The following is a 72,089-nucleotide window of genomic DNA, read 5'->3' on the forward strand; positions in this document are numbered from 1 at the left end:
GTCAGTCAACAGTTTTCTATTTTACTACTTTAGCTGGGACCATCATGTGATAGTCTTCAACCAGCAAGACAATCAGTCGTGAATGTTCTTGTCACCCACCATCTTTGGCTAGTTTTGTAGGTTTTCAATAAGACTAGGGTGAGGAAAGACCTAAGTAAGTTATGGAGAGCAAGAAAGCCCTTATGCAAATTAGTTTAGAAATTAGACCATCTGATTGGTTGATGCAATACTCATTAGGGATGGCCATCGGCCATCGATGTTTATAAAACATCTATAGGTTATGGTCGATGTTCAATAGTTTTGACATCGATGGGGGAGAACCAGATGGTTTCACACCATCAATGTCAAGCTCAAACTACTAGTTTTGTTTTGCTATTTCCTGGGACACTGAGCATAGCTCCACCCACGACACCAGTGAAGCCCCGCCCCCATATCCTGATTGGCCCACAGGCTAGTCCATCAAATACAATGGATGGCCACCGATATGTAACAACATCAATGGCAAGTCAACAGTTTTCTATTTTAATACTTTTGATGGGACCATCATACAACAGTCTTCAACCAACAAACCAATTGGTCAAGAACATTCTTGTTATCAACCATCTTTGGCTGGTTTTGTAGGTTTTCAATTAGACTATGGTGAGGAACGACCTAAATAAGTTATGGAGAGCAAATAAATTCCTTATGCAAATTAGTTTGGAAATTAGACCATGTGATTGGTTGATGCAATTCTCATTAGGGATGACTATCGATGTTTATAAAACATCGATAGATTATGGTCGATGTTCATAGTTTTTACATCGATGGGGGAGAACCAGATGGTTTCCCACCATCAATGTCAAGCTAAAACGAAAAGATTTGTTGTGCTATCTCCTGGGACATGGAATATAGCTCCACCCCCTGAAACATGTGAAGCCCCGCCCCCGTGTTCTGATTGGCCCACGGTCCAGTCAGTCAAATACAATGGATGACCACCTATAGGTAACAACATCGATGGCAAAGGCAACAATGGCCATCACTAACACTCATTCAAAACAATCCATTCCGATTGGTTTATGCACTGTCAGTCAACAGTTTTCTATTTTACTACTTTAGCTGGGACCATCATGTGATAGTCTTCAACCAGCAAGACAATCAGTCATGAATGTTCTTGTCACCCACCATCTTTGGCTAGTTTTGTAGGTTTTCAATAAGACTAGGGTGAGGAAAGACCTAAGTAAGTTATGGAGAGCAAAGAAAGCCCTTATGCAAATTAGTTTAGAAATTAGACCATCTGATTGGTTGATGCAATACTCATTAGGGATGGCCATCGGCCATCGATGTTTATAAAACATCTATAGGTTATGGTCGATGTTCAATAGTTTTGACATCGATGGGGGAGAACCAGATGGTTTCACACCATCAATGTCAAGCTCAAACTACTAGTTTTGTTTTGCTATTTCCTGGGACACTGAGCATAGCTCTACCCACGACACCAGTGAAGCCCCGCCCCATATTCTGATTGGCCCACAGGCCAGTCCATCAAATACAATAGATGACCACCGATATGTAACAACATCAATGGCAAGTCAACAGTTTTCTATTTTACTACTTTTGATGGGACCATCATACAACAGTCTTCAACCAACAAAGCAATTGGTCAAGAACATTCTTGTTATCAACCATCTTTGGCTGGTTTTGTAGGTTTTCAATTAGACTATGGTGAGGAAGGACCGAAATAAGTTATGGAGAGCAAATAAATTCCTTATGCAAATAAGTTTGGAAATTAGACCATGTGATTGGTTGATGCAATTCTCATTAGGGATGGCCATCGATGTTTATAAAACATCGATAGATTACGGTCGATGTTCATAGTTTTTACATCGATGGGGGAGAACCAGATGGTTTCCCACCATCAATGTCAAGCTAAAACGAAAAGATTTGTTGTGCTATCTCCTGGGACATGGAATATAGCTCCACCCCCTGAAACATGTGAAGCCCCGCCCCCGTGTTCTGATTGGCCCACGGTCCAGTCAGTCAAATACAATGGATGACCACCTATAGGTAACAACATCGATGGCAAAGGCAACAATGGCCATCACTAACACTCATTCAAAACAATCCATTCCGATTGGTTTATGCACTGTCAGTCAACAGTTTTCTATTTTACTACTTTAGCTGGGACCATCATGTGATAGTCTTCAACCAGCAAGACAATCAGTCGTGAATGTTCTTGTCACCCACCATCTTTGGCTAGTTTTGTAGGTTTTCAATAAGACTAGGGTGAGGAAAGACCTAAGTAAGTTATGGAGAGCAAAGAAAGCCCTTATGCAAATTAGTTTAGAAATTAGACCATCTGATTGGTTGATGCAATACTCATTAGGGATGGCCATCGGCCATCGATGTTTATAAAACATCTATAGGTTATGGTCGATGTTCAATAGTTTTGACATCGATGGGGGAGAACCAGATGGTTTCACACCATCAATGTCAAGCTCAAACTACTAGTTTTGTTTTGCTATTTCCTGGGACACTGAGCATAGCTCCACCCACGACACCAGTGAAGCCCCGCCCCAATATCTTGATTGGCCCACAGGCTAGTCCATCAAATACAATGGATGGCCACCGATATGTAACAACATCAATGGCAAGTCAACAGTTTTCTATTTTAATACTTTTGATGGGACCATCATACAACAGTCTTCAACCAACAAACCAATTGGTCAAGAACATTCTTGTTATCAACCATCTTTGGCTGGTTTTGTAGGTTTTCAATTAGACTTTGGTGAGGAACGACCTAAATAAGTTATGGAGAGCAAATAAATTCCTTATGCAAATTAGTTTGGAAATTAGACCATGTGATTGGTTGATGCAATTCTCATTAGGGATGACTATCGATGTTTATAAAACATCGATAGATTATGGTCGATGTTCATAGTTTTTACATCGATGGGGGAGAACCAGATGGTTTCCCACCATCAATGTCAAGCTAAAACGAAAAGATTTGTTGTGCTATCTCCTGGGACATGGAATATAGCTCCACCCCCTGAAACATGTGAAGCCCCGCCCCCGTGTTCTGATTGGCCCACGGTCCAGTCAGTCAAATACAATGGATGACCACCTATAGGTAACAACATCGATGGCAAAGGCAACAATGGCCATCACTAACACTCATTCAAAACAATCCATTCCGATTGGTTTATGCACTGTCAGTCAACAGTTTTCTATTTTACTACTTTAGCTGGGACCATCATGTGATAGTCTTCAACCAGCAAGACAATCAGTCGTGAATGTTCTTGTCACCCACCATCTTTGGCTAGTTTTGTAGGTTTTCAATAAGACTAGGGTGAGGAAAGACCTAAGTAAGTTATGGAGAGCAAAGAAAGCCCTTATGCAAATTAGTTTAGAAATTAGACCATCTGATTGGTTGATGCAATACTCATTAGGGATGGCCATCGGCCATCGATGTTTATAAAACATCTATAGGTTATGGTCGATGTTCAATAGTTTTGACATCGATGGGGGAGAACCAGATGGTTTCACACCATCAATGTCAAGCTCAAACTACTAGTTTTGTTTTGCTATTTCCTGGGACACTGAGCATAGCTCCACCCACGACACCAGTGAAGCCCCGCCCCCATATTCTGATTGGCCCACAGGCCAGTCCATCAAATACAATAGATGACCACCGATATGTAACAACATCAATGGCAAGTCAACAGTTTTCTATTTTACTACTTTTGATGGGACCATCATACAACAGTCTTCAACCAACAAACCAATTGGTCAAGAACATTCTTGTTATCAACCATCTTTGGCTGGTTTTGTAGGTTTTCAATTAGACTATGGTGAGGAAGGACCGAAATAAGTTATGGAGAGCAAATAAATTCCTTATGCAAATAAGTTTGGAAATTAGACCATGTGATTGGTTGATGCAATTCTCATTAGGGATGGCCATCGATGTTTATAAAACATCGATAGATTACGGTCGATGTTCATAGTTTTTACATCGATGGGGGAGAACCAGATGGTTTCCCACCATCAATGTCAAGCTAAAACGAAAAGATTTGTTGTGCTATCTCCTGGGACATGGAATATAGCTCCACCCCCTGAAACATGTGAAGCCCCGCCCCCGTGTTCTGATTGGCCCACGGTCCAGTCAGTCAAATACAATGGATGACCACCTATAGGTAACAACATCGATGGCAAAGGCAACAATGGCCATCACTAACACTCATTCAAAACAATCCATTCCGATTGGTTTATGCACTGTCAGTCAACAGTTTTCTATTTTACTACTATAGCTGGGACCATCATGTGATAGTCTTCAACCAGCAAGACAAACAGTCGTGAATGTTCTTGTCACCCACCATCTTTGGCTAGTTTTGTAGGTTTTCAATAAGACTAGGGTGAGGAAAGACCTAAGTAAGTTATGGAGAGCAAAGAAAGCCCTTATGCAAATTAGTTTAGAAATTAGACCATCTGATTGGTTGATGCAATACTCATTAGGGATGGCCATCGGCCATCGATGTTTATAAAACATCTATAGGTTATGGTCGATGTTCAATAGTTTTGACATCGATGGGGGAGAACCAGATGGTTTCACACCATCAATGTCAAGCTCAAACTACTAGTTTTGTTTTGCTATTTCATGGGACACTGAGCATAGCTCCACCCACGACACCAGTGAAGCCCCGCCCCCATATTCTGATTGGCCCACAGGCCAGTCCATCAAATACAATAGATGACCACCGATATGTAACAACATCAATGGCAAGTCAACAGTTTTCTATTTTACTACTTTTGATGGGACCATCATACAACAGTCTTCAACCAACAAACCAATTGGTCAAGAACATTCTTGTTATCAACCATCTTTGGCTGGTTTTGTAGGTTTTCAATTAGACTATGGTGAGGAAGGACCGAAATAAGTTATGGAGAGCAAATAAATTCCTTATGCAAATAAGTTTGGAAATTAGACCATGTGATTGGTTGATGCAATTCTCATTAGGGATGGCCATCGATGTTTATAAAACATCGATAGATTTCGGTCGATGTTCATAGTTTTTACATCGATGGGGGAGAACCAGATGGTTTCCCACCATCAATGTCAAGCTAAAACGAAAAGATTTGTTGTGCTATCTCCTGGGACATGGAATATAGCTCCACCCCCTGAAACATGTGAAGCCCCGCCCCCGTGTTCTGATTGGCCCACGGTCCAGTCAGTCAAATACAATGGATGACCACCTATAGGTAACAACATCGATGGCAAAGGCAACAATGGCCATCACTAACACTCATTCAAAACAATCCATTCCGATTGGTTTATGCACTGTCAGTCAACAGTTTTCTATTTTACTACTTTAGCTGGGACCATCATGTGATAGTCTTCAACCAGCAAGACAATCAGTCGTGAATGTTCTTGTCACCCACCATCTTTGGCTAGTTTTGTAGGTTTTCAATAAGACTAGGGTGAGGAAAGACCTAAGTAAGTTATGGAGAGCAAAGAAAGCCCTTATGCAAATTAGTTTAGAAATTAGACCATCTGATTGGTTGATGCAATACTCATTAGGGATGGCCATCGGCCATCGATGTTTATAAAACATCTATAGGTTATGGTCGATGTTCAATAGTTTTGACATCGATAGGGGAGAACCAGATGGTTTCACACCATCAATGTCAAGCTCAAACTACCAGTTTTGTTTTGCTATTTCCTGGGACACTGAGCATAGCTCCACCCACGACACCAGTGAAGCCCTGCCCCCATATTCTGATTGGCCCACAGGCCAGTCCATCAAATACAATAGATGACCACCGATATGTAACAACATCAATGGCAAGTCAACAGTTTTCTATTTTACTACTTTTGATGGGACCATCATACAACAGTCTTCAACCAACAAACCAATTGGTCAAGAACATTCTTGTTATCAACCATCTTTGGCTGGTTTTGTAGGTTTTCAATTAGACTATGGTGAGGAAGGACCGAAATAAGTTATGGAGAGCAAATAAATTCCTTATGCAAATTAGTTTGGAAATTAGACCATGTGATTGGTTGATGCAATTCTCATTAGGGATGGCCATCGATGTTTATAAAACATCGATATATTATGGTCGATGTTCATAGTTTTTACATCGATGGGGGAGAACCAGATGGTTTCCCACCATCAATGTCAAGCTAAAACGAAAAGATTTGTTGTGCTATCTCCTGGGACATGGAATATAGCTCCACCCCCTGAAACATGTGAAGCCCCGCCCCCGTGTTCTGATTGGCCCACGGTCCAGTCAGTCAAATACAATGGATGACCACCTATAGGTAACAACATCGATGGCAAAGGCAACAATGGCCATCACTAACACTCATTCAAAACAATCCATTCCGATTGGTTTATGCACTGTCAGTCAACAGTTTTCTATTTTACTACTTTAGCTGGGACCATCATGTGATAGTCTTCAACCAGCAAGACAATCAGTCGTGAATGTTCTTGTCACCCACCATCTTTGGCTAGTTTTGTAGGTTTTCAATAAGACTAGGGTGAGGAAAGACCTAAGTAAGTTATGGAGAGCAAAGAAAGCCCTTATGCAAATTAGTTTAGAAATTAGACCATCTGATTGGTTGATGCAATACTCATTAGGGATGGCCATCGGCCATCGATGTTTATAAAACATCTATAGGTTATGGTCGATGTTCAATAGTTTTGACATTGATGGGGGAGAACCAGATGGTTTCACACCATCAATGTCAAGCTCAAACTACTAGTTTTGTTTTGCTATTTCCTGGGACACTGAGCATAGCTCCACCCACGACACCAGTGAAGCCCCGCCCCCATATTCTGATTGGCCCACAGGCCAGTCCATCAAATACAATAGATGACCACCGATATGTAACAACATCAATGGCAAGTCAACAGTTTTCTATTTTACTACTTTTGATGGGACCATCATACAACAGTCTTCAACCAACAAACCAATTGGTCAAGAACATTCTTGTTATCAACCATCTTTGGCTGGTTTTGTAGGTTTTCAATTAGACTATGGTGAGGAAGGACCGAAATAAGTTATGGAGAGCAAATAAATTCCTTATGCAAATAAGTTTGGAAATTAGACCATGTGATTGGTTGATGCAATTCTCATTAGGGATGGCCATCGATGTTTATAAAACATCGATAGATTACGGTCGATGTTCATAGTTTTTACATCGATGGGGGAGAACCAGATGGTTTCCCACCATCAATGTCAAGCTAAAACGAAAAGATTTGTTGTGCTATCTCCTGGGACATGGAATATAGCTCCACCCCCTGAAACATGTGAAGCCCCGCCCCCGTGTTCTGATTGGCCCACGGTCCAGTCAGTCAAATACAATGGATGACCACCTATAGGTAACAACATCGATGGCAAAGGCAACAATGGCCATCACTAACACTCATTCAAAACAATCCATTCCGATTGGTTTATGCACTGTCAGTCAACAGTTTTCTATTTTACTACTTTAGCTGGGACCATCATGTGATAGTCTTCAACCAGCAAGACAATCAGTCGTGAATGTTCTTGTCACCCACCATCTTTGGCTAGTTTTGTAGGTTTTCAATAAGACTAGGGTGAGGAAAGACCTAAGTAAGTTATGGAGAGCAAAGAAAGCCCTTATGCAAATTAGTTTAGAAATTAGACCATCTGATTGGTTGATGCAATACTCATTAGGGATGGCCATCGGCCATCGATGTTTATAAAACATCTATAGGTTATGGTCGATGTTCAATAGTTTTGACATTGATGGGGGAGAACCAGATGGTTTCACACCATCAATGTCAAGCTCAAACTACTAGTTTTGTTTTGCTATTTCCTGGGACACTGAGCATAGCTCCACCCACGACACCAGTGAAGCCCCGCCCCCATATTCTGATTGGCCCACAGGCCAGTCCATCAAATACAATAGATGACCACCGATATGTAACAACATCAATGGCAAGTCAACAGTTTTCTATTTTACTACTTTTGATGGGACCATCATACAACAGTCTTCAACCAACAAACCAATTGGTCAAGAACATTCTTGTTATCAACCATCTTTGGCTGGTTTTGTAGGTTTTCAATTAGACTATGGTGAGGAAGGACCGAAATAAGTTATGGAGAGCAAATAAATTCCTTATGCAAATAAGTTTGGAAATTAGACCATGTGATTGGTTGATGCAATTCTCATTAGGGATGGCCATCGATGTTTATAAAACATCGATAGATTACGGTCGATGTTCATAGTTTTTACATCGATGGGGGAGAACCAGATGGTTTCCCACCATCAATGTCAAGCTAAAACGAAAAGATTTGTTGTGCTATCTCCTGGGACATGGAATATAGCTCCACCCCCTGAAACATGTGAAGCCCCGCCCCCGTGTTCTGATTGGCCCACGGTCCAGTCAGTCAAATACAATGGATGACCACCTATAGGTAACAACATCGATGGCAAAGGCAACAATGGCCATCACTAACACTCATTCAAAACAATCCATTCCGATTGGTTTATGCACTGTCAGTCAACAGTTTTCTATTTTACTACTTTAGCTGGGACCATCATGTGATAGTCTTCAACCAGCAAGACAATCAGTCGTGAATGTTCTTGTCACCCACCATCTTTGGCTAGTTTTGTAGGTTTTCAATAAGACTAGGGTGAGGAAAGACCTAAGTAAGTTATGGAGAGCAAAGAAAGCCCTTATGCAAATTAGTTTAGAAATTAGACCATCTGATTGGTTGATGCAATACTCATTAGGGATGGCCATCGGCCATCGATGTTTATAAAACATCTATAGGTTATGGTCGATGTTCAATAGTTTTGACATCGATGGGGGAGAACCAGATGGTTTCACACCATCAATTTCAAGCTCAAACTACTAGTTTTGTTTTGCTATTTCATGGGACACTGAGCATAGCTCCACCCACGACACCAGTGAAGCCCCGCCCCCATATTCTGATTGGCCCACAGGCCAGTCCATCAAATACAATGGATGGCCACCGATATGTAACAACATCAATGGCAAGTCAACAGTTTTCTATTTTAATACTTTTGATGGGACCATCATACAACAGTCTTCAACCAACAAACCAATTGGTCAAGAACATTCTTGTTATCAACCATCTTTGGCTGGTTTTGTAGGTTTTCAATTAGACTATGGTGAGGAACTACCTAAATAAGTTATGGAGAGCAAACAAATTCCTTATGCAAATTAGTTTGGAAATTAGACCATGTGATTGGTTGATGCAATTCTCATTAGGGATGACTATCGATGTTTATAAAACATCGATAGATTATGGTCGATGTTCATAGTTTTTACATCGATGGGGGAGAACCAGATGGTTTCCCACCATCAATGTCAAGCTAAAACGAAAAGATTTGTTGTGCTATCTCCTGGGACATGGAATATAGCCCCACCCCCTGAAACATGTGAAGCCCCGCCCCCGTGTTCTGATTGGCCCACGGTCCAGTCAGTCAAATACAATGGATGACCACCTATAGGTAACAACATCGATGGCAAAGGCAACAATGGCCATCACTAACACTCATTCAAAACAATCCATTCCGATTGGTTTATGCACTGTCAGTCAACAGTTTTCTATTTTACTACTTTAGCTGGGACCATCATGTGATAGTCTTCAACCAGCAAGACAATCAGTCGTGAATGTTCTTGTCACCCACTATCTTTGGCTAATTTTGTAGGTTTTCAATAAGACTAGGGTGAGGAAAGACCTAAGTAAGTTATGGAGAGCAAAGAAAGCCCTTATGCAAATTAGTTTAGAAATTAGACCATCTGATTGGTTGATGCAATACTCATTAGGGATGGCCATCGGCCATCGATGTTTATAAAACATCTATAGGTTATGGTCGATGTTCAATAGTTTTGACATCGATGGGGGAGAACCAGATGGTTTCACACCATCAATGTCAAGCTCAAACTACTAGTTTTGTTTTGCTATTTCCTGGGACACTGAGCATAGCTCCACCCACGACACCAGTGAAGCCCCGCCCCCATATTCTGATTGGCCCACAGGCCAGTCCATCAAATACAATAGATGACCACCGATATGTAACAACATCAATGGCAAGTCAACAGTTTTCTATTTTACTACTTTTGATGGGACCATCATACAACAGTCTTCAACCAACAAACCAATTGGTCAAGAACATTCTTGTTATCAACCATCTTTGGCTGGTTTTGTAGGTTTTCAATTAGACTATGGTGAGGATGGACCGAAATAAGTTATGGAGAGCAAATAAATTCCTTATGCAAATAAGTTTGGAAATTAGACCATGTGATTGGTTGATGCAATTCTCATTAGGGATGACCATCGATGTTTATAAAACATCGATAGATTATGGTCGATGTTCATAGTTTTTACATCGATGGGGGAGAACCAGATGGTTTCCCACCATCAATGTCAAGCTAAAACGAAAAGATTTGTTGTGCTATCTCCTGGGACATGGAATATAGCTCCACCCCCTGAAACATGTGAAGCCCCGCCCCCGTGTTCTGATTGGCCCACGGTCCAGTCAGTCAAATACAATGGATGACCACCTATAGGTAACAACATCGATGGCAAAGGCAACAATGGCCATCACTAACACTCATTCAAAACAATCCATTCCGATTGGTTTATGCACTGTCAGTCAAAAGTTTTCTATTTTACTACTTTAGCTGGGACCATCATGTGATAGTCTTCAACCAGCAAGACAATCAGTCGTGAATGTTCTTGTCACCCACCATCTTTGGCTAGTTTTGTAGGTTTTCAATAAGACTAGGGTGAGGAAAGACCTAAGTAAGTTATGGAGAGCAAAGAAAGCCCTTATGCAAATTAGTTTAGAAATTAGACCATCTGATTGGTTGATGCAATACTCATTAGGGATGGCCATCGGCCATCGATGTTTATAAAACATCTATAGGTTATGGTCGATGTTCAATAGTTTTGACATCGATGGGGGAGAACCAGATGGTTTCACACCATCAATGTCAAGCTCAAACTACTAGTTTTGTTTTGCTATTTCCTGGGACACTGAGCATAGCTCCACCCACGACACCAGTGAAGCCCCGCCCCCATATTCTGATTGGCCCACAGGCCAGTCCATCAAATACAATAGATGACCACCGATATGTAACAACATCAATGGCAAGTCAACAGTTTTCTATTTTACTACTTTTGATGGGACCATCATACAACAGTCTTCAACCAACAAACCAATTGGTCAAGAACATTCTTGTTATCAACCATCTATGGCTGGCTTTGTAGGTTTTCAATTAGACTATGGTGAGGAACGACCAAAATAAGTTATGGAGAGCAAATAAATTCCTTATGCAAATTAGTTTGGAAATTAGACCATGTGATTGGTTGATGCAATTCTCATTAGGGATGACCATTGATGTTTATAAAACATCGATAGATTATGGTCGATGTTCATAGTTTTTACATCGATGGGGGAGAACCAGATGGTTTCCCACCATCAATGTCAAGCTAAAACGAAAAGATTTGTTGTGCTATCTCCTGGGACATGGAATATAGCTCCACCCCCTGAAACATGTGAAGCCCCGCCCCCGTGTTCTGATTGGCCCACGGTCCAGTCAGTCAAATACAATGGATGACCACCTATAGGTAACAACATCGATGGCAAAGGCAACAATGGCCATCACTAACACTCATTCAAAACAATCCATTCCGATTGGTTTATGCACTGTCAGTCAACAGTTTTCTATTTTACTACTTTAGCTGGGACCATCATATGATAGTCTTCAACCAGCAAAACAATCAGTCGTGAATGTTCTTGTCACCCACCATCTTTGGCTAGTTTTGTAGGTTTTCAATAAGACTAGGGTGAGGAAAGACCTAAGTAAGTTATGGAGAGCAAAGAAAGCCCTTATGCAAATTAGTTTAGAAATTAGACCATCTGATTGGTTGATGCAATACTCATTAGGGATGGCCATCGGCCATCGATGTTTATAAAACATCTATAGGTTATGGTCGATGTTCAATAGTTTTGACATCGATGGGGGAGAACCAGATGGTTTCACACCATCAATGTCAAGCTCAAACTACTAGTTTTGTTTTGCTATTTCCTGGGACACTGAACATAGCTCCACCCACGACACCAGTGAAGCCCCGCCCCCATATTCTGATTGGCCCACAGGCCAGTCCATCAAATACAATAGATGACCACCGATATGTAACAATATCAATGGCAAGTCAACAGTTTTCTATTTTACTACTTTTGATGGGACCATCATACAACAGTCTTCAACCAACAAACCAATTGGTCAAGAACATTCTTGTTATCAACCATCTTTGGCTGGTTTTGTAGGTTTTCAATTAGACTATGGTGAGGAAGGACCGAAATAAGTTATGGAGAGCAAATAAATTCCTTATGCAAATAAGTTTGGAAATTAGACCATGTGATTGGTTGATGCAATTCTCATTAGGGATGGCCATCGATGTTTATAAAACATCGATAGATTATGGTCGATGTTCATAGTTTTTACATCGATGGGGGAGAACCAGATGGTTTCCCACCATCAATGTCAAGCTAAAACGAAAAGATTTGTTGTGCTATCTCCTGGGACATGGAATATAGCTCCACCCCCTGAAACATGTGAAGCCCCGCCCCCGTGTTCTGATTGGCCCACGGTCCAGTCAGTCAAATACAATGGATGACCACCTATAGGTAACAACATCGATGGCAAAGGCAACAATGGCCATCACTAACACTCATTCAAAACAATCCATTCCGATTGGTTTATGCACTGTCAGTCAACAGTTTTCTATTTTACTACTTTAGCTGGGACCATCATGTGATAGTCTTCAACCAGCAAGACAATCAGTCGTGAATGTTCTTGTCACCCACCATCTTTGGCTAGTTTTGTAGGTTTTCAATAAGACTAGGGTGAGGAAAGACCTAAGTAAGTTATGGAGAGCAAAGAAAGCCCTTATGCAAATTAGTTTAGAAATTAGACCATCTGATTGGTTGATGCAATACTCATTAGGGATGGCCATCGGCCATCGATGTGTATAAAACATCTATAGGTTATGGTCGATGTTCAATAGTTTTGACATCGATGGGGGAGAACCAGATGGTTTCACACCATCAATGTCAAGCTCAAACTACTAGTTTTGTTTTGCTATTTCCTGGGACACTGAGCATAGCTCCACCCACGACACAAGTGAAGTCCCGCCCCCATATTCTGATTGGCCCACAGGCCAGTCCATCAAATACAATGGATGACCACCGATATGTAACAACATCAATGGCAAGTCAACAGTTTTCTATTTTAATACATTTGATGGGACCATCATACAACAGTCTTCAACCAACAAACCAATTGGTCAAGAACATTCTTGTTATCAACCATCTATGGCTGGCTTTGTAGGTTTTCAATTAGACTATGGTGAGGAACGACCTAAATAAGTTATGGAGAGCAAATAAATTCCTTATGCAAATTAGTTTGGAAATTAGACCATGTGATTGGTTGATGCAATTCTCATTAGGGATGACCATTGATGTTTATAAAACATCGATAGATTATGGTCGATGTTCATAGTTTTTACATCGATGGGGGAGAACCAGATGGTTTCCCACCATCAATGTCAAGCTAAAACGAAAAGATTTGTTGTGCTATCTCCTGGGACATGGAATATAGCTCCACCCCCTGAAACATGTGAAGCCCCGCCCCCGTGTTCTGATTGGCCCACGGTCCAGTCAGTCAAATACAATGGATGACCACCTATAGGTAACAACATCGATGGCAAAGGCAACAATGGCCATCACTAACACTCATTCAAAACAATCCATTCCGATTGGTTTATGCACTGTCAGTCAACAGTTTTCTATTTTACTACTTTAGCTGGGACCATCATGTGATAGTCTTCAACCAGCAAGACAATCAGTCGTGAATGTTCTTGTCACCCACCATCTTTGGCTAGTTTTGTAGGTTTTCAATAAGACTAGGGTGAGGAAAGACCTAAGTAAGTTATGGAGAGCAAAGAAAGCCCTTATGCAAATTAGTTTAGAAATTAGACCATCTGATTGGTTGATGCAATACTCATTAGGGATGGCCATCGGCCATCGATGTTTATAAAACATCTATAGGTTATGGTCGATGTTCAATAGTTTTGACATCGATGGGGGAGAACCAGATGGTTTCACACCATCAATGTCAAGCTCAAACTACTAGTTTTGTTTTGCTATTTCCTGGGACACTGAACATAGCTCCACCCACGACACCAGTGAAGCCCCGCCCCCATATTCTGATTGGCCCACAGGCCAGTCCATCAAATACAATAGATGACCACCGATATGTAACAACATCAATGGCAAGTCAACAGTTTTCTATTTTACTACTTTTGATGGGACCATCATACAACAGTCTTCAACCAACAAACCAATTGGTCAAGAACATTCTTGTTATCAACCATCTTTGGCTGGTTTTGTAGGTTTTCAATTAGACTATGGTGAGGAAGGACCGAAATAAGTTATGGAGAGCAAATAAATTCCTTATGCAAATAAGTTTGGAAATTAGACCATGTGATTGGTTGATGCAATTCTCATTAGGGATGGCCATCGATGTTTATAAAACATCGATAGATTATGGTCGATGTTCATAGTTTTTACATCGATGGGGGAGAACCAGATGGTTTCCCACCATCAATGTCAAGCTAAAACGAAAAGATTTGTTGTGCTATCTCCTGGGACATGGAATATAGCTCCACCCCCTGAAACATGTGAAGCCCCGCCCCCGTGTTCTGATTGGCCCACGGTCCAGTCAGTCAAATACAATGGATGACCACCTATAGGTAACAACATCGATGGCAAAGGCAACAATGGCCATCACTAACACTCATTCAAAACAATCCATTCCGATTGGTTTATGCACTGTCAGTCAACAGTTTTCTATTTTACTACTTTAGCTGGGACCATCATGTGATAGTCTTCAACCAGCAAGACAATCAGTCGTGAATGTTCTTGTCACCCACCATCTTTGGCTAGTTTTGTAGGTTTTCAATAAGACTAGGGTGAGGAAAGACCTAAGTAAGTTATGGAGAGCAAAGAAAGCCCTTATGCAAATTAGTTTAGAAATTAGACCATCTGATTGGTTGATGCAATACTCATTAGGGATGGCCATCGGCCATCGATGTTTATAAAACATCTATAGGTTATGGTCGATGTTCAATAGTTTTGACATCGATGGGGGAGAACCAGATGGTTTCACAAAATCAATGTCAAGCTCAAACTACTAGTTTTGTTTTGCTATTTCCTGGGACACTGAGCATAGCTCCACCCACGACACAAGTGAAGTCCCGCCCCCATATTCTGATTGGCCCACAGGCCAGTCCATCAAATACAATGGATGACCACCGATATGTAACAACATCAATGGCAAGTCAACAGTTTTCTATTTTAATACTTTTGATGGGACCATCATACAACAGTCTTCAACCAACAAACCAATTGGTCAAGAACATTCTTGTTATCAACCATCTATGGCTGGCTTTGTAGGTTTTCAATTAGACTATGGTGAGGAACGACCTAAATAAGTTATGGAGAGCAAATAAATTCCTTATGCAAATTAGTTTGGAAATTAGACCATGTGATTGGTTGATGCAATTCTCATTAGGGATGACCATTGATGTTTATAAAACATCGATAGATTATGGTCGATGTTCATAGTTTTTACATCGATGGGGGAGAACCAGATGGTTTCCCACCATCAATGTCAAGCTAAAACGAAAAGATTTGTTGTGCTATCTCCTGGGACATGGAACATAGCTCCACCCCCTGAAACATGTGAAGCCCCGCCCCCGTGTTCTGATTGGCCCACGGTCCAGTCAGTCAAATACAATGGATGACCACCTATAGGTAACAACATCGATGGCAAAGGCAACAATGGCCATCACTAACACTCATTCAAAACAATCCATTCCGATTGGTTTATGCACTGTCAGTCAACAGTTTTCTATTTTACTACTTTAGCTGGGACCATCATGTGATAGTCTTCAACCAGCAAAACAATCAGTCGTGAATGTTCTTGTCACCCACCATCTTTGGCTAGTTTTGTAGGTTTTCAATAAGACTAGGGTGAGGAAAGACCTAAGTAAGTTATGGAGAGCAAAGAAAGCCCTTATGCAAATTAGTTTAGAAATTAGACCATCTGATTGGTTGATGCAATACTCATTAGGGATGGCCATCGGCCATCGATGTTTATAAAACATCTATAGGTTATGGTCGATGGTCAATAGTTTTGACATCGATGGGGGAGAACCAGATGGTTTCACACCATCAATGTCAAGCTCAAACTACTAGTTTTGTTTTGCTATTTCCTGGGACACTGAGCATAGCTCCACCCACGACACCAGTGAAGCCCTGCCCCCATATTCTGATTGGCCCACAGGCCAGTCCATCAAATACAATAGATGACCACCGATATGTAACAACATCAATGGCAAGTCAACAGTTTTCTATTTTACTACTTTTGATGGGACCATCATACAACAGTCTTCAACCAACAAACCAATTGGTCAAGAACATTCTTGTTATCAACCATCTTTGGCTGGTTTTGTAGGTTTTCAATTAGACTATGGTGAGGAAGGACCGAAATAAGTTATGGAGAGCAAATAAATTCCTTATGCAAATTAGTTTGGAAATTAGACCATGTGATTGGTTGATGCAATTCTCATTAGGGATGACCATCGATGTTTATAAAACATCGATAGATTATGGTCGATGTTCATAGTTTTTACATCGATGGGGGAGAACCAGATGGTTTCCCACCATCAATGTCAAGCTAAAACGAAAAGATTTGTTGTGCTATCTCCTGGGACATGGAATATAGCTCCACCCCCTGAAACATGTGAAGCCCCGCCCCCGTGTTCTGATTGGCCCACGGTCCAGTCAGTCAAATACAATGGATGACCACCTATAGGTAACAACATCGATGGCAAAGGCAACAATGGCCATCACTAACACTCATTCAAAACAATCCATTCCGATTGGTTTATGCACTGTCAGTCAACAGTTTTCTATTTTACTACTTTAGCTGGGACCATCATGTGATAGTCTTCAACCAGCAAGACAATCAGTCGTGAATGTTCTTGTCACCCACCATCTTTGGCTAGTTTTGTAGGTTTTCAATAAGACTAGGGTGAGGAAAGACCTAAGTAAGTTATGGAGAGCAAAGAAAGCCCTTATGCAAATTAGTTTAGAAATTAGACCATCTGATTGGTTGATGCAATACTCATTAGGGATGGCCATCGGCCATCGATGTTTATAAAACATCTATAGGTTATGGTCGATGTTCAATAGTTTTGACATCGATGGGGGAGAACCAGATGGTTTCACAAAATCAATGTCAAGCTCAAACTACTAGTTTTGTTTTGCTATTTCCTGGGACACTGAGCATAGCTCCACCCACGACACAAGTGAAGTCCCGCCCCCATATTCTGATTGGCCCACAGGCCAGTCCATCAAATACAATGGATGACCACCGATATGTAACAACATCAATGGCAAGTCAACAGTTTTCTATTTTAATACTTTTGATGGGACCATCATACAACAGTCTTCAACCAACAAACCAATTGGTCAAGAACATTCTTGTTATCAACCATCTATGGCTGGCTTTGTAGGTTTTCAATTAGACTATGGTGAGGAACGACCTAAATAAGTTATGGAGAGCAAATAAATTCCTTATGCAAATTAGTTTGGAAATTAGACCATGTGATTGGTTGATGCAATTCTCATTAGGGATGACCATTGATGTTTATAAAACATCGATAGATTATGGTCGATGTTCATAGTTTTTACATCGATGGGGGAGAACCAGATGGTTTCCCACCATCAATGTCAAGCTAAAACGAAAAGATTTGTTGTGCTATCTCCTGGGACATGGAACATAGCTCCACCCCCTGAAACATGTGAAGCCCCGCCCCCGTGTTCTGATTGGCCCACGGTCCAGTCAGTCAAATACAATGGATGACCACCTATAGGTAACAACATCGATGGCAAAGGCAACAATGGCCATCACTAACACTCATTCAAAACAATCCATTCCGATTGGTTTATGCACTGTCAGTCAACAGTTTTCTATTTTACTACTTTAGCTGGGACCATCATGTGATAGTCTTCAACCAGCAAAACAATCAGTCGTGAATGTTCTTGTCACCCACCATCTTTGGCTAGTTTTGTAGGTTTTCAATAAGACTAGGGTGAGGAAAGACCTAAGTAAGTTATGGAGAGCAAAGAAAGCCCTTATGCAAATTAGTTTAGAAATTAGACCATCTGATTGGTTGATGCAATACTCATTAGGGATGGCCATCGGCCATCGATGTTTATAAAACATCTATAGGTTATGGTCGATGGTCAATAGTTTTGACATCGATGGGGGAGAACCAGATGGTTTCACACCATCAATGTCAAGCTCAAACTACTAGTTTTGTTTTGCTATTTCCTGGGACACTGAGCATAGCTCCACCCACGACACCAGTGAAGCCCTGCCCCCATATTCTGATTGGCCCACAGGCCAGTCCATCAAATACAATAGATGACCACCGATATGTAACAACATCAATGGCAAGTCAACAGTTTTCTATTTTACTACTTTTGATGGGACCATCATACAACAGTCTTCAACCAACAAACCAATTGGTCAAGAACATTCTTGTTATCAACCATCTTTGGCTGGTTTTGTAGGTTTTCAATTAGACTATGGTGAGGAAGGACCGAAATAAGTTATGGAGAGCAAATAAATTCCTTATGCAAATTAGTTTGGAAATTAGACCATGTGATTGGTTGATGCAATTCTCATTAGGGATGACCATCGATGTTTATAAAACATCGATAGATTATGGTCGATGTTCATAGTTTTTACATCGATGGGGGAGAACCAGATGGTTTCCCACCATCAATGTCAAGCTAAAACGAAAAGATTTGTTGTGCTATCTCCTGGGACATGGAATATAGCTCCACCCCCTGAAACATGTGAAGCCCCGCCCCCGTGTTCTGATTGGCCCACGGTCCAGTCAGTCAAATACAATGGATGACCACCTATAGGTAACAACATCGATGGCAAAGGCAACAATGGCCATCACTAACACTCATTCAAAACAATCCATTCCGATTGGTTTATGCACTGTCAGTCAACAGTTTTCTATTTTACTACTTTAGCTGGGACCATCATGTGATAGTCTTCAACCAGCAAGACAATCAGTCGTGAATGTTCTTGTCACCCACCATCTTTGGCAAGTTTTGTAGGTTTTCAATAAGACTAGGGTGAGGAAAGACCTAAGTAAGTTATGGAGAGCAAAGAAAGCCCTTATGCAAATTAGTTTAGAAATTAGACCATCTGATTGGTTGATGCAATACTCATTAGGGATGGCCATCGGCCATCAATGTTTATAAAACATCTATAGGTTATGGTCGAAGTTCAATAGTTTTGACATCGATGGGGGAGAACCAGATGGTTTCACACCATCAATGTCAAGCTCAAACTACTAGTTTTGTTTTGCTATTTCCTGGGACACTGAGCATAGCTCCACCCACAACACCAGTGAAGCCCCGCCCCCATATTCTGATTGGCCCACAGGCCAGTCCATCAAATACAATAGATGACCACCGATATGTAACAACATCAATGGCAAGTCAACAGTTTTCTATTTTACTACTTTTGATGGGACCATCATACAACAGTCTTCAACCAACAAACCAATTGGTCAAGAACATTCTTGTTATCAACCATCTTTGGCTGGTTTTGTAGGTTTTCAATTAGACTATGGTGAGGAAGGACCGAAATAAGTTATGGAGAGCAAATAAATTCCTTATGCAAATAAGTTTGGAAATTAGACCATGTGATTGGTTGATGCAATTCTCATTAGGGATGGCCATCGATGTTTATAAAACATCGATAGATTACGGTCGATGTTCATAGTTTTTACATCGATGGGGGAGAACCAGATGGTTTCCCACCATCAATGTCAAGCTAAAACGAAAAGATTTGTTGTGCTATCTCCTGGGACATGGAATATAGCTCCACCCCCTGAAACATGTGAAGCCCCGCCCCCGTGTTCTGATTGGCCCACGGTCCAGTCAGTCAAATACAATGGATGACCACCTATAGGTAACAACATCGATGGCAAAGGCAACAATGGCCATCACTAACACTCATTCAAAACAATCCATTCCGATTGGTTTATGCACTGTCAGTCAACAGTTTTCTATTTTACTACTTTAGCTGGGACCATCATGTGATAGTCTTCAACCAGCAAGACAATCAGTCGTGAATGTTCTTGTCACCCACCATCTTTGGCTAGTTTTGTAGGTTTTCAATAAGACTAGGGTGAGGAAAGACCTAAGTAAGTTATGGAGAGCAAAGAAAGCCCTTATGCAAATTAGTTTAGAAATTAGACCATCTGATTGGTTGATGCAATACTCATTAGGGATGGCCATCGGCCATCGATGTTTATAAAACATCTATAGGTTATGGTCGATGTTCAATAGTTTTGACATCGATGGGGGAGAACCAGATGGTTTCACACCATCAATGTCAAGCTCAAACTACTAGTTTTGTTTTGCTATTTCATGGGACACTGAGCATAGCTCCACCCACGACACCAGTGAAGCCCCGCCCCCATATTCTGATTGGCCCACAGGCTAGTCCATCAAATACAATGGATGGCCACCGATATGTAACAACATCAATGGCAAGTCAACAGTTTTCTATTTTAATACTTTTGATGGGACCATCATACAACAGTCTTCAACCAACAAACCAATTGGTCAAGAACATTCTTGTTATCAACCATCTTTGGCTGGTTTTGTAGGTTTTCAATTAGACTATGGTGAGGAACGACCTAAATAAGTTATGGAGAGCAAATAAATTCCTTATGCAAATTAGTTTGGAAATTAGACCATGTGATTGGTTGATGCAATTCTCATTAGGGATGACTATCGATGTTTATAAAACATCGATAGATTATGGTCGATGTTCATAGTTTTTACATCGATGGGGGAGAACCAGATGGTTTCCCACCATCAATGTCAAGCTAAAACGAAAAGATTTGTTGTGCTATCTCCTGGGACATGGAATATAGCTCCACCCCCTGAAACATGTGAAGCCCCGCCCCCGTGTTCTGATTGGCCCACGGTCCAGTCAGTCAAATACAATGGATGACCACCTATAGGTAACAACATCGATGGCAAAGGCAACAATGGCCATCACTAACACTCATTCAAAACAATCCATTCCGATTGGTTTATGCACTGTCAGTCAACAGTTTTCTATTTTACTACTTTAGCTGGGACCATCATGTGATAGTCTTCAACCAGCAAGACAATCAGTCGTGAATGTTCTTGTCACCCACCATCTTTGGCTAGTTTTGTAGGTTTTCAATAAGACTAGGGTGAGGAAAGACCTAAGTAAGTTATGGAGAGCAAAGAAAGCCCTTATGCAAATTAGTTTAGAAATTAGACCATCTGATTGGTTGATGCAATACTCATTAGGGATGGCCATCGGCCATCGATGTTTATAAAACATCTATAGGTTATGGTCGATGTTCAATAGTTTTGACATCGATGGGGGAGAACCAGATGGTTTCACACCATCAATGTCAAGCTCAAACTACTAGTTTTGTTTTGCTATTTCATGGGACACTGAGCATAGCTCCACCCACGACACCAGTGAAGCCCCGCCCCCATATTCTGATTGGCCCACAGGCTAGTCCATCAAATACAATGGATGGCCACCGATATGTAACAACATCAATGGCAAGTCAACAGTTTTCTATTTTAATACTTTTGATGGGACCATCATACAACAGTCTTCAACCAACAAACCAATTGGTCAAGAACATTCTTGTTATCAACCATCTTTGGCTGGTTTTGTAGGTTTTCAATTAGACTATGGTGAGGAACGACCTAAATAAGTTATGGAGAGCAAATAAATTCCTTATGCAAATTAGTTTGGAAATTAGACCATGTGATTGGTTGATGCAATTCTCATTAGGGATGACTATCGATGTTTATAAAACATCGATAGATTATGGTCGATGTTCATAGTTTTTACATCGATGGGGGAGAACCAGATGGTTTCCCACCATCAATGTCAAGCTAAAACGAAAAGATTTGTTGTGCTATCTCCTGGGACATGGAATATAGCTCCACCCCCTGAAACATGTGAAGCCCCGCCCCCGTGTTCTGATTGGCCCACGGTCCAGTCAGTCAAATACAATGGATGACCACCTATAGGTAACAACATCGATGGCAAAGGCAACAATGGCCATCACTAACACTCATTCAAAACAATCCATTCCGATTGGTTTATGCACTGTCAGTCAACAGTTTTCTATTTTACTACTTTAGCTGGGACCATCATGTGATAGTCTTCAACCAGCAAGACAATCAGTCGTGAATGTTCTTGTCACCCACCATCTTTGGCTAGTTTTGTAGGTTTTCAATAAGACTAGGGTGAGGAAAGACCTAAGTAAGTTATGGAGAGCAAAGAAAGCCCTTATGCAAATTAGTTTAGAAATTAGACCATCTGATTGGTTGATGCAATACTCATTAGGGATGGCCATCGGCCATCGATGTTTATAAAACATCTATAGGTTATGGTCGAAGTTCAATAGTTTTGACATCGATGGGGGAGAACCAGATGGTTTCACACCATCAATGTCAAGCTCAAACTACTAGTTTTGTTTTGCTATTTCCTGGGACACTGAGCATAGCTCCACCCACGACACCAGTGAAGCCCCGCCCCCATATTCTGATTGGCCCACAGGCCAGTCCATCAAATACAATAGATGACCACCGATATGTAACAACATCAATGGCAAGTCAACAGTTTTCTATTTTACTACTTTTGATGGGACCATCATACAACAGTCTTCAACCAACAAACCAATTGGTCAAGAACATTCTTGTTATCAACCATCTTTGGCTGGTTTTGTAGGTTTTCAATTAGACTATGGTGAGGAAGGACCGAAATAAGTTATGGAGAGCAAATAAATTCCTTATGCAAATAAGTTTGGAAATTAGACCATGTGATTGGTTGATGAAATTCTCATTAGGGATGTCCATCGATGTTTATAAAACATCGATAGATTACGGTCGATGTTCATAGTTTTTACATCGATGGGGGAGAACCAGATGGTTTCCCACCATCAATGTCAAGCTAAAACGAAAAGATTTGTTGTGCTATCTCCTGGGACATGGAATATAGCTCCACCCCCTGAAACATGTGAAGCCCCGCCCCCGTGTTCTGATTGGCCCACGGTCCAGTCAGTCAAATACAATGGATGACCACCTATAGGTAACAACATCGATGGCAAAGGCAACAATGGCCATCACTAACACTCATTCAAAACAATCCATTCCGATTGGTTTATGCACTGTCAGTCAACAGTTTTCTATTTTACTACTTTAGCTGGGACCATCATGTGATAGTCTTCAACCAGCAAGACAATCAGTCGTGAACATTCTTGTCACCCACCATCTTTGGCTAGTTTTGTAGGTTTTCAATAAGACTAGGGTGAGGAAAGACCTAAGTAAGTTATGGAGAGCAAAGAAAGCCCTTATGCAAATTAGTTTAGAAATTAGACCATCTGATTGGTTGATGCAATACTCATTAGGGATGGCCATCGGCCATCGATGTTTATAAAACATCTATAGGTTATGGTCGATGTTCAATAGTTTTGACATCGATGGGGGAGAACCAGATGGTTTCACACCATCAATGTCAAGCTCAAACTACTAGTTTTGTTTTGCTATTTCCTGGGACACTGAGCATAGCTCCACCCACGACACCAGTGAAGCCCCGCCCCCATATTCTGATTGGCCCACAGGCCAGTCCATCAAATACAATAGATGACCACCGATATGTAACAACATCAATGGCAAGTCAACAGTTTTCTATTTTACTACTTTTGATGGGACCATCATACAACAGTCTTCAACCAACAAACCAATTGGTCAAGAACATTCTTGTTATCAACCATCTTTGGCTGGTTTTGTAGGTTTTCAATTAGACTATGGTGAGGAAGGACCGAAATAAGTTATGGAGAGCAAATAAATTCCTTATGCAAATTAGTTTGGAAATTAGACCATGTGATTGGTTGATGCAATTCTCATTAGGGATGACCATCGATGTTTATAAAACATCGATAGATTATGGTCGATGTTCATAGTTTTTACATCGATGGGGGAGAACCAGATGGTTTCCCACCATCAATGTCAAGCTAAAACGAAAAGATTTGTTGTGCTATCTCCTGGGACATGGAATATAGCTCCACCCCCTGAAACATGTGAAGCCCCGCCCCCGTGTTCTGATTGGCCCACGGTCCAGTCAGTCAAATACAATGGATGACCACCTATAGGTAACAACATCGATGGCAAAGGCAACAATGGCCATCACTAACACTCATTCAAAACAATCCATTCCGATTGGTTTATGCACTGTCAGTCAACAGTTTTCTATTTTACTACTTTAGCTGGGACCATCATGTGATAGTCTTCAACCAGCAAGACAATCAGTCGTGAATGTTCTTGTCACCCACCATCTTTGGCTAGTTTTGTAGGTTTTCAATAAGACTAGGGTGAGGAAAGACCTAAGTAAGTTATGGAGAGCAAAGAAAGCCCTTATGCAAATTAGTTTAGAAATTAGACCATCTGATTGGTTGATGCAATACTCATTAGGGATGGCCATCGGCCATCGATGTTTATAAAACATCTATAGGTTATGGTCGAAGTTCAATAGTTTTGACATCGATGGGGGAGAACCAGATGGTTTCACACCATCAATGTCAAGCTCAAACTACTAGTTTTGTTTTGCTATTTCCTGGGACACTGAGCATAGCTCCACCCACGACACCAGTGAAGCCCCGCCCCCATATTCTGATTGGCCCACAGGCCAGTCCATCAAATACAATAGATGACCACCGATATGTAACAACATCAATGGCAAGTCAACAGTTTTCTATTTTACTACTTTTGATGGGACCATCATACAACAGTCTTCAACCAACAAACCAATTGGCCAAGAACATTCTTGTTATCAACCATCTTTGGCTGGTTTTGTAGGTTTTCAATTAGACTATGGTGAGGAAGGACCGAAATAAGTTATGGAGAGCAAATAAATTCCTTATGCAAATAAGTTTGGAAATTAGACCATGTGATTGGTTGATGAAATTCTCATTAGGGATGTCCATCGATGTTTATAAAACATCGATAGATTACGGTCGATGTTCATAGTTTTTACATCGATGGGGGAGAACCAGATGGTTTCCCACCATCAATGTCAAGCTAAAACGAAAAGATTTGTTATGCTATCTCCTGGGACATGGAATATAGCTCCACCCCCTGAAACATGTGAAGCCCCGCCCCCGTGTTCTGATTGGCCCACGGTCCAGTCAGTCAAATACAATGGATGACCACCTATAGGTAACAACATCGATGGCAAAGGCAACAATGGCCATCACTAACACTCATTCAAAACAATCCATTCCGATTGGTTTATGCACTGTCAGTCAACAGTTTTCTATTTTACTACTTTAGCTGGGACCATCATGTGATAGTCTTCAACCAGCAAGACAATCAGTCGTGAATGTTCTTGTCACCCACCATCTTTGGCTAGTTTTGTAGGTTTTCAATAAGACTAGGGTGAGGAAAGACCTAAGTAAGTTATGGAGAGCAAAGAAAGCCCTTATGCAAATTAGTTTAGAAATTAGACCATCTGATTGGTTGATGCAATACTCATTAGGGATGGCCATCGGCCATCGATGTTTATAAAACATCTATAGGTTATGGTCGATGTTCAATAGTTTTGACATCGATGGGGGAGAACCAGATGGTTTCACACCATCAATGTCAAGCTCAAACTACTAGTTTTGTTTTGCTATTTCATGGGACACTGAGCATAGCTCCACCCACGACACCAGTGAAGCCCCGCCCCCATATTCTGATTGGCCCACAGGCTAGTCCATCAAATACAATGGATGGCCACCGATATGTAACAACATCAATGGCAAGTCAACAGTTTTCTATTTTAATACTTTTGATGGGACCATCATACAACAGTCTTCAACCAACAAACCAATTGGTCAAGAACATTCTTGTTATCAACCATCTTTGGCTGGTTTTGTATGTTTTCAATTAGACTATGGTGAGGAACGACCTAAATAAGTTATGGAGAGCAAATAAATTCCTTATGCAAATTAGTTTGGAAATTAGACCATGTGATTGGTTGATGCAATTCTCATTAGGGATGACTATCGATGTTTATAAAACATCGATAGATTATGGTCGATGTTCATAGTTTTTACATCGATGGGGGAGAACCAGATGGTTTCCCACCATCAATGTCAAGCTAAAACGAAAAGATTTGTTGTGCTATCTCCTGGGACATGGAATATAGCTCCACCCCCTGAAACATGTGAAGCCCCGCCCCCGTGTTCTGATTGGCCCACGGTCCAGTCAGTCAAATACAATGGATGACCACCTATAGGTAACAACATCGATGGCAAAGGCAACAATGGCCATCACTAACACTCATTCAAAACAATCCATTCCGATTGGTTTATGCACTGTCAGTCAACAGTTTTCTATTTTACTACTTTAGCTGGGACCATCATGTGATAGTCTTCAACCAGCAAGACAATCAGTCGTGAATGTTCTTGTCACCCACCATCTTTGGCTAGTTTTGTAGGTTTTCAATAAGACTAGGGTGAGGAAAGACCTAAGTAAGTTATGGAGAGCAAAGAAAGCCCTTATGCAAATTAGTTTAGAAATTAGACCATCTGATTGGTTGATGCAATACTCATTAGGGATGGCCATCGGCCATCGATGTTTATAAAACATCTATAGGTTATGGTCGAAGTTCAATAGTTTTGACATCGATGGGGGAGAACCAGATGGTTTCACACCATCAATGTCAAGCTCAAACTACTAGTTTTGTTTTGCTATTTCCTGGGACACTGAGCATAGCTCCACCCATGACACCAGTGAAGCCCCGCCCCCATATTCTGATTGGCCCACAGGCCAGTCCATCAAATACAATAGATGACCACCGATATGTAACAACATCAATGGCAAGTCAACAGTTTTCTATTTTACTACTTTTGATGGGACCATCATACAACAGTCTTCAACCAACAAACCAATTGGTCAAGAACATTCTTGTTATCAACCATCTTTGGCTGGTTTTGTAGGTTTTCAATTAGACTATGGTGAGGAAGGACCGAAATAAGTTATGGAGAGCAAATAAATTCCTTATGCAAATAAGTTTGGAAATTAGACCATGTGATTGGTTGATGCAATTCTCATTAGGGATGGCCATCGATGTTTATAAAACATCGATAGATTACGGTCGATGTTCATAGTTTTTACATCGATGGGGGAGAACCAGATGGTTTCCCACCATCAATGTCAAGCTAAAACGAAAAGATTTGTTGTGCTATCTCCTGGGACATGGAATATAGCTCCACCCCCTGAAACATGTGAAGCCCCGCCCCCGTGTTCTGATTGGCCCACGGTCCAGTCAGTCAAATACAATGGATGACCACCTATAGGTAACAACATCGATGGCAAAGGCAACAATGGCCATCACTAACACTCATTCAAAACAATCCATTCCGATTGGTTTATGCACTGTCAGTCAACAGTTTTCTATTTTACTACTTTAGCTGGGACCATCATGTGATAGTCTTCAACCAGCAAGACAATCAGTCGTGAATGTTCTTGTCACCCACCATCTTTGGCTAGTTTTGTAGGTTTTCAATAAGACTAGGGTGAGGAAAGACCTAAGTAAGTTATGGAGAGCAAAGAAAGCCCTTATGCAAATTAGTTTAGAAATTAGACCATCTGATTGGTTGATGCAATACTCATTAGGGATGGCCATCGGCCATCGATGTTTATAAAACATCTATAGGTTATGGTCGATGTTCAATAGTTTTGACATCGATGGGGGAGAACCAGATGGTTTCACACCATCAATGTCAAGCTCAAACTACTAGTTTTGTTTTGCTATTTCATGGGACACTGAGCATAGCTCCACCCACGACACCAGTGAAGCCCCGCCCCCATATTCTGATTGGCCCACAGGCTAGTCCATCAAATACAATGGATGGCCACCGATATGTAACAACATCAATGGCAAGTCAACAGTTTTCTATTTTAATACTTTTGATGGGACCATCATACAACAGTCTTCAACCAACAAACCAATTGGTCAAGAACATTCTTGTTATCAACCATCTTTGGCTGGTTTTGTAGGTTTTCAATTAGACTATGGTGAGGAAGGACCGAAATAAGTTATGGAGAGCAAATAAATTCCTTATGCAAATAAGTTTGGAAATTAGACCATGTGATTGGTTGATGCAATTCTCATTAGGGATGGCCATCGATGTTTATAAAACATCAATAGATTATGGTCGATGTTCATCGTTTTTACATCGATGGGGGAGAACCAGATGGTTTCCCACCATCAATGTCAAGCTAAAACGAAAAGATTTGTTGTGCTATCTCCTGGGACATGGAATATAGCTCCACCCCCTGAAACATGTGAAGCCCCGCCCCCGTGTTCTGATTGGCCCACGGTCCAGTCAGTCAAATACAATGGATGACCACCTATAGGTAACAACATCGATGGCAAAGGCAACAATGGCCATCACTAACACTCATTCAAAACAATCCATTCCGATTGGTTTATGCACTGTCAGTCAACAGTTTTCTATTTTACTACTTTAGCTGGGACCATCATGTGATAGTCTTCAACCAGCAAGACAATCAGTCGTGAATGTTCTTGTCACCCACCATCTTTGGCTAGTTTTGTAGGTTTTCAATAAGACTAGGGTGAGGAAAGACCTAAGTAAGTTATGGAGAGCAAAGAAAGCCCTTATGCAAATTAGTTTAGAAATTAGACCATCTGATTGGTTGATGCAATACTCATTAGGGATGGCCATCGGCCATCGATGTTTATAAAACATCTATAGGTTATGGTCGATGTTCAATAGTTTTGACATCGATGGGGGAGAACCAGATGGTTTCACACCATCAATGTCAAGCTCAAACTACTAGTTTTGTTTTGCTATTTCCTGGGACACTGAGCATAGCTCCACCCACGACACCAGTGAAGCCCCGCCCCCATATTCTGATTGGCCCACAGGCCAGTCCATCAAATACAATAGATGACCACCGATATGTAACAACATCAATGGCAAGTCAACAGTTTTCTATTTTAATACTTTTGATGGGACCATCATACAACAGTCTTCAACCAACAAACCAATTGGTCAAGAACATTCTTGTTATCAACCATCTTTGGCTGGTTTTGTAGGTTTTCAATTAGACTATGGTGAGGAAGGACCGAAATAAGTTATGGAGAGCAAATAAATTCCTTATGCAAATTAGTTTGGAAATTAGACCATGTGATTGGTTGATGCAATTCTCATTAGGGATGGTCATCGATGTTTATAAAACATCGATAGATTATGGTCGATGTTCATAGTTTTTACATCGATGGGGGAGAACCAGATGGTTTCCCACCATCAATGTCAAGCTAAAACGAAAAGATTTGTTGTGCTATCTCCTGGGACATGGAATATAGCTCCACCCCCTGAAACATGTGAAGCCCCGCCCCCGTGTTCTGATTGGCCCACGGTCCAGTCAGTCAAATACAATGGATGACCACCTATAGGTAACAACATCGATGGCAAAGGCAACAATGGCCATCACTAACACTCATTCAAAACAATCCATTCCGATTGGTTTATGCACTGTCAGTCAACAGTTTTCTATTTTACTACTTTAGCTGGGTCCATCATGTGATAGTCTTCAACCAGCAAGACAATCAGTCGTGAATGTTCTTGTCACCCACCATCTTTGGCTAGTTTTGTAGGTTTTCAATAAGACTAGGGTGAGGAAAGACCTAAGTAAGTTATGGAGAGCAAAGAAAGCCCTTATGCAAATTAGTTTAGAAATTAGACCATCTGATTGGTTGATGCAATACTCATTAGGGATGGCCATCGGCCATCGATGTTTATAAAACATCTATAGGTTATGGTCGATGTTCAATAGTTTTGACATCGATGGGGGAGAACCAGATGGTTTCACACCATCAATGTCAAGCTCAAACTACTAGTTTTGTTTTGCTATTTCCTGGGACACTGAGCATAGCTCCACCCACGACACCAGTGAAGCCCCGCCCCCAAATTCTGATTGGCCCACAGGCCAGTCCATCAAATACAATAGATGACCACCGATATGTAACAACATCAATGGCAAGTCAACAGTTTTCTATTTTAATACTTTTGATGGGACCATCATACAACAGTCTTCAACCAACAAACCAATTGGTCAAGAACATTCTTGTTATCAACCATCTTTGGCTGGTTTTGTAGGTTTTCAATTAGACTATGGTGAGGAAGGACCGAAATAAGTTATGGAGAGCAAATAAATTCCTTATGCAAATTAGTTTGGAAATTAGACCATGTGATTGGTTGATGCAATTCTCATTAGGGATGGCCATCGATGTTTATAAAACATCGATAGATTACGGTCGATGTTCATAGTTTTTACATCGATGGGGGAGAACCAGATGGTTTCCCACCATCAATGTCAAGCTAAAACGAAAAGATTTGTTGTGCTATCTCCTGGGACATGGAATATAGCTCCACCCCCTGAAACATGTGAAGCCCCGCCCCCGTGTTCTGATTGGCCCACGGTCCAGTCAGTCAAATACAATGGATGACCACCTATAGGTAACAACATCGATGGCAAAGGCAACAATGGCCATCACTAACACTCATTCAAAACAATCCATTCCGATTGGTTTATGCACTGTCAGTCAACAGTTTTCTATTTTACTACTTTAGCTGGGACCATCATGTGATAGTCTTCAACCAGCAAGACAATCAGTCGTGAATGTTCTTGTCACCCACCATCTTTGGCTAGTTTTGTAGGTTTTCAATAAGACTAGGGTGAGGAAAGACCTAAGTAAGTTATGGAGAGCAAAGAAAGCCCTTATGCAAATTAGTTTAGAAATTAGACCATCTGATTGGTTGATGCAATACTCATTAGGGATGGCCATCGGCCATCGATGTTTATAAAACATCTATAGGTTATGGTCGAAGTTCAATAGTTTTGACATCGATGGGGGAGAACCAGATGGTTTCACACCATCAATGTCAAGCTCAAACTACTAGTTTTGTTTTGCTATTTCCTGGGACACTGAGCATAGCTCCACCCACGACACCAGTGAAGCCCCGCCCCCATATTCTGATTGGCCCACAGGCCAGTCCATCAAATACAATAGATGACCACCGATATGTAACAACATCAATGGCAAGTCAACAGTTTTCTATTTTACTACTTTTGATGGGACCATCATACAACAGTCTTCAACCAACAAACCAATTGGTCAAGAACATTCTTGTTATCAACCATCTTTGGCTGGTTTTGTAGGTTTTCAATTAGACTATGGTGAGGAAGGACCGAAATAAGTTATGGAGAGCAAATAAATTCCTTATGCAAATAAGTTTGGAAATTAGACCATGTGATTGGTTGATGCAATTCTCATTAGGGATGGCCATCGATGTTTATAAAACATCGATAGATTACGGTCGATGTTCATAGTTTTTACATCGATGGGGGAGAACCAGATGGTTTCCCACCATCAATGTCAAGCTAAAACGAAAAGATTTGTTGTGCTATCTCCTGGGACATGGAATATAGCTCCACCCCCTGAAACATGTGAAGCCCCGCCCCCGTGTTCTGATTGGCCCACGGTCCAGTCAGTCAAATACAATGGATGACCACCTATAGGTAACAACATCGATGGCAAAGGCAACAATGGCCATCACTAACACTCATTCAAAACAATCCATTCCGATTGGTTTATGCACTGTCAGTCAACAGTTTTCTATTTTACTACTTTAGCTGGGACCATCATGTGATAGTCTTCAACCAGCAAGACAATCAGTCGTGAATGTTCTTGTCACCCACCATCTTTGGCTAGTTTTGTAGGTTTTCAATAAGACTAGGGTGAGGAAAGACCTAAGTAAGTTATGGAGAGCAAAGAAAGCCCTTATGCAAATTAGTTTAGAAATTAGACCATCTGATTGGTTGATGCAATACTCATTAGGGATGGCCATCGGCCATCGATGTTTATAAAACATCTATAGGTTATGGTCGAAGTTCAATAGTTTTGACATCGATGGGGGAGAACCAGATGGTTTCACACCATCAATGTCAAGCTCAAACTACTAGTTTTGTTTTGCTATTTCCTGGGACACTGAGCATAGCTCCACCCATGACACCAGTGAAGCCCCGCCCCCATATTCTGATTGGCCCACAGGCCAGTCCATCAAATACAATAGATGACCACCGATATGTAACAACATCAATGGCAAGTCAACAGTTTTCTATTTTACTACTTTTGATGGGACCATCATACAACAGTCTTCAACCAACAAACCAATTGGTCAAGAACATTCTTGTTATCAACCATCTTTGGCTGGTTTTGTAGGTTTTCAATTAGACTATGGTGAGGAAGGACCGAAATAAGTTATGGAGAGCAAATAAATTCCTTATGCAAATAAGTTTGGAAATTAGACCATGTGATTGGTTGATGCAATTCTCATTAGGGATGGCCATCGATGTTTATAAAACATCGATAGATTACGGTCGATGTTCATAGTTTTTACATCGATGGGGGAGAACCAGATGGTTTCCCACCATCAATGTCAAGCTAAAACGAAAAGATTTGTTGTGCTATCTCCTGGGACATGGAATATAGCTCCACCCCCTGAAACATGTGAAGCCCCGCCCCCGTGTTCTGATTGGCCCACGGTCCAGTCAGTCAAATACAATGGATGACCACCTATAGGTAACAACATCGATGGCAAAGGCAACAATGGCCATCACTAACACTCATTCAAAACAATCCATTCCGATTGGTTTATGCACTGTCAGTCAACAGTTTTCTATTTTACTACTTTAGCTGGGACCATCATGTGATAGTCTTCAACCAGCAAGACAATCAGTCGTGAATGTTCTTGTCACCCACCATCTTTGGCTAGTTTTGTAGGTTTTCAATAAGACTAGGGTGAGGAAAGACCTAAGTAAGTTATGGAGAGCAAAGAAAGCCCTTATGCAAATTAGTTTAGAAATTAGACCATCTGATTGGTTGATGCAATACTCATTAGGGATGGCCATCGGCCATCGATGTTTATAAAACATCTATAGGTTATGGTCGATGTTCAATAGTTTTGACATCGATGGGGGAGAACCAGATGGTTTCACACCATCAATGTCAAGCTCAAACTACTAGTTTTGTTTTGCTATTTCATGGGACACTGAGCATAGCTCCACCCACGACACCAGTGAAGCCCCGCCCCCATATTCTGATTGGCCCACAGGCTAGTCCATCAAATACAATGGATGGCCACCGATATGTAACAACATCAATGGCAAGTCAACAGTTTTCTATTTTAATACTTTTGATGGGACCATCATACAACAGTCTTCAACCAACAAACCAATTGGTCAAGAACATTCTTGTTATCAACCATCTTTGGCTGGTTTTGTAGGTTTTCAATTAGACTATGGTGAGGAAGGACCGAAATAAGTTATGGAGAGCAAATAAATTCCTTATGCAAATAAGTTTGGAAATTAGACCATGTGATTGGTTGATGCAATTCTCATTAGGGATGGCCATCGATGTTTATAAAACATCAATAGATTATGGTCGATGTTCATCGTTTTTACATCGATGGGGGAGAACCAGATGGTTTCCCACCATCAATGTCAAGCTAAAACGAAAAGATTTGTTGTGCTATCTCCTGGGACATGGAATATAGCTCCACCCCCTGAAACATGTGAAGCCCCGCCCCCGTGTTCTGATTGGCCCACGGTCCAGTCAGTCAAATACAATGGATGACCACCTATAGGTAACAACATCGATGGCAAAGGCAACAATGGCCATCACTAACACTCATTCAAAACAATCCATTCCGATTGGTTTATGCACTGTCAGTCAACAGTTTTCTATTTTACTACTTTAGCTGGGACCATCATGTGATAGTCTTCAACCAGCAAGACAATCAGTCGTGAATGTTCTTGTCACCCACCATCTTTGGCTAGTTTTGTAGGTTTTCAATAAGACTAGGGTGAGGAAAGACCTAAGTAAGTTATGGAGAGCAAAGAAAGCCCTTATGCAAATTAGTTTAGAAATTAGACCATCTGATTGGTTGATGCAATACTCATTAGGGATGGCCATCGGCCATCGATGTTTATAAAACATCTATAGGTTATGGTCGATGTTCAATAGTTTTGACATCGATGGGGGAGAACCAGATGGTTTCACACCATCAATGTCAAGCTCAAACTACTAGTTTTGTTTTGCTATTTCCTGGGACACTGAGCATAGCTCCACCCACGACACCAGTGAAGCCCCGCCCCCATATTCTGATTGGCCCACAGGCCAGTCCATCAAATACAATAGATGACCACCGATATGTAACAACATCAATGGCAAGTCAACAGTTTTCTATTTTAATACTTTTGATGGGACCATCATACAACAGTCTTCAACCAACAAACCAATTGGTCAAGAACATTCTTGTTATCAACCATCTTTGGCTGGTTTTGTAGGTTTTCAATTAGACTATGGTGAGGAAGGACCGAAATAAGTTATGGAGAGCAAATAAATTCCTTATGCAAATTAGTTTGGAAATTAGACCATGTGATTGGTTGATGCAATTCTCATTAGGGATGGTCATCGATGTTTATAAAACATCGATAGATTATGGTCGATGTTCATAGTTTTTACATCGATGGGGGAGAACCAGATGGTTTCCCACCATCAATGTCAAGCTAAAACGAAAAGATTTGTTGTGCTATCTCCTGGGACATGGAATATAGCTCCACCCCCTGAAACATGTGAAGCCCCGCCCCCGTGTTCTGATTGGCCCACGGTCCAGTCAGTCAAATACAATGGATGACCACCTATAGGTAACAACATCGATGGCAAAGGCAACAATGGCCATCACTAACACTCATTCAAAACAATCCATTCCGATTGGTTTATGCACTGTCAGTCAACAGTTTTCTATTTTACTACTTTAGCTGGGTCCATCATGTGATAGTCTTCAACCAGCAAGACAATCAGTCGTGAATGTTCTTGTCACCCACCATCTTTGGCTAGTTTTGTAGGTTTTCAATAAGACTAGGGTGAGGAAAGACCTAAGTAAGTTATGGAGAGCAAAGAAAGCCCTTATGCAAATTAGTTTAGAAATTAGACCATCTGATTGGTTGATGCAATACTCATTAGGGATGGCCATCGGCCATCGATGTTTATAAAACATCTATAGGTTATGGTCGATGTTCAATAGTTTTGACATCGATGGGGGAGAACCAGATGGTTTCACACCATCAATGTCAAGCTCAAACTACTAGTTTTGTTTTGCTATTTCCTGGGACACTGAGCATAGCTCCACCCACGACACCAGTGAAGCCCCGCCCCCAAATTCTGATTGGCCCACAGGCCAGTCCATCAAATACAATAGATGACCACCGATATGTAACAACATCAATGGCAAGTCAACAGTTTTCTATTTTAATACTTTTGATGGGACCATCATACAACAGTCTTCAACCAACAAACCAATTGGTCAAGAACATTCTTGTTATCAACCATCTTTGGCTGGTTTTGTAGGTTTTCAATTAGACTATGGTGAGGAAGGACCGAAATAAGTTATGGAGAGCAAATAAATTCCTTATGCAAATTAGTTTGGAAATTAGACCATGTGATTGGTTGATGCAATTCTCATTAGGGATGGCCATCGATGTTTATAAAACATCGATAGATTACGGTCGATGTTCATAGTTTTTACATCGATGGGGGAGAACCAGATGGTTTCCCACCATCAATGTCAAGCTAAAACGAAAAGATTTGTTGTGCTATCTCCTGGGACATGGAATATAGCTCCACCCCCTGAAACATGTGAAGCCCCGCCCCCGTGTTCTGATTGGCCCACGGTCCAGTCAGTCAAATACAATGGATGACCACCTATAGGTAACAACATCGATGGCAAAGGCAACAATGGCCATCACTAACACTCATTCAAAACAATCCATTCCGATTGGTTTATGCACTGTCAGTCAACAGTTTTCTATTTTACTACTTTAGCTGGGACCATCATGTGATAGTCTTCAACCAGCAAGACAATCAGTCGTGAATGTTCTTGTCACCCACCATCTTTGGCTAGTTTTGTAGGTTTTCAATAAGACTAGGGTGAGGAAAGACCTAAGTAAGTTATGGAGAGCAAAGAAAGCCCTTATGCAAATTAGTTTAGAAATTAGACCATCTGATTGGTTGATGCAATACTCATTAGGGATGGCCATCGGCCATCGATGTTTATAAAACATCTATAGGTTATGGTCGAAGTTCAATAGTTTTGACATCGATGGGGGAGAACCAGATGGTTTCACACCATCAATGTCAAGCTCAAACTACTAGTTTTGTTTTGCTATTTCCTGGGACACTGAGCATAGCTCCACCCACGACACCAGTGAAGCCCCGCCCCCATATTCTGATTGGCCCACAGGCCAGTCCATCAAATACAATAGATGACCACCGATATGTAACAACATCAATGGCAAGTCAACAGTTTTCTATTTTACTACTTTTGATGGGACCATCATACAACAGTCTTCAACCAACAAACCAATTGGTCAAGAACATTCTTGTTATCAACCATCTTTGGCTGGTTTTGTAGGTTTTCAATTAGACTATGGTGAGGAAGGACCGAAATAAGTTATGGAGAGCAAATAAATTCCTTATGCAAATAAGTTTGGAAATTAGACCATGTGATTGGTTGATGCAATTCTCATTAGGGATGGCCATCGATGTTTATAAAACATCGATAGATTACGGTCGATGTTCATAGTTTTTACATCGATGGGGGAGAACCAGATGGTTTCCCACCATCAATGTCAAGCTAAAACGAAAAGATTTGTTGTGCTATCTCCTGGGACATGGAATATAGCTCCACCCCCTGAAACATGTGAAGCCCCGCCCCCGTGTTCTGATTGGCCCACGGTCCAGTCAGTCAAATACAATGGATGACCACCTATAGGTAACAACATCGATGGCAAAGGCAACAATGGCCATCACTAACACTCATTCAAAACAATCCATTCCGATTGGTTTATGCACTGTCAGTCAACAGTTTTCTATTTTACTACTTTAGCTGGGACCATCATGTGATAGTCTTCAACCAGCAAGACAATCAGTCATGAACGTTCTTGTCACCCACCATCTTTGGCTAGTTTTGTAGGTTTTCAATAAGACTAGGGTGAGGAAAGACCTAAGTAAGTTATGGAGAGCAAAGAAAGCCCTTATGCAAATTAGTTTAGAAATTAGACCATCTGATTGGTTGATGCAATACTCATTAGGGATGGCCATCGGCCATCGATGTTTATAAAACATCTATAGGTTATGGTCGATGTTCAATAGTTTTGACATCGATGGGGGAGAACCAGATGGTTTCACACCATCAATGTCAAGCTCAAACTACTAGTTTTGTTTTGCTATTTCCTGGGACACTGAGCATAGCTCCACCCACGACACCAGTGAAGCCCCGCCCCCATATTCTGATTGGCCCACAGGCCAGTCCATCAAATACAATAGATGACCACCGATATGTAACAACATCAATGGCAAGTCAACAGTTTTCTATTTTACTACTTTTGATGGGACCATCATACAACAGTCTTCAACCAACAAACCAATTGGTCAAGAACATTCTTGTTATCAACCATCTTTGGCTGGTTTTGTAGGTTTTCAATTAGACTATGGTGAGGAAGGACCGAAAAGTTATGGAGAGCAAATAAATTCCTTATGCAAATAAGTTTGGAAATTAGACCATGTGATTGGTTGATGCAATTCTCATTAGGGATGGCCATCGATGTTTATAAAACATCGATAGATTATGGTCGATGTTCATCGTTTTTACATCGATGGGGGAGAACCAGATGGTTTCCCACCATCAATGTCAAGCTAAAACGAAAAGATTTGTTGTGCTATCTCCTGGGACATGGAATATAGCTCCACCCCCTGAAACATGTGAAGCCCCGCCCCCGTGTTCTGATTGGCCCACGGTCCAGTCAGTCAAATACAATGGATGACCACCTATAGGTAACAACATCGATGGCAAAGGCAACAATGGCCATCACTAACACTCATTCAAAACAATCCATTCCGATTGGTTTATGCACTGTCAGTCAACAGTTTTCTATTTTACTACTTTAGCTGGGACCATCATGTGATAGTCTTCAACCAGCAAGACAATCAGTCGTGAATGTTCTTGTCACCCACCATCTTTGGCTAGTTTTGTAGGTTTTCAATAAGACTAGGGTGAGGAAAGACCTAAGTAAGTTATGGAGAGCAAAGAAAGCCCTTATGCAAATTAGTTTAGAAATTAGACCATCTGATTGGTTGATGCAATACTCATTAGGGATGGCCATCGGCCATCGATGTTTATAAAACATCTATAGGTTATGGTCGATGTTCAATAGTTTTGACATCGATGGGGGAGAACCAGATGGTTTCACACCATCAATGTCAAGCTCAAACTACTAGTTTTGTTTTGCTATTTCCTGGGACACTGAGCATAGCTCCACCCACGACACCAGTGAAGCCCCGCCCCCATATTCTGATTGGCCCACAGGCCAGTCCATCAAATACAATAGATGACCACCGATATGTAACAACATCAATGGCAAGTCAACAGTTTTCTATTTTAATACTTTTGATGGGACCATCATACAACAGTCTTCAACCAACAAACCAATTGGTCAAGAACATTCTTGTTATCAACCATCTTTGGCTGGTTTTGTAGGTTTTCAATTAGACTATGGTGAGGAAGGACCGAAATAAGTTATGGAGAGCAAATAAATTCCTTATGCAAATAAGTTTGGAAATTAGACCATGTGATTGGTTGATGCAATTCTCATTAGGGATGGCCATCGATGTTTATAAAACATCAATAGATTATGGTCGATGTTCATCGTTTTTACATCGATGGGGGAGAACCAGATGGTTTCCCACCATCAATGTCAAGCTAAAACGAAAAGATTTGTTGTGCTATCTCCTGGGACATGGAATATAGCTCCACCCCCTGAAACATGTGAAGCCCCGCCCCCGTGTTCTGATTGGCCCACGGTCCAGTCAGTCAAATACAATGGATGACCACCTATAGGTAACAACATCGATGGCAAAGGCAACAATGGCCATCACTAACACTCATTCAAAACAATCCATTCCGATTGGTTTATGCACTGTCAGTCAACAGTTTTCTATTTTACTACTTTAGCTGGGACCATCATGTGATAGTCTTCAACCAGCAAGACAATCAGTCGTGAATGTTCTTGTCACCCACCATCTTTGGCTAGTTTTGTAGGTTTTCAATAAGACTAGGGTGAGGAAAGACCTAAGTAAGTTATGGAGAGCAAAGAAAGCCCTTATGCAAATTAGTTTAGAAATTAGACCATCTGATTGGTTGATGCAATACTCATTAGGGATGGCCATCGGCCATCGATGTTTATAAAACATCTATAGGTTATGGTCGATGTTCAATAGTTTTGACATCGATGGGGGAGAACCAGATGGTTTCACACCATCAATGTCAAGCTCAAACTACTAGTTTTGTTTTGCTATTTCCTGGGACACTGAGCATAGCTCCACCCACGACACCAGTGAAGCCCCGCCCCCATATTCTGATTGGCCCACAGGCCAGTCCATCAAATACAATAGATGACCACCGATATGTAACAACATCAATGGCAAGTCAACAGTTTTCTATTTTAATACTTTTGATGGGACCATCATACAACAGTCTTCAACCAACAAACCAATTGGTCAAGAACATTCTTGTTATCAACCATCTTTGGCTGGTTTTGTAGGTTTTCAATTAGACTATGGTGAGGAAGGACCGAAATAAGTTATGGAGAGCAAATAAATTCCTTATGCAAATTAGTTTGGAAATTAGACCATGTGATTGGTTGATGCAATTCTCATTAGGGATGGCCATCGATGTTTATAAAACATCGATAGATTATGGTCGATGTTCATAGTTTTTACATCGATGGGGGAGAACCAGATGGTTTCCCACCATCAATGTCAAGCTAAAACGAAAAGATTTGTTGTGCTATCTCCTGGGACATGGAATATAGCTCCACCCCCTGAAACATGTGAAGCCCCGCCCCCGTGTTCTGATTGGCCCACGGTCCAGTCAGTCAAATACAATGGATGACCACCTATAGGTAACAACATCGATGGCAAAGGCAACAATGGCCATCACTAACACTCATTCAAAACAATCCATTCCGATTGGTTTATGCACTGTCAGTCAACAGTTTTCTATTTTACTACTTTAGCTGGGACCATCATGTGATAGTCTTCAACCAGCAAGACAATCAGTCGTGAATGTTCTTGTCACCCACCATCTTTGGCTAGTTTTGTAGGTTTTCAATAAGACTAGGGTGAGGAAAGACCTAAGTAAGTTATGGAGAGCAAAGAAAGCCCTTATGCAAATTAGTTTAGAAATTAGACCATCTGATTGGTTGATGCAATACTCATTAGGGATGGCCATCGGCCATCGATGTTTATAAAACATCTATAGGTTATGGTCGAAGTTCAATAGTTTTGACATCGATGGGGGAGAACCAGATGGTTTCACACCATCAATGTCAAGCTCAAACTACTAGTTTTGTTTTGCTATTTCCTGGGACACTGAGCATAGCTCCACCCACGACACCAGTGAAGCCCCGCCCCCATATTCTGATTGGCCCACAGGCCAGTCCATCAAATACAATAGATGACCACCGATATGTAACAACATCAATGGCAAGTCAACAGTTTTCTATTTTACTACTTTTGATGGGACCATCATACAACAGTCTTCAACCAACAAACCAATTGGTCAAGAACATTCTTGTGTTCAACCATCTTTGGCTGGTTTTGTAGGTTTTCAATTAGACTATGGTGAGGAAGGACCGAAATAAGTTATGGAGAGCAAATAAATTCCTTATGCAAATAAGTTTGGAAATTAGACCATGTGATTGGTTGATGCAATTCTCATTAGGGATGGCCATCGATGTTTATAAAACATCGATAGATTACGGTCGATGTTCATAGTTTTTACATCGATGGGGGAGAACCAGATGGTTTCCCACCATCAATGTCAAGCTAAAACGAAAAGATTTGTTGTGCTATCTCCTGGGACATGGAATATAGCTCCACCCCCTGAAACATGTGAAGCCCCGCCCCCGTGTTCTGATTGGCCCACGGTCCAGTCAGTCAAATACAATGGATGACCACCTATAGGTAACAACATCGATGGCAAAGGCAACAATGGCCATCACTAACACTCATTCAAAACAATCCATTCCGATTGGTTTATGCACTGTCAGTCAACAGTTTTCTATTTTACTACTTTAGCTGGGACCATCATGTGATAGTCTTCAACCAGCAAGACAATCAGTCATGAACGTTCTTGTCACCCACCATCTTTGGCTAGTTTTGTAGGTTTTCAATAAGACTAGGGTGAGGAAAGACCTAAGTAAGTTATGGAGAGCAAAGAAAGCCCTTATGCAAATTAGTTTAGAAATTAGACCATCTGATTGGTTGATGCAATACTCATTAGGGATGGCCATCGGCCATCGATGTTTATAAAACATCTATAGGTTATGGTCGATGTTCAATAGTTTTGACATCGATGGGGGAGAACCAGATGGTTTCACACCATCAATGTCAAGCTCAAACTACTAGTTTTGTTTTGCTATTTCCTGGGACACTGAGCATAGCTCCACCCACGACACCAGTGAAGCCCCGCCCCCATATTCTGATTGGCCCACAGGCCAGTCCATCAAATACAATAGATGACCACCGATATGTAACAACATCAATGGCAAGTCAACAGTTTTCTATTTTACTACTTTTGATGGGACCATCATACAACAGTCTTCAACCAACAAACCAATTGGTCAAGAACATTCTTGTTATCAACCATCTTTGGCTGGTTTTGTAGGTTTTCAATTAGACTATGGTGAGGAAGGACCGAAAAGTTATGGAGAGCAAATAAATTCCTTATGCAAATAAGTTTGGAAATTAGACCATGTGATTGGTTGATGCAATTCTCATTAGGGATGGCCATCGATGTTTATAAAACATCGATAGATTATGGTCGATGTTCATCGTTTTTACATCGATGGGGGAGAACCAGATGGTTTCCCACCATCAATGTCAAGCTAAAACGAAAAGATTTGTTGTGCTATCTCCTGGGACATGGAATATAGCTCCACCCCCTGAAACATGTGAAGCCCCGCCCCCGTGTTCTGATTGGCCCACGGTCCAGTCAGTCAAATACAATGGATGACCACCTATAGGTAACAACATCGATGGCAAAGGCAACAATGGCCATCACTAACACTCATTCAAAACAATCCATTCCGATTGGTTTATGCACTGTCAGTCAACAGTTTTCTATTTTACTACTTTAGCTGGGACCATCATGTGATAGTCTTCAACCAGCAAGACAATCAGTCGTGAATGTTCTTGTCACCCACCATCTTTGGCTAGTTTTGTAGGTTTTCAATAAGACTAGGGTGAGGAAAGACCTAAGTAAGTTATGGAGAGCAAAGAAAGCCCTTATGCAAATTAGTTTAGAAATTAGACCATCTGATTGGTTGATGCAATACTCATTAGGGATGGCCATCGGCCATCGATGTTTATAAAACATCTATAGGTTATGGTCGATGTTCAATAGTTTTGACATCGATGGGGGAGAACCAGATGGTTTCACACCATCAATGTCAAGCTCAAACTACTAGTTTTGTTTTGCTATTTCCTGGGACACTGAGCATAGCTCCACCCACGACACCAGTGAAGCCCCGCCCCCATATTCTGATTGGCCCACAGGCCAGTCCATCAAATACAATAGATGACCACCGATATGTAACAACATCAATGGCAAGTCAACAGTTTTCTATTTTAATACTTTTGATGGGACCATCATACAACAGTCTTCAACCAACAAACCAATTGGTCAAGAACATTCTTGTTATCAACCATCTTTGGCTGGTTTTGTAGGTTTTCAATTAGACTATGGTGAGGAAGGACCGAAATAAGTTATGGAGAGCAAATAAATTCCTTATGCAAATAAGTTTGGAAATTAGACCATGTGATTGGTTGATGCAATTCTCATTAGGGATGGCCATCGATGTTTATAAAACATCAATAGATTATGGTCGATGTTCATCGTTTTTACATCGATGGGGGAGAACCAGATGGTTTCCCACCATCAATGTCAAGCTAAAACGAAAAGATTTGTTGTGCTATCTCCTGGGACATGGAATATAGCTCCACCCCCTGAAACATGTGAAGCCCCGCCCCCGTGTTCTGATTGGCCCACGGTCCAGTCAGTCAAATACAATGGATGACCACCTATAGGTAACAACATCGATGGCAAAGGCAACAATGGCCATCACTAACACTCATTCAAAACAATCCATTCCGATTGGTTTATGCACTGTCAGTCAACAGTTTTCTATTTTACTACTTTAGCTGGGACCATCATGTGATAGTCTTCAACCAGCAAGACAATCAGTCGTGAATGTTCTTGTCACCCACCATCTTTGGCTAGTTTTGTAGGTTTTCAATAAGACTAGGGTGAGGAAAGACCTAAGTAAGTTATGGAGAGCAAAGAAAGCCCTTATGCAAATTAGTTTAGAAATTAGACCATCTGATTGGTTGATGCAATACTCATTAGGGATGGCCATCGGCCATCGATGTTTATAAAACATCTATAGGTTATGGTCGATGTTCAATAGTTTTGACATCGATGGGGGAGAACCAGATGGTTTCACACCATCAATGTCAAGCTCAAACTACTAGTTTTGTTTTGCTATTTCCTGGGACACTGAGCATAGCTCCACCCACGACACCAGTGAAGCCCCGCCCCCATATTCTGATTGGCCCACAGGCCAGTCCATCAAATACAATAGATGACCACCGATATGTAACAACATCAATGGCAAGTCAACAGTTTTCTATTTTAATACTTTTGATGGGACCATCATACAACAGTCTTCAACCAACAAACCAATTGGTCAAGAACATTCTTGTTATCAACCATCTTTGGCTGGTTTTGTAGGTTTTCAATTAGACTATGGTGAGGAAGGACCGAAATAAGTTATGGAGAGCAAATAAATTCCTTATGCAAATTAGTTTGGAAATTAGACCATGTGATTGGTTGATGCAATTCTCATTAGGGATGGCCATCGATGTTTATAAAACATCGATAGATTATGGTCGATGTTCATAGTTTTTACATCGATGGGGGAGAACCAGATGGTTTCCCACCATCAATGTCAAGCTAAAACGAAAAGATTTGTTGTGCTATCTCCTGGGACATGGAATATAGCTCCACCCCCTGAAACATGTGAAGCGCCGCCCCCGTGTTCTGATTGGCCCACGGTCCAGTCAGTCAAATACAATGGATGACCACCTATAGGTAACAACATCGATGGCAAAGGCAACAATGGCCATCACTAACACTCATTCAAAACAATCCATTCCGATTGGTTTATGCACTGTCAGTCAACAGTTTTCTATTTTACTACTTTAGCTGGGACCATCATGTGATAGTCTTCAACCAGCAAGACAATCAGTCGTGAATGTTCTTGTCACCCACCATCTTTGGCTAGTTTTGTAGGTTTTCAATAAGACTAGGGTGAGGAAAGACCTAAGTAAGTTATGGAGAGCAAAGAAAGCCCTTATGCAAATTAGTTTAGAAATTAGACCATCTGATTGGTTGATGCAATACTCATTAGGGATGGCCATCGGCCATCGATGTTTATAAAACATCTATAGGTTATGGTCGATGTTCAATAGTTTTGACATCGATGGGGGAGAACCAGATGGTTTCACACCATCAATGTCAAGCTCAAACTACTAGTTTTGTTTTGCTATTTCCTGGGACACTGAGCATAGCTCCACCCACGACACCAGTGAAGCCCCGCCCCCATATTCTGATTGGCCCACAGGCCAGTCCATCAAATACAATAGATGACCACCGATATGTAACAACATCAATGGCAAGTCAACAGTTTTCTATTTTAATACTTTTGATGGGACCATCATACAACAGTCTTCAACCAACAAACCAATTGGTCAAGAACATTCTTGTTATCAACCATCTTTGGCTGGTTTTGTAGGTTTTCAATTAGACTATGGTGAGGAAGGACCGAAATAAGTTATGGAGAGCAAATAAATTCCTTATGCAAATTAGTTTGGAAATTAGACCATGTGATTGGTTGATGCAATTCTCATTAGGGATGGCCATCGATGTTTATAAAACATCGATAGATTATGGTCGATGTTCATAGTTTTTACATCGATGGGGGAGAACCAGATGGTTTCCCACCATCAATGTCAAGCTAAAACGAAAAGATTTGTTGTGCTATCTCCTGGGACATGGAATATAGCTCCACCCCCTGAAACATGTGAAGCCCCGCCCCCGTGTTCTGATTGGCCCACGGTCCAGTCAGTCAAATACAATGGATGACCACCTATAGGTAACAACATCGATGGCAAAGGCAACAATGGCCATCACTAACACTCATTCAAAACAATCCATTCCGATTGGTTTATGCACTGTCAGTCAACAGTTTTCTATTGTACTACTTTAGCTGGGACCATCATGTGATAGTCTTCAACCAGCAAGACAATCAGTCGTGAATGTTCTTGTCACCCACCATCTTTGGCTAGTTTTGTAGGTTTTCAATAAGACTAGGGTGAGGAAAGACCTAAGTAAGTTATGGAGAGCAAAGAAAGCCCTTATGCAAATTAGTTTAGAAATTAGACCATCTGATTGGTTGATGCAATACTCATTAGGGATGGCCATCGGCCATCGATGTTTATAAAACATCTATAGGTTATGGTCGATGTTCAATAGTTTTGACATCGATGGGGGAGAACCAGATGGTTTCACACCATCAATGTCAAGCTCAAACTACTAGTTTTGTTTTGCTATTTCCTGGGACACTGAGCATAGCTCCACCCACGACACCAGTGAAGCCCCGCCCCCATATTCTGATTGGCCCACAGGCTAGTCCATCAAATACAATGGATGGCCACCGATATGTAACAACATCAATGGCAAGTCAACAGTTTTCTATTTTAATACTTTTGATGGGACCATCATACAACAGTCTTCAACCAACAAATCAATTGGTCAAGAACATTCTTGTTATCAACCATCTTTGGCTGGTTTTGTAGGTTTTCAATTAGACTATGGTGAGGAACGACCTAAATAAGTTATGGAGAGCAAATAAATTCCTTATGCAAATTAGTTTGGAAATTAGACCATGTGATTGGTTGATGCAATTCTCATTAGGGATGACTATCGATGTTTATAAAACATCGATAGATTATGGTCGATGTTCATAGTTTTTACATCGATGGGACAGAACCAGATGGTTTCCCACCATCAATGTCAAGCTAAAACGAAAAGATTTGTTGTGCTATCTCCTGGGACATGGAATATAGCTCCACCCCCTGAAACATGTGAAGCCCCGCCCCCGTGTTCTGATTGGCCCACGGTCCAGTCAGTCAAATACAATGGATGACCACCTATAGGTAACAACATCGATGGCAAAGGCAACAATGGCCATCACTAACACTCATTCAAAACAATCCATTCCGATTGGTTTATGCACTGTCAGTCAACAGTTTTCTATTTTACTACTTTAGCTGGGACCATCATGTGATAGTCTCCAACCAGCAAGACAATCAGTCGTTAATGTTCTTGTCACCCACCATCTTTGGCTAGTTTTGTAGGTTTTCAATAAGACTAGGGTGAGGAAAGACCTAAGTAAGTTATGGAGAGCAAAGAAAGCCCTTATGCAAATTAGTTTAGAAATTAGACCATCTGATTGGTTGATGCAATACTCATTAGGGATGGCCATCGGCCATCGATGTTTATAAAACATCTATAGGTTATGGTCGATGTTCAATAGTTTTGACATCGATGGGGGAGAACCAGATGGTTTCACACCATCAATGTCAAGCTCAAACTACTATTTTTGTTTTGCTATTTCCTGGGACACTGAGCATAGCTCCACCCACGACACCAGTGAAGCCCCGCCCCCATATTCTGATTGGCCCACAGGCCAGTCCATCAAATACAATGGATGACCACCGATATGTAACAACATCAATGGCAAGTCAACAGTTTTCTATTTTACTACTTTTGATGGGACCATCATACAACAGTCTTCAACCAACAAACCAATTGGTCAAGAACATTCTTGTTATCAACCATCTTTGGCTGGCTTTGTAGGTTTTCAATTAGACTATGGTGAGGAACGACCTAAATAAGTTATGGAGAGCAAATAAATTCCTTATGCAAATTAGTTTGGAAATTAGACCATGTGATTGGTTGATGCAATTCTCATTAGGGATGACTATCGATGTTTATAAAACATCGATAGATTATGGTCGATGTTCATAGTTTTTACATCGATGGGGGAGAACCAGATGATTTCCCACCATCAATGTCAAGCTAAAACGAAAAGATTTGTTGTGCTATCTCCTGGGACATGGAATATAGCTCCACCCCCTGAAACATGTGAAGCCCCGCCCCCGTGTTCTGATTGGCCCACGGTCCAGTCAGTCAAATACAATGGATGACCACCTATAGGTAACAACATCGATGGCAAAGGCAACAATGGCCATCACTAACACTCATTCAAAACAATCCATTCCGATTGGTTTATGCACTGTCAGTCAACAGTTTTCTATTTTACTACTTTAGCTGGGACCATCATGTGATAGTCTTCAACCAGCAAGATAATCAGTCGTGAATGTTCTTGTCACCCACCATCTTTGGCTAGTTTTGTAGGTTTTCAATAAGACCAGGGTGAGGAAAGACCTAAGTAAGTTATGGAGAGCAAAGAAAGCCCTTATGCAAATTAGTTTAGAAATTAGACCATCTGATTGGTTGATGCAATACTCATTAGGGATGGCCATCGGCCATCGATGTTTATAAAACATCTATAGGTTATGGTCGATGTTCAATAGTTTTGACATCGATGGGGGAGAACCAGATGGTTTCACACCATCAATGTCAAGCTCAAACTACTAGTTTTGTTTTGCTATTTCCTGGGACACTGAGCATAGCTCCACCCACGACACCAGTGAAGCCCCGCCCCCATATTCTGATTGGCCCACAGGCCAGTCCATCAAATACAATAGATGACCACCGATATGTAACAACATCAATGGCAAGTCAACAGTTTTCTATTTTACTACTTTTGATGGGACCATCATACAACAGTCTTCAACCAACAAACCAATTGGTCAAGAACATTCTTGTTATCAACCATCTTTGGCTGGTTTTGTAGGTTTTCAATTAGACTATGGTGAGGAAGGACCGAAAAGTTATGGAGAGCAAATAAATTCCTTATGCAAATAAGTTTGGAAATTAGACCATGTGATTGGTTGATGCAATTCTCATTAGGGATGGCCATCGATGTTTATAAAACATCGATAGATTATGGTCGATGTTCATCGTTTTTACATCGATGGGGGAGAACCAGATGGTTTCCCACCATCAATGTCAAGCTAAAACGAAAAGATTTGTTGTGCTATCTCCTGGGACATGGAATATAGCTCCACCCCCTGAAACATGTGAAGCCCCGCCCCCGTGTTCTGATTGGCCCACGGTCCAGTCAGTCAAATACAATGGATGACCACCTATAGGTAACAACATCGATGGCAAAGGCAACAATGGCCATCACTAACACTCATTCAAAACAATCCATTCCGATTGGTTTATGCACTGTCAGTCAACAGTTTTCTATTTTACTACTTTAGCTGGGACCATCATGTGATAGTCTTCAACCAGCAAGACAATCAGTCGTGAATGTTCTTGTCACCCACCATCTTTGGCTAGTTTTGTAGGTTTTCAATAAGACTAGGGTGAGGAAAGACCTAAGTAAGTTATGGAGAGCAAAGAAAGCCCTTATGCAAATTAGTTTAGAAATTAGACCATCTGATTGGTTGATGCAATACTCATTAGGGATGGCCATCGGCCATCGATGTTTATAAAACATCTATAGGTTATGGTCGATGTTCAATAGTTTTGACATCGATGGGGGAGAACCAGATGGTTTCACACCATCAATGTCAAGCTCAAACTACTAGTTTTGTTTTGCTATTTCCTGGGACACTGAGCATAGCTCCACCCACGACACCAGTGAAGCCCCGCCCCCATATTCTGATTGGCCCACAGGCCAGTCCATCAAATACAATAGATGACCACCGATATGTAACAACATCAATGGCAAGTCAACAGTTTTCTATTTTAATACTTTTGATGGGACCATCATACAACAGTCTTCAACCAACAAACCAATTGGTCAAGAACATTCTTGTTATCAACCATCTTTGGCTGGTTTTGTAGGTTTTCAATTAGACTATGGTGAGGAAGGACCGAAATAAGTTATGGAGAGCAAATAAATTCCTTATGCAAATAAGTTTGGAAATTAGACCATGTGATTGGTTGATGCAATTCTCATTAGGGATGGCCATCGATGTTTATAAAACATCAATAGATTATGGTCGATGTTCATCGTTTTTACATCGATGGGGGAGAACCAGATGGTTTCCCACCATCAATGTCAAGCTAAAACGAAAAGATTTGTTGTGCTATCTCCTGGGACATGGAATATAGCTCCACCCCCTGAAACATGTGAAGCCCCGCCCCCGTGTTCTGATTGGCCCACGGTCCAGTCAGTCAAATACAATGGATGACCACCTATAGGTAACAACATCGATGGCAAAGGCAACAATGGCCATCACTAACACTCATTCAAAACAATCCATTCCGATTGGTTTATGCACTGTCAGTCAACAGTTTTCTATTTTACTACTTTAGCTGGGACCATCATGTGATAGTCTTCAACCAGCAAGACAATCAGTCGTGAATGTTCTTGTCACCCACCATCTTTGGCTAGTTTTGTAGGTTTTCAATAAGACTAGGGTGAGGAAAGACCTAAGTAAGTTATGGAGAGCAAAGAAAGCCCTTATGCAAATTAGTTTAGAAATTAGACCATCTGATTGGTTGATGCAATACTCATTAGGGATGGCCATCGGCCATCGATGTTTATAAAACATCTATAGGTTATGGTCGATGTTCAATAGTTTTGACATCGATGGGGGAGAACCAGATGGTTTCACACCATCAATGTCAAGCTCAAACTACTAGTTTTGTTTTGCTATTTCCTGGGACACTGAGCATAGCTCCACCCACGACACCAGTGAAGCCCCGCCCCCATATTCTGATTGGCCCACAGGCCAGTCCATCAAATACAATAGATGACCACCGATATGTAACAACATCAATGGCAAGTCAACAGTTTTCTATTTTAATACTTTTGATGGGACCATCATACAACAGTCTTCAACCAACAAACCAATTGGTCAAGAACATTCTTGTTATCAACCATCTTTGGCTGGTTTTGTAGGTTTTCAATTAGACTATGGTGAGGAAGGACCGAAATAAGTTATGGAGAGCAAATAAATTCCTTATGCAAATTAGTTTGGAAATTAGACCATGTGATTGGTTGATGCAATTCTCATTAGGGATGGCCATCGATGTTTATAAAACATCGATAGATTATGGTCGATGTTCATAGTTTTTACATCGATGGGGGAGAACCAGATGGTTTCCCACCATCAATGTCAAGCTAAAACGAAAAGATTTGTTGTGCTATCTCCTGGGACATGGAATATAGCTCCACCCCCTGAAACATGTGAAGCGCCGCCCCCGTGTTCTGATTGGCCCACGGTCCAGTCAGTCAAATACAATGGATGACCACCTATAGGTAACAACATCGATGGCAAAGGCAACAATGGCCATCACTAACACTCATTCAAAACAATCCATTCCGATTGGTTTATGCACTGTCAGTCAACAGTTTTCTATTTTACTACTTTAGCTGGGACCATCATGTGATAGTCTTCAACCAGCAAGACAATCAGTCGTGAATGTTCTTGTCACCCACCATCTTTGGCTAGTTTTGTAGGTTTTCAATAAGACTAGGGTGAGGAAAGACCTAAGTAAGTTATGGAGAGCAAAGAAAGCCCTTATGCAAATTAGTTTAGAAATTAGACCATCTGATTGGTTGATGCAATACTCATTAGGGATGGCCATCGGCCATCGATGTTTATAAAACATCTATAGGTTATGGTCGATGTTCAATAGTTTTGACATCGATGGGGGAGAACCAGATGGTTTCACACCATCAATGTCAAGCTCAAACTACTAGTTTTGTTTTGCTATTTCCTGGGACACTGAGCATAGCTCCACCCACGACACCAGTGAAGCCCCGCCCCCATATTCTGATTGGCCCACAGGCCAGTCCATCAAATACAATAGATGACCACCGATATGTAACAACATCAATGGCAAGTCAACAGTTTTCTATTTTAATACTTTTGATGGGACCATCATACAACAGTCTTCAACCAACAAACCAATTGGTCAAGAACATTCTTGTTATCAACCATCTTTGGCTGGTTTTGTAGGTTTTCAATTAGACTATGGTGAGGAAGGACCGAAATAAGTTATGGAGAGCAAATAAATTCCTTATGCAAATTAGTTTGGAAATTAGACCATGTGATTGGTTGATGCAATTCTCATTAGGGATGGCCATCGATGTTTATAAAACATCGATAGATTATGGTCGATGTTCATAGTTTTTACATCGATGGGGGAGAACCAGATGGTTTCCCACCATCAATGTCAAGCTAAAACGAAAAGATTTGTTGTGCTATCTCCTGGGACATGGAATATAGCTCCACCCCCTGAAACATGTGAAGCCCCGCCCCCGTGTTCTGATTGGCCCACGGTCCAGTCAGTCAAATACAATGGATGACCACCTATAGGTAACAACATCGATGGCAAAGGCAACAATGGCCATCACTAACACTCATTCAAAACAATCCATTCCGATTGGTTTATGCACTGTCAGTCAACAGTTTTCTATTGTACTACTTTAGCTGGGACCATCATGTGATAGTCTTCAACCAGCAAGACAATCAGTCGTGAATGTTCTTGTCACCCACCATCTTTGGCTAGTTTTGTAGGTTTTCAATAAGACTAGGGTGAGGAAAGACCTAAGTAAGTTATGGAGAGCAAAGAAAGCCCTTATGCAAATTAGTTTAGAAATTAGACCATCTGATTGGTTGATGCAATACTCATTAGGGATGGCCATCGGCCATCGATGTTTATAAAACATCTATAGGTTATGGTCGATGTTCAATAGTTTTGACATCGATGGGGGAGAACCAGATGGTTTCACACCATCAATGTCAAGCTCAAACTACTAGTTTTGTTTTGCTATTTCCTGGGACACTGAGCATAGCTCCACCCACGACACCAGTGAAGCCCCGCCCCCATATTCTGATTGGCCCACAGGCTAGTCCATCAAATACAATGGATGGCCACCGATATGTAACAACATCAATGGCAAGTCAACAGTTTTCTATTTTAATACTTTTGATGGGACCATCATACAACAGTCTTCAACCAACAAACCAATTGGTCAAGAACATTCTTGTTATCAACCATCTTTGGCTGGTTTTGTAGGTTTTCAATTAGACTATGGTGAGGAACGACCTAAATAAGTTATGGAGAGCAAATAAATTCCTTATGCAAATTAGTTTGGAAATTAGACCATGTGATTGGTTGATGCAATTCTCATTAGGGATGACTATCGATGTTTATAAAACATCGATAGATTATGGTCGATGTTCATAGTTTTTACATCGATGGGACAGAACCAGATGGTTTCCCACCATCAATGTCAAGCTAAAACGAAAAGATTTGTTGTGCTATCTCCTGGGACATGGAATATAGCTCCACCCCCTGAAACATGTGAAGCCCCGCCCCCGTGTTCTGATTGGCCCACGGTCCAGTCAGTCAAATACAATGGATGACCACCTATAGGTAACAACATCGATGGCAAAGGCAACAATGGCCATCACTAACACTCATTCAAAACAATCCATTCCGATTGGTTTATGCACTGTCAGTCAACAGTTTTCTATTTTACTACTTTAGCTGGGACCATCATGTGATAGTCTCCAACCAGCAAGACAATCAGTCGTTAATGTTCTTGTCACCCACCATCTTTGGCTAGTTTTGTAGGTTTTCAATAAGACTAGGGTGAGGAAAGACCTAAGTAAGTTATGGAGAGCAAAGAAAGCCCTTATGCAAATTAGTTTAGAAATTAGACCATCTGATTGGTTGATGCAATACTCATTAGGGATGGCCATCGGCCATCGATGTTTATAAAACATCTATAGGTTATGGTCGATGTTCAATAGTTTTGACATCGATGGGGGAGAACCAGATGGTTTCACACCATCAATGTCAAGCTCAAACTACTATTTTTGTTTTGCTATTTCCTGGGACACTGAGCATAGCTCCACCCACGACACCAGTGAAGCCCCGCCCCCATATTCTGATTGGCCCACAGGCCAGTCCATCAAATACAATGGATGACCACCGATATGTAACAACATCAATGGCAAGTCAACAGTTTTCTATTTTACTACTTTTGATGGGACCATCATACAACAGTCTTCAACCAACAAACCAATTGGTCAAGAACATTCTTGTTATCAACCATCTTTGGCTGGCTTTGTAGGTTTTCAATTAGACTATGGTGAGGAACGACCTAAATAAGTTATGGAGAGCAAATAAATTCCTTATGCAAATTAGTTTGGAAATTAGACCATGTGATTGGTTGATGCAATTCTCATTAGGGATGACTATCGATGTTTATAAAACATCGATAGATTATGGTCGATGTTCATAGTTTTTACATCGATGGGGGAGAACCAGATGATTTCCCACCATCAATGTCAAGCTAAAACGAAAAGATTTGTTGTGCTATCTCCTGGGACATGGAATATAGCTCCACCCCCTGAAACATGTGAAGCCCCGCCCCCGTGTTCTGATTGGCCCACGGTCCAGTCAGTCAAATACAATGGATGACCACCTATAGGTAACAACATCGATGGCAAAGGCAACAATGGCCATCACTAACACTCATTCAAAACAATCCATTCCGATTGGTTTATGCACTGTCAGTCAACAGTTTTCTATTTTACTACTTTAGCTGGGACCATCATGTGATAGTCTTCAACCAGCAAGATAATCAGTCGTGAATGTTCTTGTCACCCACCATCTTTGGCTAGTTTTGTAGGTTTTCAATAAGACCAGGGTGAGGAAAGACCTAAGTAAGTTATGGAGAGCAAAGAAAGCCCTTATGCAAATTAGTTTAGAAATTAGACCATCTGATTGGTTGATGCAATACTCTTAGGGATGGCCATCGGCCATCGATGTTTATAAAACATCTATAGGTTATGGTCGATGTTCAATAGTTTTGACATCGATGGGGGAGAACCAGATGGTTTCACACCATCAATGTCAAGCTCAAACTACTAGTTTTGTTTTGCTATTTCCTGGGACACTGAGCATAGCTCCACCCACGACACCAGTGAAGCCCTGCCTCATATTCTGATTGGCCCACAGGCCAGTCCATCAAATACAATAGATGACCACCGATATGTAACAACATCAATGGCAAGTCAACAGTTTTCTATTTTACTACTTTTGATGGGACCATCATACAACAGTCTTCAACCAACAAACCAATTGGTCAAGAACATTCTTGTTATCAACCATCTTTGGCTGGTTTTGTAGGTTTTCAATTAGACTATGGTGAGGAAGGACCTAAATAAGTTATGGAGAGCAAATAAATTCCTTATGCAAATTAGTTTGGAAATTAGACCATGTGATTGGTTGATGCAATACTCATTAGGGATGACCATCGATGTTTATAAAACATCTATAGGTTATGGTCGATGTTCATAGTTTTTACATCGATGGGGGAGAACCAGATGGTTTCCCACCATCAATGTCAAGCTAAAACGAAAAGATTTGTTGTGCTATCTCCTGGGACATGGAATATAGCTCCACCCCCTGAAACATGTGAAGCCCCGCCCCCGTGTTCTGATTGGCCCACGGTCCAGTCAGTCAAATACAATGGATGACCACCTATAGGTAACAACATCGATGGCAAAGGCAACAATGGCCATCACTAACACTCATTCAAAACAATCCATTCCGATTGGTTTATGCACTGTCAATCAACAGTTTTCTATTTTACTACTTTAGCTGGGACCATTATGTGATAGTCTTCAACCAGCAAGACAATCAGTCGTGAATGTTCTTGTCACCCACCATCTTAGGCTAGTTTTGTAGGTTTTCAATAAGACTAGGGTGAGGAAAGACCTAAGTAAGTTATGGAGAGCAAATAAAGCCCTTATGCAAATTAGTTTAGAAATTAGACCATCTGATTGGTTAATGCAATACTCATTAGGGATGGCCATCGGCCATCGATGTTTATAAAACATCTATAGGTTATGGTCGATGTTCAATAGTTTTGACATCGATGGGGAAGAACCAGATGGTTTCACACCATCAATGTCAAGCTCAAACTACTAGTTTTGTTTTGCTATTTCCTGGGACACTGAGCATTGCTCCACCCACGACACCAGTGAAGCCCCGCCCCCATATTCTGATTGGCCCACAGGCCAGTCCATCAAATACAATGGATGACCACCGATATGTAACAACATCAATGGCAAGTCAACAGTTTTCTATTTTACTACTTTTGATGGGACCATCATACAACAGTCTTCAACCAACAAACCATATGGTCAAGAACATTCTTGTTATCAACCATCTTTGGCTGGTTTTGTAGGTTTTCAATTAGACTATGGTGAGGAAGGACCTAAATAAGTTATGGAGAGCAAATAAATTCCTTATGCAAATTAGTTTGGAAATTAGACCATGTGATTGGTTGATGCAATTCTCATAAGGGATGACCATCGATGTTTATAAAACATCGATCGATTATGGTCGATGTTCATAGTTTTTACATCGATGGGGGAGAACCAGACGGTTTCCCACCATCAATGTCAAGCTAAAACGAAAAGATTTGTTGTGCTATCTCCTGGGACATGGAATATAGCTCCACCCCCTGAAACATGTGAAGCCCCGCCCCCGTGTTCTGATTGGCCCACGGTCCAGTCAGTCAAATACAATGGATGACCACCTATAGGTAACAACATCGATGGCAAAGGCAACAATGGCCATCACTAACACTCATTCAAAACAATCCATTCCGATTGGTTTATGCACTGTCAGTCAACAGTTTTCTATTTTACTACTTTAGCTGGGACCATCATGTGATAGTCTTCAACCAGCAAGATAATCAGTCGTGAATGTTCTTGTCACCCACCATCTTTGGCTAGTTTTGTAGGTTTTCAATAAGACTAGGGTGAGGAAAGACCTAAGTAAGTTATGGAGAGCAAAGAAAGCCCTTATGCAAATTAGTTTAGAAATTAGACCATCTGATTGGTTGATGCAATACTCTTAGGGATGGCCATCGGCCATCGATGTTTATAAAACATCTATAGGTTATGGTCGATGTTCAATAGTTTTGACATCGATGGGGGAGAACCAGATGGTTTCCCACCATCAATGTCAAGCTAAAACGAAAAGATTTGTTGTGCTATCTCCTGGGACATGGAATATAGCTCCACCCCCTGAAACATGTGAAGCCCCGCCCCCGTGTTCTGATTGGCCCACGGTCCAGTCAGTCAAATACAATGGATGACCACCTATAGGTAACAACATCGATGGCAAAGGCAACAATGGCCATCACTAACACTCATTCAAAACAATCCATTCCGATTGGTTTATGCACTGTCAGTCAACAGTTTTCTATTTTACTACTTTAGCTGGGACCACCATGTGATAGTCTCCAACCAGCAAGACAATCAGTCGTTAATGTTCTTGTCACCCACCATCTTTGGCTAGTTTTGTAGGTTTTCAATAAGACTAGGGTGAGGAAAGACCTAAGTAAGTTATGGAGAGCAAAGAAAGCCCTTATGCAAATTAGTTTAGAAATTAGACCATCTGATTGGTTGATGCAATACTCATTAGGGATGGCCATCGGCCATCGATGTTTATAAAACATCTATAGGTTATGGTCGATGTTCAATAGTTTTGACATCGATGGGGGAGAACCAGATGGTTTCACACCATCAATGTCAAGCTCAAACTACTAGTTTTGTTTTGCTATTTCCTGGGACACTGAGCATAGCTCCACCCACGACAGCAGTGAAGCCCCGCCCCCATATTCTGATTGGCCCACAGGCCAGTCCATCAAATACAATGGATGACCACCGATATGTAACAACATCAATGGCAAGTCAACAGTTTTCTATTTTACTACTTTTGATGGGACCATCATACAACAGTCTTCAACCAACAAACCAATTGGTCAAGAACATTCTTGTTATCAACCATCTTTGGCTGGTTTTGTAGGTTTTCAATTAGACTATGGTGAGGAAGGACCTAAATAAGTTATGGAGAGCAAATAAATTACTTATGCAAATAAGTTTGGAAATTAGACCATGTGATTGGTTGATGCAATTCTCATTAGGGATGACCATCGATGTTTATAAAACATCGATAGATTATGGTCGATGTTCATAGTTTTTACATCGATGGGGGAGAACCAGATGGTTTCCCACCATCAATGTCAAGCTAAAACGAAAAGATTTGTTGTGCTATCTCCTGGGACATGGAGTATAGCTCCAACTTCTGAAACATGTGAAGCCCCGCCCCCGTGTTCTGATTGGCCCACGGTCCAGTCAGTCAAATATAATGGATGACCACCTATAGGTAACAACATCGATGGCAAAGGCAACAACAGCCATCACTAACACTCATTCAAAACAATCCATTCCGATTGGTTTATGCACTGTCAGTCAACAGTTTTCTATTCTACTACTTTAGCTGGGACCATCATGTGATAGTCTTCAACCAGCAAGACAATCAGTCGTGAATGTTCTTGTCACCCACCATCTTTGGCTAGTTTTGTAGGTTTTCAATAAGACTAGGGTGAGGAAAGACCTAAGTAAGTTATGGAGAGCAAAGAAAGCCCTTATGCAAATTAGTTTAGAAATTAGACCATCTGATTGGTTGATGCAATACTTATTAGGGATGGCCATCGGCCATCGATGTTTATAAAACATCTATAGGTTATGGTCGATGTTCAATAGTTTTGACATCGATGGGGGAGAACCAGATGGTTTCACACCATCAATGTCAAGCTCAAACTACTAGTTTTGTTTTGCTATTTCCTGGGACACTGAGCATAGCTCCACCCACGACACCAGTGAAGCCCCGCCCCCATATTCTGATTGGCCCACAGGCCAGTCCATCAAATACAATGGATGACCACCGATATGTAACAACATCAATGGCAAGTCAACAGTTTTCTATTTTACTACTTTTGATGGGACCATCATACAACAGTCTTCAACAAACAAACCAATTGGTCAAGAACATTCTTGTTATCAACCATCTTTGGCTGGTTTTGTAGGTTTTCAATTAGACTATGGTGAGGAAGGACCTAAATAAGTTATGGAGAACAAATAAATTCCTTATGCAAATTAGTTTGGAAATTAGACCGTGTGATTGGTTGATGCAATTCTCATTAGGGATGACCATCGATGTTTATAAAACATCGATAGATTATGGTCGATGTTCATAGTTTTTACATCGATGGGGGAGAACCAGATGGTTTCCCACCATTAATGTCAAGCTAAAACGAAAAGATTTTTTGTGCTATCTCCTGGGACATGGAATATAGCCCCGCCCCCGTGTTCTGATTGGCCCACGGTCCAGTCAGTCAAATACAATGGATGACCACCTATAGGTAACAACATCGATGGCAAAGGCAACAATGGCCATCACTAACACTCATTCAAAACAATCCATTCTGATTGGTTTATGCACTGTCAGTCAACAGTTTTCTATTTTACTATTTTAGCTGGGACCATCACGTGATAGTCTTCAACCAGCAAGACAATCAGTCGTGAATGTTCTTGTCACCCACCATCTTTGGCTAGTTTTGTAGGTTTTCAATAAGACTAGGGTGAGGAAAGACCTAAGTAAGTTATGGAGAGCAAAGAAAGCCCTTATGCAAATTAGTTTAGAAATTAGACCATCTGATTGGTTGATGCAATACTCATTAGGGATGGCCATCGGCCATCGATGTTTATAAAACAACTATAGGTTATGGTCGATGTTCAATAGTTTTGACATCGATGGGGGAGAACTAGATGGTTTCACACCATCAATGTCAAGCTCAAACTACTAGTTTTGTTTTGCTATTTCCTGGGACACAGAGCATAGCCCCGCCCCCATATTCTGATTGTCCGACAGGCCAGTCCATCAAATACAATGGATGACCACCGATATGTAACAACATCAATGGCAAGTCAACAGTTTTCTATTTTACTACTTTTGATGGGACCATCATACAACAATCTTCAACCAACAAACCAATTGGTCAAGAACATTCTTGTTATCAACCATCTTTGGCTGGTTTTGTAGGTTTTCAATTAGACTATGGTGAGGAAGGACCTAAATAAGTTATGGAGAGCAAATAAATTCCTTATGCAAATTAGTTTGGAAATTAGACCATGTGATTGGTTGATGCAATTCTCATTAGGGATGACCATCGATGTTTATAAAACATCGATAGATTATGGTCGATGTTCATAGTTTTTACATCGATGGGGGAGAACCAGATGGTTTCCCACCATCAATGTCAAGCTAAAACGAAAAGATTTGTTGTGCTATCTCCTGGGACATGGAATATAGCTCCACCCCCTGAAACATGTGAAGCCCCGCCCCCGTGTTCTGATTGGCCCACGGTCCAGTCAGTCAAATACAATGGATGACCACCTATAAGTAACAACATCGATGGCAAAGGCAACAATGGCCATCACTAACACTCATTCAAAACAATCCATTCTGATTGGTTTATGCACTGTCAGTCAACAGTTTTCTATTTTACTACTTTAGCTGGGACCATCATGTGATAGTCTTCAACCAGCAAGACAATCAGTCGTGAATGTTCTTGTCACCCACCATCTTTGGCTAGTTTTGTAGGTTTTCAATAAGACTAGGGTGAGGAAAGACCTAAGTAAGTTATGGAGAGCAAAGAAAGCCCTTATGCAAATTAGTTTAGAAATTAGACCATCTGATTGGTTGATGCAATACTCATTAGGGATGGCCATCGGCCATCGATGTTTATAAAACATCTATAGGTTATGGTCGATGTTCAATAGTTTTGACATCGATGGGGGAGAACCAGATGGTTTCACACCATCAATGTCAAGCTCAAACTACTATTTTTGTTTTGCTATTTCCTGGGACACTGAGCATAGCTCCACCCACGACACCAGTGAAGCCCCGCCCCCATATTCTGATTGGCCCACAGGCCAGTCCATCAAATACAATGGATGACCACCGATATGTAACAACATCAATGGGAAGTCAACAGTTTTCTATTTTACTACTTTTGATGGGACCATCATACAACAGTCTTCAACCAACAAACCAATTGGTCAAGAACATTCTTGTTATCAACCATCTTTGGCTGGTTTTGTAGGTTTTCAATTAGGCTATGGTGAGGAAGGACCTAAATAAGTTATGGAGAGCAAATAAATTACTTATGCAAATAAGTTTGGAAATTAGACCGTGTGATTGGTTGATGAAATTCTCATTAGGGATGACCATCGATGTTTATAAAACATCGATAGATTATGGTCGATGTTCATAGTTTTTACATCGATGGGGGAGAACCAGATGGTTTCCCACCATCAATGTCAAGCTAAAACGAAAAGATTTGTTGTGCTATCTCCTGGGACATGGAGTATAGCTCCACCCCCTGAAACATGTGAAGCCCCGCCCCCGTGTTCTGATTGGCCCACGGTCCAGTCAGTCAAATACAATGGATGACCACCTATAGGTAACAACATCGATGGCAAAGGCAACAATGGCCATCACTAACACTCATTCAAAACAATCCATTCCGATTGGTTTATGCACTGTCAGTCAACAGTTTTCTATTTTACTACTTTAGCTGGGACCATCATGTGATAGTCTTCAACCAGCAAGACAATCAGTCGTGAATGTTCTTGTCACCCACCATCTTTGGCTAGTTTTGTAGGTTTTCAATAAGACTAGGGTGAGGAAAGACCTAAGTAAGTTATGGAGAGCAAAGAAAGCCCTTATGCAAATTAGTTTAGAAATTAGACCATCTGATTGGTTGATGCAATACTCATTAGGGATGGCCATCGGCCATCGATGTTTATAAAACATCTATAGGTTATGGTCGATGTTCAATAGTTTTGACATCGATGGGGGAGAACCAGATGGTTTCACACCATCAATGTCAAGCTCAAACTACTAGTTTTGTTTTGCTATTTCCTGGAACACTGAGCATAGCTCCACCCACGACACCAGTGAAGCCCCGCCCCCATATTCTGATTGGCCCACAGGCCAGTCCATCAAATACAATGGATGACCACCGATATGTAACAACATCAATGGCAAGTCAACAGTTTTCTATTTTACTACTTTTGATGGGACCATCATACAACAGTCTTCAACCAACAAACCAATTGGTCAAGAACATTCTTGTTATCAACCATCTTTGGCTGATTTTGTAGGTTTTCAATTAGACTATGGTGAGGAAGGACATAAATAAGTTATGGAGAGCAAATAAATTCCTTATGCAAATTAGTTTGGAAATTAGACCATGTGATTGGTTGATGCAATTCTCATTAGGGATGGCCATCGATGTTTATAAAACATCGATAGATTATGGTCGATGTTCATAGTTTTTACATCGATGGGGGAGAACCAGATGGTTTCCCACCATCAATGTCAAGCTAAAACGTAAAGATTTGTTGTGCTATCTCCGGGGACATGGACTATAGCTCCACCCCCTGAAACATGTGAAGCCCCGCCCCCATGTTCTGATTGGCCCACGGTCCAGTCAGTCAAATACAATGGATGACCACCTATAGGTAACAACATTGATGGCAAAGGCAACAATGGCCATCACTAACACTCATTCAAAACAATCCATTCCGATTGATTTATGCACTGTCAGTCAACAGTTTTCTATTTTACTACTTTAGCTGGGACCATCATGTGATAGTCTTCAACCAGCAAGACAGTCAGTCGTGGATGTTCTTGTCACCCACCATCTTTGGCTATTTTTGTAGGTTTTCAATAAGACTAGGGTGAGGAAAGACCTAAGTAAGTTATGGAGAGCAAAGAAAGCCCTTATGCAAATTAGTTTAGAAATTAGACCATCTGATTGGTTGATGCAATACTCATTAGGGATGGCCATCGGCCATCGATGTTTATAAAACATCTATAGGTTATGGTCGATGTTCAAAAGTTTTGACATCGATGGGGGAGAACCAGATGGTTTCACACCATCAATGTCAAGCTCAAACTACTAGTTTTGTTTTGCTATTTCCTGGGACACTGAGCATAGCTCCACCCACGACACCAGTGAAGCCCCGCCCCCATATTCTGATTGGCCCACAGGCCAGTCCATCAAATACAATGGATGACCACCGATATGTAACAACATCAATGGCAAGTCAACAGTTTTCTATTTTACTACTTTTGATGGGACCATCATACAACAGTCTTCAACCAACAAACCAATTGGTCAAGAACATTCTTGTTATCAACCATCTTTGGCTGGTTTTGTAGGTTTTCAATTAGACTATGGTGAGGAAGGACATAAATAAGTTATGGAGAGCAAATAAATTCCTTATGCAAATTAGTTTGAAAATTAGACCATGTGATTGGTTGATGCAATTCTCATTAGGGATGACTATCGATGTTTATAAAACATCGATAGATTATGGTCGATGTTCATAGTTTTTACATCGATGGGGGAGAACCAGATGGTTTCCCACCATCAATGTCAAGCTAAAACGAAAAGATTTGTTGTGCTATCTCCTGGGACATGGAATATAGCTCCACCCCCTGAAACATGTGAAGCCCCGCCCCCGTGTTCTGATTGGCCCACGGTCCAGTCAGTCAAATACAATGGATGACCACCTATAGGTAACAACATCGATGGCAAAGGCAACAATGGCCATCACTAACACTCATTCAAAACAATCCATTCCGATTGGTTTATGCACTGTCAGTCAACAGTTTTCTATTTTACTACTTTAGCTGGGACCATCATGTGATAGTCTCCAACCAGCAAGACAATCAGTCGTTAATGTTCTTGTCACCCACCATCTTTGGCTAGTTTTGTAGGTTTTCAATAAGACTAGGGTGAGGAAAGACCTAAGTAAGTTATGGAGAGCAAAGAAAGCCCTTATGCAAATTAGTTTAGAAATTAGACCATCTGATTGGTTGATGCAATACTCATTAGGGATGGCCATCGGCCGTCGATGTTTATAAAACATCTATAGGTTATGGTCGATGTTCAATAGTTTTGACATCGATGGGGGAGAACAAGATGGTTTCACACCATCAATGTCAAGCTCAAACTACTAGTTTTGTTTTGCTATTTCCTGGGACACTGAGCATAGCTCCACCCACGACACCAGTGAAGCCCCGCCACCATATTCTGATTGGCCCACAGGCCAGTCCATCAAATACAATGGATGACCACCGATATGTAACAACATCAATGGCAAGTCAACCGTTTTCTATTTTACTACTTTTGATGGGACCATCATACAACAGTCTTCAACCAACAAACCAATTGGTCAAGAACATTCTTGTTATCAACCATCTTTGTCTGGTTTTGTATGTTTTCAATTAGACTATGGTGAGGAAGGACCTGAATAAGTTATGGAGAGCAAATAAATTCCTTATGCAAATTAGTTTGGAAATTAGACCGTGTGATTGGTTGATGCAATTCTCATTAGGGATGACCATCGATGTTTATAAAACATCGATAGATTATGGTCGATGTTCATAGTTTTTACATTGATGGGGGAGAACCAGATGGTTTCCCACCATCAATGTCAAGCTAAAACGAAAATATTTGTTGTGCTATCTCCTGGGACATGGAATATAGCTCCACCCCCTGAAACATGTGAAGCCCCGCCCCCGTGTTCTTATTGGCCCACGGTCCAGTCAGTCAAATACAATGGATGACCACCTATAGGTAACAACATCGATGGCAAAGGCAACAATGGCCATCACTAACACTCATTCAAAACAATCCATTCCGATTGGTTTATGCACTGTCAGTCAACAGTTTTCTATTTTACTACTTTAGCTGGGACCATCATGTGATAGTCTTCAACCAGCAAGACAATCAGTCATGAATGTTCTTGTCACCCACCATCTTTGGCTAGTTTTGTAGGTTTTCAATAAGACTAGGGTGAGGAAAGACCTAAGTAAGTTATGGAGAGCAAAGAAAGCCCTTATGCAAATTAGTTTAGAAATTAGACCATCTGATTGGTTGATGCAATACTCATTAGGGATGGCCATCGGCCATCGATGTTTATAAAACATCTATAGGTTATGGTCGATGTTCAATAGTTTTGACATCGATGGGGGAGAACCAGATGGTTTCACACCATCAATGTCAAGCTCAAACTACTAGTTTTGTTTTGCTATTTCCTGGGACACTGAGCATAGCTCCACCCACGACACCAGTGAAGCCCTGCCCCCATATTCTGATTGGCCCACAGGCCAGTCCATCAAATACAATGGATGACCACCGATATGTAACAACATCAATGGCAAGTCAACAGTTTTCTATTTTACTACTTTTGATGGGACCATCATACAACAGTCTTCAACCAACAAACCAATTGGTCAAGAACATTCTTGTTATCAACCATCTTTGGCTGGTTTTGTAGGTTTTCAATTAGACTATGGTGAGGAAGGACATAAATAAGTTATGGAGAGCAAATAAATTCCTTATGCAAATTAGTTTGAAAATTAGACCATGTGATTGGTTGATGCAATTCTCATTAGGGATGACTATCGATGTTTATAAAACATCGATAGATTATGGTCGATGTTCATAGTTTTTACATCGATGGGGGAGAACCAGATGGTTTCCCACCATCAATGTCAAGCTAAAACGAAAAGATTTGTTGTGCTATCTCCTGGGACATGGAATATAGCTCCACCCCCTGAAACATGTGAAGCCCCGCCCCCGTGTTCTGATTGGCCCACGGTCCAGTCAGTCAAATACAATGGATGACCACCTATAGGTAACAACATCGATGGCAAAGGCAACAATGGCCATCACTAACACTCATTCAAAACAATCCATTCCGATTGGTTTATGCACTGTCAGTCAACAGTTTTCTATTTTACTACTTTAGCTGGGACCATCATGTGATAGTCTCCAACCAGCAAGACAATCAGTCGTTAATGTTCTTGTCACCCACCATCTTTGGCTAGTTTTGTAGGTTTTCAATAAGACTAGGGTGAGGAAAGACCTAAGTAAGTTATGGAGAGCAAATAAAGCCCTTATGCAAATTAGTTTAGAAATTAGACCATCTGATTGGTTGATGCAATACTCATTAGGGATGGCCATCGGCCGTCGATGTTTATAAAACATCTATAGGTTATGGTCGATGTTCAATAGTTTTGACATCGATGGGGGAGAACAAGATGGTTTCACACCATCAATGTCAAGCTCAAACTACTAGTTTTGTTTTGCTATTTCCTGGGACACTGAGCATAGCTCCACCCACGACACCAGTGAAGCCCCGCCACCATATTCTGATTGGCCCACAGGCCAGTCCATCAAATACAATGGATGACCACCGATATGTAACAACATCAATGGCAAGTCAACCGTTTTCTATTTTACTACTTTTGATGGGACCATCATACAACAGTCTTCAACCAACAAACCAATTGGTCAAGAACATTCTTGTTATCAACCATCTTTGGCTGGTTTTGTATGTTTTCAATTAGACTATGGTGAGGAAGGACCTGAATAAGTTATGGAGAGCAAATAAATTCCTTATGCAAATTAGTTTGGAAATTAGACCGTGTGATTGGTTGATGTAATTCTCATTAGGGATGACCATCGATGTTTATAAAACATCGATAGATTATGGTCGATGTTCATAGTTTTTACATTGATGGGGGAGAACCAGATGGTTTCCCACCATCAATGTCAAGCTAAAACGAAAATATTTGTTGTGCTATCTCCTGGGACATGGAATATAGCTCCACCCCCTGAAACATGTGAAGCCCCGCCCCCGTGTTCTTATTGGCCCACGGTCCAGTCAGTCAAATACAATGGATGACCACCTATAGGTAACAACATCGATGGCAAAGGCAACAATGGCCATCACTAACACTCATTCAAAACAATCCATTCCGATTGGTTTATGCACTGTCAGTCAACAGTTTTCTATTTTACTACTTTAGCTGGGACCATCATGTGATAGTCTTCAACCAGCAAGACAATCAGTCGTGAATGTTCTTGTCACCCACCATCTTTGGCTAGTTTTGTAGGTTTTCAATAAGACTAGGGTGAGGAAAGACCTAAGTAAGTTATGGAGAGCAAAGAAAGCCCTTATGCAAATTAGTTTAGAAATTAGACCATCTGATTGGTTGATGCAATACTCATTAGGGATGGCCATCGGCCATCGATGTTTATAAAACATCTATAGGTTATGGTCGATGTTCAATAGTTTTGACATCGATGGGGGAGAACCAGATGGTTTCACACCATCAATGTCAAGCTCAAACTACTAGTTTTGTTTTGCTATTTCCTGGGACACTGAGCATAGCTCCACCCACGACACCAGTGAAGCCCCGCCCCCATATTCTGATTGGCCCACAGGCCAGTCCATCAAATACAATGGATGACCACCGATATGTAACAACATCAATGGCAAGTTTTCTATTTTACTACTTTTGATGGGACCATCATACAACAGTCTTCGACCAACAAACCAATTGTTCAAGAACATTCTTGTTATCAACCATCTTTGGCTGGTTTTGTAGGTTTTCAATTAGACTATGGTGAGGAAGGACCTAAATAAGTTATAGAGAGCAAATAAATTCCTTATGCAAATTAGTTTGGAAATTAGACCGTGTGATTGGTTGATGCAATTCTCATTAGGGATGACCATCGATGTTTATAAAACATCGATAGATTATGGTCGATGTTCATAGTTTTTACATCGATGGGGGAGAACCAGATGGTTTCCCACCATTAATGTCAAGCTAAAACGAAAAGATTTTTTGTGCTATCTCCTGGGACATGGAATATAGCCCCGCCCCCGTGTTCTGATTGGCCCACGGTCCAGTCAGTCAAATACAATGGATGACCACCTATAGGTAACAACATCGATGGCAAAGGCAACAATGGCCATCACTAACACTCATTCAAAACAATCCATTCTGATTGGTTTATGCACTGTCAGTCAACAGTTTTCTATTTTACTATTTTAGCTGGGACCATCACGTGATAGTCTTCAACCAGCAAGACAATCAGTCGTGAATGTTCTTGTCACCCACCATCTTTGGCTAGTTTTGTAGGTTTTCAATAAGACTAGGGTGAGGAAAGACCTAAGTAAGTTATGGAGAGCAAAGAAAGCCCTTATGCAAATTAGTTTAGAAATTAGACCATCTGATTGGTTGATGCAATACTCATTAGGGATGGCCATCGGCCATCGATGTTTATAAAACAACTATAGGTTATGGTCGATGTTCAATAGTTTTGACATCGATGGGGGAGAACCAGATGGTTTCACACCATCAATGTCAAGCTCAAACTACTAGTTTTGTTTTGCTATTTCCTGGGACACTGAGCATAGCCCCGCCCCCATATTCTGATTGGCCGACAGGCCAGTCCATCAAATACAATGGATGACCACCGATATGTAACAACATCAATGGCAAGTCAACAGTTTTCTATTTTACTACTTTTGATGGGACCATCATACAACAATCTTCAACCAACAAACCAATTGGTCAAGAACATTCTTGTTATCAACCATCTTTGGCTGGTTTTGTAGGTTTTCAATTAGACTATGGTGAGGAAGGACCTAAATAAGTTATGGAGAGCAAATAAATTCCTTATGCAAATTAGTTTGGAAATTAGACCATGTGATTGGTTGATGCAATTCTCATTAGGGATGACCATCGATGTTTATAAAACATCGATAGATTATGGTCGATGTTCATAGTTTTTACATCGATGGGGGAGAACCAGATGGTTTCCCACCATCAATGTCAAGCTAAAACGAAAAGATTTGTTGTGCTATCTCCTGGGACATGGAATATAGCTCCACCCCCTGAAACATGTGAAGCCCCGCCCCCGTGTTCTGATTGGCCCACGGTCCAGTCAGTCAAATACAATGGATGACCACCTATAGGTAACAACATCGATGGCAAAGGCAACAATGGCCATCACTAACACTCATTCAAAACAATCCATTCCGATTGGTTTATGCACTGTCAGTCAACAGTTTTCTATTTTACTACTTTAGCTGGGACCATCATGTGATAGTCTTCAACCAGCAAGACAATCAGTCGTGAATGTTCTTGTCACCCACCATCTTTGGCTAGTTTTGTAGGTTTTCAATAAGACTAGGGTGAGGAAAGACCTAAGTAAGTTATGGAGAGCAAAGAAAGCCCTTATGCAAATTAGTTTAGAAATAAGACCATCTGATTGGTTGATGCAATACTCATTAGGGATGGCCATCGGCCATCGATGTTTATAAAACATCTATAGGTTATGGTCGATGTTCAAAAGTTTTGACATCGATGGGGGAGAACCAGATGGTTTCACACCATCAATGTCAAGCTCAAACTACTAGTTTTGTTTTGCTATTTCCTGGGACACTGAGCATAGCTCCACCCACGACACCAGTGAAGCCCCGCCCCCATATTCTGATTGGCCCACAGGCCAGTCCATCAAATACAATGGATGACCACCGATATGTAACAACATCAATGGCAAGTCAACAGTTTTCTATTTTACTACTTTTGATGGGACCATCATACAACAGTCTTCAACCAACAAACCAATTGGTCAAGAACATTCTTGTTATCAACCATCTTTGGCTGGTTTTGTAGGTTTTCAATTAGACTATGGTGAGGAACGACCTAAATAAGTTATGGAGAGCAAATAAATTCCTTATGCAAATTAGTTTGGAAATTAGACCATGTGATTGGTTGATGCAATTCTCATTATGGATGACTATCGATGTTTATAAAACATCGATAGATTATGGTCGATGTTCATAGTTTTTACATCGATGGGGGAGAACCAGATGGTTTCCCACCATCAATGTCAAGCTAAAACGAAAAGATTTGTTGTCCTATCTCCTGGGACATGGAATATAGCTCCACCCCCTGAAACATGTGAAGCCCCGCCCCCGTGTTCTGATTGGCCCACGGTCCAGTCAGTCAAATACAATGGATGACCACCTATAGGTAACAACATCGATGGCAAAGGCAACAATGGCCATCACTAACACTCATTCAAAACAATCCATTCCGATTGGTTTATGCACTGTCAGTCAACAGTTTTCTATTTTACTACTTTAGCTGGGACCATCATGTGATAGTCTCCAACCAGCAAGACAATCAGTCGTTAATGTTCTTGTCACCCACCATCTTTGGCTAGTTTTGTAGGTTTTCAATAAGACTAGGGTGAGGAAAGACCTAAGTAAGTTATGGAGAGCAAAGAAAGCCCTTATGCAAATTAGTTTAGAAATTAGACCATCTGATTGGTTGATGCAATACTCATTAGGGATGGCCATCGGCCATCGGCCATCGATGTTTATAAAACATCTATAGGTTATGGTCGATGTTCAATAGTTTTGACATCGATGGGGGAGAACCAGATGGTTTCACACCATCAATGTCAAGCTCAAACTACTAGTTTTGTTTTGCTATTTCCTGGGACACTGAGCATTGCTCCACCCACGACACCAGTGAAGCCCCGCCCCCATATTCTGATTGGCCCACAGGCCAGTCCATCAAATACAATGGATGACCACCGATATGTAACAACATCAATGGCAAGTCAACAGTTTTCTATTTTACTACTTTTGATGGGACCATCATACAACAGTCTTCAACCAACAAACCATATGGTCAAGAACATTCTTGTTATCAACCATCTTTGGCTGGTTTTGTAGGTTTTCAATTAGACTATGGTGAGGAAGGACCTAAATAAGTTATGGAGAGCAAATAAATTCCTTATGCAAATTAGTTTGGAAATTAGACCATGTGATTGGTTGATGCAATTCTCATAAGGGATGACCATCGATGTTTATAAAACATCGATATATTATGGTCGATGTTTATAGTTTTTACATCGATGGGGGAGAACCAGATGGTTTCCCACCATCAATGTCAAGCTAAAACGAAAAGATTTGTTGTGCTATCTCCTGGGACATGGAATATAGCTCCACCCCCTGAAACATGTGAAGCCCCGCCCCCGTGTTCTGATTGGCCCACGGTCCAGTCAGTCAAATACAATGGATGACCACCTATAGGTAACAACATCGATGGCAAAGGCAACAATGGCCATCACTAACACTCATTCAAAACAATCCATTCCGATTGGTTTATGCACTGTCAGTCAACAGTTTTCTATTTTACTACTTTAGCTGGGACCATCATGTGATAGTCTTCAACCAGCAAGACAATCAGTCGTTAATGTTCTTGTCACCCACCATCTTTGGCTAGTTTTGTAGGTTTTCAATAAGACTAGGGTGAGGAAAGACCTAAGTAAGTTATGGAGAGCAAAGAAAGCCCTTATGCAAATTAGTTTAGAAATTAGACCATCTGATTGGTTGATGCAATACTCATTAGGGATGGCCATCGGCCATCGATGTTTGTAAAACATCTATAGGTTATGGTCGATGTTCAATAGTTCTGACATCGATGGGGGAGAACCAGATGGTTTCACACCATCAATGTCAAGCTCAAACTACTAGTTTTGTTTTGCTATTTCCTGGGACACTGAGCATAGCTCCACCCACGACACCAGTGAAGCCCCGCCCCCATATTCTGATTGGCCCACAGGCCAGTCCATCAAATACAATGGATGACCACCGATATGTAACAACATCAATGGCAAGTCAACAGTTTTCTATTTTACTACTTTTGATGGGACCATCATACAACAGTCTTCAACCAACAAACCAATTGGTCAAGAACATTCTTGTTATCAACCATCTTTGGCTGGTTTTGTAGGTTTTCAATTAGACTATGGTGAGGAAGGACCTAAATAAGTTATGGAGAGCAAATAAATTCCTTATGCAAATTAGTTTGGAAATTAGACCATGTGATTGGTTGATGCAATACTCATTAGGGATGACCATCGATGTTTATAAAACATCGATAGATTATGGTCGATGTTCATAGTTTTTACATCGATGGGGGAGAACCAGATGGTTTCCCACCATCAATGTCAAGCTAAAACGAAAAGATTTGTTGTGCTATCTCCTGGGACATGGAATATAGCCACGCCCCCGTGTTCTGATTGGCCCACGGTCCATTCAGTCAAATACAATGGATGACCACCTATAGGTAACAACATCGATGGCAAAGGCAACAATGGCCATCACTAACACTCATTCAAAACAATCCATTCCGATTGGTTTATGCACTGTCAGTCAACAGTTTTCTATTTTACTACTTTAGCTGGGACCATCATGTGATAGTCTTCAACCAGCAAGACAATCAGTCGTGAATGTTCTTGTCACCCACCATCTTTGGCTAGTTTTGTAGGTTTTCAATAAGACTAGGGTGAGGAAAGACCTAAGTAAGTTATGGAGAGCAAAGAAAGCCCTTATGCAAATTAGTTTAGAAATTAGACCATCTGATTGGTTGATGCAATACTCATTAGGGATGGCCATCGGCCATCGATGTTTATAAAACATCTATAGGTTATGGTCGATGTTCAATAGTTTTGACATCGATGGGGGAGAACCAGATGGTTTCACACCATCAATGTCAAGCTCAAACTACTAGTTTTGTTTTGCTATTTCCTGGGACACTGAGCATAGCTCCACCTACGACGCCCCACCCCCATATCC

This window comes from Crinia signifera, chromosome 2 (genome assembly GCF_055691185.1).
Source record: "Crinia signifera chromosome 2, ASM5569118v1, whole genome shotgun sequence".
Lineage (NCBI taxonomy): Eukaryota > Metazoa > Chordata > Amphibia > Anura > Myobatrachidae > Crinia > Crinia signifera.